This window comes from Homarus americanus, unplaced genomic scaffold (assembly GCF_018991925.1).
Source record: "Homarus americanus isolate GMGI-L3 unplaced genomic scaffold, GMGI_Hamer_2.0 scaffold5212, whole genome shotgun sequence".
Classification (NCBI taxonomy): Eukaryota; Metazoa; Arthropoda; class Malacostraca; order Decapoda; family Nephropidae; genus Homarus; species Homarus americanus.
The window spans coordinates 69,415-141,503 of NW_024720820.1; the positions used below are offsets into that span (position 1 = coordinate 69,415).

Genomic DNA, 72,089 nt, shown 5'->3' on the forward strand with positions numbered 1-72,089 from the left:
TAGTGAATTTTGTTATAGGAAGTTGAATTAAAGCAGACTTGAGTTTTCGATTTAAAGCAAAATGCTGATGAGTAGGCAAGGTCCATAATGTATTACAAGTGATTTCACAGTAATCAGGAGCCTTGTAATGCCCTTTCACAACTAGCTGCTTAACACCATCATGGCATTTTAAAACTACAGTAGTGAGATTTGGAAAGAACAAGTACTGCACATTGTGAAGATGAGCGTGAAACAGTCTTGAGACTAACTGGCCTATAACTGCATTGCGCTAGCGCTGTGCGTACATTTGGTTGTATGACTGCCAATTCACATATTCCCTCTGCAGCAGGAATAAATGCAAACATGTAGGCTGGACATACGTGTAGGTGTAGATAAGACGACTTACACCGTGACAGTACCCCAGAATCCTCTATTGATAACAAAGAATACGCTTCATCTACTAAGAAAAGTTCTTTAGGCCTATCTAGGGTATACTGTGTGTCGTTTACAAACCAGGGGAAGGGTTCTAAATGCCATGCATTAAACTCATGTTGCCCTCGCATAGGAATGTGGATCAGAATTGCATTGCGCGTGAGGGTTGACTCCAACAGTGGGTAATAATAGTGAACCTCATTGTCATTGAAAATAGGAGTTAAATGATACTGCAACTTGGCTATTTTTAAAGCTTCAAGAAGCGTCTGCACAGGCACAAGCTTCGCGTCCACACGTCCTATCCCGGCATCTACAATGCTGTCTATTAGTTCATTTTTAGAGGTTACAATTTTATGAACTGAAATTTCTGCAGCATGCAAATATTCTGTGAAATAAAGGAGCCATTCTAACGTCGGGATTGCTTTCCGTAACCTAGTAACAATCCTCGAAACTTGGTTAGACTCCACTATGATTGCATTAACCTTTGATTCTAGAGCAGTAATCGCGTGAAAGGTTTGAGAAATAACACGATTCTGTTGAGATACAGCCTGAACGACAACGTTCATTCGGTCCCCCAATTTAGCTACATCATCAGCCGTTGCCGTGCCAAACAAAGCGCCTTGGATGAGACCCACAAAATTAAAGAGACCCCTTTTTCGTCGTGCCTGTGAATGCACTTCTTGAGCAAGATCCGCTTGAGACGCAGGTAGATTTTTCCCAACATCGACGAGAAACTTGCGAAGGTTCTGGAGACGAAAGTGTAGAAAGTCTATAGTTTGTGAAACTATTGTCGAATTCTTCGAAGCTGTGTTGAGACCATGAAGGATGTCCAATGCTGATTGTAGTTGGCCGTCAACGTTTTCCATCTGACGCGGAAGTTGGAGTAGTGGCTGTAGTTCATACTTGATGTTCACCACGTCCTCAACTATGAGAATGCGTCCGAGAGGTGCCACAAGTGCACCTGGTTTGAGGACTGATGTGGACATGTCTGTCAACACAACGGTGCCACAACAGAGTAGAAGCAACACACTGAAGATCCAAGCCATTCTGTAATGAATTACAAACGATTTAACATCTACTCGCAGAACGTAGTTTCATACAATAGTCATTTGGGACACTCTGCTTCTGGACAATCTGTAAGGATGTATCAATCACATCATCATCAACTGGAGGTAATACATTTATCTGGGTCTTCTTCAGACGATCCGCATGCACGACATCTGCGATCTGTGCATTAGGCTTCCAAATTTTGAATTTGTTGCCTGCTTTTGAGATTATGCGGAATGGACCAGAAAATTTTGCCGAAAGTTTGGAGTTCCTTTCAGGTTCTCTTAACATAACAGCGTCCCCAACGTTTAATGCGACAGGTTTAGCATGTTTATGTTGTTTGATGATCATTTCGGCGCGTGACACCGCTAGATGTGATCATACTTGGGCATGAATATCTGTAAAGACATGATTTTGTTTTGCCGCGAAATCATCCGTATAATATACCGAGTATGGCACATCTGTAAGGATGTCGTAAGGCAGACGTTTATATGTATCATAGACAATGTAGTAGGGTGTTTTGCCCATAGAGCTATTAACTGACCCATTTATAGACGCTGCAACCTGCGGTAACCAATCCTCCCATGCGTATTGAAAACCACTGACAATTGGACGCAGTATTTCTAGGATTTTACGATTGGTTCTTTCAACAAGGCCATTAGCCTGTGGATGATAAGCTGTCACAAAAGTTTGTTTAATACCATATTGTGCGCATATATGCGCTACTAGCTGATTCTTGAACTCTGTTCCATTGTCAGAGAGCAGAACTTTAGGCGTAGTATATGGACATATAAGATTCATCACTAATGCATAGGCTACTGCTTCGGCCGTTTTGCTTTTTAGTGGGACCAAGACCACGAACCTTGAAAAATGATCCACACACACTAAGACGTAGCCTGATCCCTGATGACTCATTGGGAGTTGTAACAAGTCAATAGCGACTGTGTCAAACGGACAGTCTGGTGTAGGATATTGTAGAATCGGGGCAGGTGATCCTGTTGAACCTTTATGTTGAGCACACGCCAAACAATTAGCTATGTGTAATTCTATGTCTTTCTTCATAGTGTTCCAGAAATACTTCTTTCGTAAATCCACTAAGCATTTATCACGACCTTGGTGACCTGCCTGTGGGACATCATGGAACAATGTCATTACTGCTTTGCGCAACATGTCAGGTATGACTATTTGATACACATTACCCTCAGGAGATTTTCTCGTCCTATTGAGTATGTTATGTCGTAATTCAAACTGACTTAAGGGAAGAAATAACTTGGGGAGTTTAACATCCTCACCCGATTCGACAGCAAAAATAACAGCTGACCAATATGGGTCGCGTCGTTGCTCATCTTCCAGTTGCGAAAGAGTGAATGTTGATACAGGCATGACTGGTGCTATATTTCTTGACAGAGCGTCGGCGACAACATTCGCCCTCCCAGGTAAATACCTAAATTCGGAGTCAAACTCTTGAATTGTCAGATACCAGCGTGCTAATCTGCCTGATAAGTTTCTACCATGGAACAGTTCGGTGACTGCCGCATGATCAGTAAAAACAGTTATCTTGTAGCCAAAGATAATGTCTTTGAACTTCCTAAGTGCCCACACAACGGCTAACGTTTCTAAATGCGTCACCGAATAATGTGTTTCAGCATCAATTAGTTTGCGACTTGCAAATGCTATCACTCTAAACTTCCTACGCGTATCCTCTTGCATGAGCACTGCTCCAACTCCAATTCCGGAAGCGTCAGTACAGAGAGTGAAAGGTTGAGTGTAGTCTGGGAATGCTAGAACCGGGGCATTGGTTAGCGCTGTCTTCAATGCCGTAAAACTATCTTCGTGTTCAGCATCCCATATAAACATTGCATCTTTTTTGAGCAACCTCGTTAGGGGCGATGCTAATGTTGCATAGTTCTTGATAAAGGAACGATAATAACCATGTAAACCAAGAAAGCTACGCACATAATCATTTGAGGTAGGACGCGGGAACTGAGATACAGTTTTGACTTTATCATTAACTGTATGTATGCCCTCACCGTCAACTACATGACCAAGGAAATGGATTCTGGATTTTAAAAACTCACACTTCGAGAGTTTTATTTTGAGGCCTGCTGTGGAAAGTTTGGCCACCACTTCACGCAGTTTAATCAGATGGGAATCGACATCCTTACTGACTACTATTAGATCATCCAAATAAGCGCAGACTGTGTTACCAATTAGTCCAGCAAACAGGGTGTTGATCATTCTTTGAAATGTTAGTGGGGCATTTCTGAGACCAAATGGCATTTGTAGAAACTCAAAGTGGCCTAGAGGCGTGCTAAATGCCGTGATTTCTCGTGATTTCTCATTGAGTGGTATTTGCCAATACCCACTAAGCAAATCGAAGTTGCTAAATACCGCATTATCCTTGCCTAAGGATTGCAATATGTCGCTCAAGATAGGCATAGGGTACCTATCAGGGATCGTTTGATCATTGACGCGCCTGAAATCTATGACAGGGCGCCATCCACCATCCTTTTTCGGGACGAGGAATAATGGGCTATTAAAGGGGGATTTTGAGTGTCTAATAACATTCTCATCTAACATACCCTGTACCATATCTTGCACTTCAGCGCGCTGGCTATGAGGTAGTCTATAAGCTGGTATGTAAATAGGGTTGGTTCCCTCCTTTAACGCTATATGATGGGATGTTAAATCTGTCTGACCTAGCGTTTCCCCTAGCAAGGCTACTATATTTCTATAGTCGGCAAGCAGCTCTAAAAGGCGTGTCTTGCCCTGGGGATGATCGATCACCTTAACTTGTGGCGCTATTTGATCTATCCTGGCCAGTCGAGTCTGTTGGCATTTCGCAACAATACCTCGAATTGGGAATTTAGTAGGCTGCACTTCGACATTGTTGTGATATACTAGAAAATCACACAAATAACATCCTTTCTTTAAGATTCGTTGAACGCCTGTTCGATTTAGAATCAGTACGTCGGTCAAACCACCAGGGCGTATAGTGCTCAGGGTAGATTCACATGACAGCCCTTTTATCTTGCATGTTTCCGGGGGACACACAACATCTGTGTGTACACGTTGGGTAGTTCGACAGTTGCTTTGGTGATTTCCTCATTTTGGTAATGGAGAGTACTCTTCAACACTGCTGGTATGATCGTCCAACTCTTGCTGCTGTAATCACGCTGGGAAAGTGTGTGGTTGAGGTCAAGAGGTATCTCTGACGCACGATCTGCCTTCCTCTTAATGGGATTGGTAGACAACACCTTCGTCCTAGCGGTGAGCATAGGTTCAGAATTACTCGTTGCTGTGTAGGAAACACCGTTAAACGTAACACTATTACGTGGAAGAACATCTATCATGTTCTTTCGAAGAGTTGGTAGACCAAGTAACCCGTCGGCTGGCAAACTAAACTGCTGGACTATATAGAAGTCCGCGTAGAAGGGAGAACCACGTCTTGAGAATCTGAGTGGTAACGTCACCATTCCTTTGATGCTCAGCTGAGTACCTGAAACTCCTTCGAGCTCAGCGTTACTAGGCCTCCATTTGAAGTTGCGGTGAGGGAATTTACGTTGTAACTCGTGATATGATGTCAAGGCCAATACATTAGCGCAAGCACCTGTGTCTATATCAAGAGCCAATCTGGTATTATCCACTCTCACCGGCACTGACAACACTTCCACTTTGCTAAGCGCCGCTACTAACGAGGCCGCTATAGAAGTGCTGTGAGGAGGGGCGGGAATTACCCTATCTATCCCTCTCCTTGTTGTGGTGTGCGCTGGTCTTCCCCCGACGACTTGTCCTGGGGACGTTTCTGCTTGCGCCTATACGACACCTCCGTTTCACTAAGGTCCACTCCCCTAGCCCTTATTAGCACATCGCACTCATGTGAACTATGAGATGTCGATTTGTGAAGAGCGCACCATTTGCACGCTTTCTGGTTAAGAGGAGGTGCTGGTTTGGCTCCCTCACTGTTTGACCTTGAGAATGGCTTTGCACCGGGTGTGGCCTTAAAATGTGCACTATTACCTCGGAGCTGAAAACAACCTTCCATTACATGGCCACGTTTATTACAATGTGCGCATCGTAAAGATGTTTTCTGTTTATGTCAGGCGGGGAGGAGCAATCGAAGCTAGCTGTGTCGCATAAGGAGTCTCGGAGTGAGGCATCTGCGCCATCTGAGGCAGCTGGGGTTGCGGTGACGTCACTGAGGGCTGCGCCAGTAAGGGGACAGAGCTTGTTTGCGTATTCCACCATGTCCAAGGGTGGTTCATACTGTACTTCCTGTGCCCGGCTGTATAAGGGACGACGGACGGAAAGGAGAAAACTTATTAGTTCAATCAATGTTTCCACATGCGTTGTACCAGTCTGAGGACCGGAAGGTCGCTTGCATATCCTGGCGAACCTCGCCTGCAATGTCGACAGCGTCGACAGGCGTTTCATTGCGTATACCTGGAGTACAGCGATCCAACCATCTGAATATCCATTGCAGCTGGCCCAGCTGTGACCTACCCCCAAAAATCCCAATTAACGTTCGCTTAAACTTTTCATAGTCAGGGCTTTGCAAACCAAACGCATTCAAACGACTGCCGGCATAGGAACCCTGCGTTATATGGGAACGTACAAATGCTTTTTTTCTTCGTCAGTCGTTATGTGACTAGTGCGCATGCTATCTTCACATGCACGAATAAAATGTGCGACCCTATAATCATCTTGTCCCGTGAAATTTCGAACATAGTCGCCGCGCTACATGATATTAATAACATTATCAGATTTAGGTGTGGTAGTAGTACTGGTGTGAGGGTTAGAGGACGCCATTGTAGTGTTAGTATTAAGCAAGTTAGTATTCTGACTCTTAACAGAAGGCTGGGTTAATAAGGTTGTTACCGATTTAGCAACAGACACACTATCACCTGTAACAGGGGTAACTGCTTTTGTGTACTTAGGTGAGGTACTATAGTGATTACCAGACCGTAGGGTACGACGGTTTAAGTCGTCAAATGATTCGTCTATAACTTTCTCACTACTTCCTACCGACTCATTTAACTGTGATCCCGACTCAAAATCAATGTCAGTCTGGGCTTGATCATCGACGAGTTGGTTAAAACCAAACAGTTGCGCTAGGCGTTCAATGTCATCAACATTAGACATGGGAAACTTAGAAATTATCTATTAGTCCCTCGTGGGTCAATGAATACTTAACAGTAACAGATCACTTGCCTCTCATTTACAAGACAAATGAATATGAATTGTAGTTAATTATTAAACTATCAATAAGAAGACAGACACTTACAAACCACTGTAAATTATAGGATTTCAAGACATTAATCTTACATTCGACACTTTATCATTGAAATTATCCTATCCAACGAACCTATCGGTGGCGAAGATATCTCTCGAACGTTTTCATGTGCGTAAAATTATGTAATTTAAATACCTATTTATACAGGGTATTACGTCTGTATAGAAAATGTGATCCTTCAAGCCGAGTTCTGAGTCGAGTGGGTGGAGTGTGGGCGGGGCCTCTTCCTAGTGATGCGCGCGCTGCTCCTGGTTTCCTTGGCAACGATGAGACGCTTCTGCCTTGGCGAGAGACGAGTCCACTGCAAACTAGGGGAGTTTCTCCACCGGCGATCAGAAACTGCTGATGATTGGTTATCACTCTGGTCGTTGCTGGGTCGCTAGCGAGACTGCCGTGTGCCAAGTCTTCACAGTCTACGTATATATGGAGATCTTGTATGATGACACCGGAACTTCGTAATTAACGCTGGCGACACAACAAAACTGTTCAGCTGCTAGTGAAATACCAATTGTTAGTCCAGGTTATGAAACCTTTCTTCAACACTGCAACACTGTAACTAGAAAATGCTGAGTGGGGTCTACTTCAACCGGCACAATCTGGATAATTACCAACAGGCTGTAATATATGTATATTACGAATTCTGCACGTATTTGTATGTGACAGAGATAAGGAGCACTCACTAAATATCGTCTCAATACGGGATATAGTTTTAAACACTCGGATTATGTAACGCGTCACTGCTGTGTATTTTGTGTTTTTCACAAAAACACAGACGGATGATACGACTACCAGTTTGAAGAATCCGTACACACTGCTTGCCACCTATATGAATCGGCTGCTTGTGCAATTAACCAGGCCGTTCACATATATTTATTATTTGGGTTTAAGTAACGAAACCCAAACGGTAGTTCCTTTGTTTTATTATAAAAGGGTTGTATATATAATTCCTGAGTGATAGATCGACCGTAAGTTCCACTGTTTAGGAGTGAATGAGAAAGGGCGTTTATGTATTATAAATGTTAAGTCACGTCCTTACGATATAAGTTGATGTGAGCGACTGAAGCTTAAGGGCCTCGCTGTGCAGGCTTACAGAAATGCTGACTATGGGACTCTTCCTCCTGGGAGAGTTGCCCGCTCATGTGTCCAACTCATGTCTTACTCATAGACAGTGGAAAGTTACAGGGTGGTGAATCTGAATATAATATCAGATGTATTGTCCCATTTATATAATATGTTCTGTTGATGAGACAGGGGCCCATTACAGTGTGGTGGTAGGTGTACACACTGTACACAAGTATGTGTGGTGGTAGGTGTACACAGTACACAAGTATGTGTGGTGGTAGATGTACACACTGTACACAAGTATGTGTGGTGGTAGGTGTACACACTGTACACAAGTATGTGTGGTGGTAGGTGTACACAGTACACAAGTATGTGTGGTGGTAGGTGTACACACTGTACACAAGTATGTGTGGTGGTAGGTTGTATACACACTACACAAGTTTATTCAAGACATCTTCAGGTCATGAGACCCACTAATCCCCCACCCAAGAAAGGGTGACCTGACATACCATCAGAAGGTCAGTAATATGAGACCGCTAATCCCACCCTACCTCTACCTAACATTGTGTCAGGTCAGGTACACAAGACCCACTAATCCCCCACAGCTCCATGGGAGTGGAAAATAACAGACTTTGCTGTAACACACAGCTTCATTCATGCCCATATCATATAGATTTTTAATTTTTAAATATATTTATTTAACCAAACTTTTAGATAAACTATTCTGGATTATAATAATAAAGAAATGGAGTTTGTAAGTTAATTAGAACTTTATTTATGGACTCCGGTAGTTTAAACTCAAGGAAAACATCCCCAGCACCCAGAAACATTCTTGGTAAGTGGGCCAGTGTGTGTCTGTGCAAGATGTCTAGTTTAAACACTCAGAAACTTTTCCCAGTAACCGGAAAAGATTCCGAGGATAAGGAATTTTTCCAGGTTTTCAAAAGGTGTGTGGTTAGCTGGAAATCTCTCATCCCCGGAAGTGCTCTGCACCAATTGTTCCGGCTAGCGGGGATATGACTGTGGGTGGTAACAAAGGACGTCTTCCTAACGCCAGCGGAAGAGGAGAGTTTATCCCATAATTTTGAGTTAGTTTGGCACTTTTCTTATTCAAATCGGCCTGCAAAATTACAAATCATCATGTGACATGACCCGAAGCTCTACAGATGCATGTCAGATGATGTGACCTGAAGCCAAAGGGTTAAGTCTGTCCACATATACAATGTCTGTAATTTGCGTGTTGAGTTTATTTTTTTTAAACTTGTTGGCCGTTTATTTGGTAGTACTGTACGTAATTAGTAATGGACCTGAAAATTTGGGCACAAATTTGGAGATCTGTTCAGATTTTCTCAACATGACAGCATTGTAAATTTAGCTTTTTGATGTTGCTCTTAAATCATTTCAATGTGTATTGCTGTTAAATGTGTCCGTACCTTGCCGTGGATGTCTGTGAAGAAGCTGATTTGGTTTTTAGCGTAATCAACCATGTTGTTGTATACAGGTTGAAATCTTATTGTAATTACAGTCGACCCTCGTTAATTCAGACCCCTTTAATCCGGATTTCGGATAAATCGGACGAAATCTGAACTGTCCGTATGAAATTTCTGGTTCTGGGATTGTCCCAGCTGCAATTGGGGTTGCAATTTCAAATTCTGTGTCATTACTAAGGAATAACGAAGTCTCTGGTGCACTGCACTCTAAGATTAAGAGAAAACGGAGGACTCAGGCATCCTGAAGCGAGAGAAAACGGACTCCTATGACGGGGCACTCAAATAAACATACACATTGCTACATGTTTTGTGGACTACCCACTGTACAGTATCCTTTTCATCACTTTGTAATAAACCTAGTCATGCTTATGTGTGTCTCTGATAATTACCATAACATTATATCTTTAGTGGGTCTGAATGAGAGCGGTTGTACAAACACAAGCACGTATCTAGGACATTAACCGGCGCATGACTGTATAATGCAATATTATGCAATATTAACCCCTAAATCGGTTAATTCGGACAATCGGCTAAAACGGACACCATCCCCCCCCCTATTAGCCCGTTTTAACGAGGGTCGACTGTACATCATAGGGCAAACGTTTATCTGTGCCATAAATGATGTAGTAGGGTGATTGGCCCGTGGAGCTATTGATTGACCCATTAATCGAGGCTGTAACTGGAGGTAACCAATCTAACCATGCCATGTGCATTGGATTCATGATACAGTATGTCGAAGAATCTCAGGGATTTTACAATTGGTTCTTTCAACCAGCCCATTCACCTGTGGTTGATAAGCTGTGATGAATCTGTTGGATGCTTTATTGCAGGTAAATTTGTGCAAAAAGTTGATTTTTAAACTCTGATCTGTTGTCGGATAGAAGAACCTTAGATGTGGTGAATGGGCATATCAGATGCATCACTAGAGCGTGAGCTACTGCCTCGGCATATTTATCCTGCACAGGGGCTAAAATTACAAATCTGGAGAAGTGATCCACAGCTAGTTGAACGGACGTTCTGGTGCAGGATATTGTAGCATTGGAGCAGGTGGAATAGTGGTACTCTTGTGTGGAGAACACAATGTGTTGCTCAATGTCTTTTCATATTAATATAAATGTTACTGTGTTAGAGCAGGGGCTATTACAAGGAGGGCCAGGGGAAGGCAGGGGTAGGAGGGCTATGGGAAGACAGGAGTAGGGGAAGTCACTGTACAAGCCATCCTTGATTTACAAAAGAGTTCCATTAGTGAAGAAAAAACTTCGTAAATCAAAACTTTTGTAAACATAGCCTTGGTGAATCGATAAATGCCTGTACTTGTGTGTGTGTTCTGCTGGTGGATGATCCCCACTCCACAGTATACCCCTCTTGCTCTCAACTTTATAACAGTAACAAAACTGTTTTCTCCGCAGCAGAGTCGAAGTCGGCAACCTGGGGCTTCTGGTCGCCTACATCGAACACAGACTGGTGACTGGGTGTGGTCCAGTGACGAGGGAGATGATAAAGATTCGGAAGAGGTGAGTGATATTTTACTAACTTTACTAACTAGTTCGCTTGTCACAAACTGTGTGTGTAATAATAATAATAATAATAATAATAAAAATAATAATAATAATAATGAACGGTTTATTGAAAGAGCATGGCAGTCTGAAGGCTGAAAATATAAAATTACATAATTGGGGAATGGGTCTCTTGATTTACAAATGATATGCAAGTAACATAGGTGATACAAATATGATATAGTATAATAATTAGGTGTTGATAACTTTTACAATGGTTGGGACTGGGCTGTTCTTATAACAATCAGTTCGTGCTCGTATGGGCTGGATGCGGTTGGGCAGGTGTGTGTCCACATTGCCAGGACAGTAGCTTGGGGCAATGCAGGTGTGCTCCATCCTTCAGGTTAGGTCAGGTGAAGCCGTGAGGTCAGGTCAGGTTAGGTCAGATCCAGCCACACTCAGTATTACACTACTGTGTGTTTGTGCTTTTCCATGGAGTGCACTATAGGAACACTGTTTGGTAGTCAATCGTTCACTGATCACTTGAATGTTTTGCTGAATAAATCCCGGTGTAGTAAGGCTGGTAGGGCGTTGGGATATAGCAGGAGGGGGGGGGGCAAACAGACTTGGCTGCTCAAACTGGGAGCTGCTTCAGGGCACGTCTTGTCTCTGCTGGTGGTTGACAAGTGTGTGTGTGTGTGTGTGTGTGTGTGTGTGTGTGTGTGTGTGTGTGTGTGTGTGTGTGTGTGTGTGTGTGTGTGTGTGTGTGTGTGTGCTGCTTGCATATGCATGCGCGCATGCTTAACATAAATAATTAACGGTTTATTGAAAGAGCATGGCAGCCAGAAGGCTAAAAATATACAGTTACATAATTGGGGAATAGGTCACTTAATTGACCAATAATATACAAGTAACATAAGTGATACAAATATGATATATAATAACTAGGTGGGGAGAAGGTCTTACTACAGGGCATTTCAACATAGTGACAGTGCAAAAAGGTAAGATTAGCTGGTGGATTACAAGTTGCTGATAATTTTTACAATGGTTGGGACTGAGCTGTTCTTATAGCGATCAGTTCGTGCTCGTATGGGCTGGATGCGGTTGTGGTGTCAAACAGCAATTCTCGGACAAGGGATCTTGGGTGGTAGTAGGAGCTGGTGTCGAGGATGGTGCAGAAGTTTCTCACCAAATTTGCAGATGAGGTCGTGGTGATGGTCAGAGAGAGTCGAGAGGGTCAGTGTGTTGAGTGCTTCTTGATATGTGGAGTAGGAAGGGGAGAGAATAATCTTGCATGCACTCTTCAACACTTTTTCTAGGTGTTTTGGTTGTGTGGCATTTAGGAAGGAAGACCAGTCAGGGGAGACATAGGTGAGCTTGGGAAGTATGAATGTTGAGTAAACACTGAGGAGCTCGGGCGCAGAAACTCTGAGGGACTTGAGTCGGCGGAGGAGGTGGAGATGGAAGCTGGAGGATTTGACAATTGTACTGATGTGTGTTTTTCAATTTAGTTTGTTATCTATGGTGACACCGAGGAGCTTAGTGGAGTCTACAACTTGGTGTGTATTGGGGCCTAAAGTAATGGAAGGGGGTGGGTCAATGTCAGAGGAGAGGTTGATGTGCATAACCATGGTCTTGGTACGGTTGATGGTGACGTTGTTGGTGGTGGCCCAATTTTGGAGACTGTTCAATAAATCCTGAAGGGCGGTATAGTCAGGAGCAGAATTGTTGACACATCCCAATGGTGGAGTCGTCAACATATTTCCAGCGAGCAGGGGTTTCTTTTAGGGCATCATTGATAAGCATAAGGAAGCATAGTGGTCCCATCTTGGTGCCTTGGGGGATGCCACCGGTGAGTGACTGAAAAGTGGAAACAACCCCTCGGAAGCGTATGGCTTGGCGTCTGTTACTAAGGAAGCCTGTAATCCATGATATAAGACTTCTCCGAAACCCGAGGCCGATAGCTTTGTTGATTAAATTGTAGTCGACTAGGTCAAATGCCTTGGTGAAGTCAATGAAGGCAACAGCCACAGCCGTCTTTCGTTTCTCCAGATGGCGGTATACTGTATGTAGTCGAGAAAGCTGACAAGACAGTGAGTGGTGGAGGAAGTTTTCATATTGCCAAATTGCTGAGGATCTATGGCGCCTGCAATATCAGCATGAGCCCAGTCAAACAGGAAACTTTCACTGATTAAGCTGGGTATTGGGGTGATTGCAATGGGTCGTAGCTCATACAGTATAAGGACTGTGAGCTGGTTGACTTGGGCACTGGTGACACATATGAGGTCTTCCAGTCAGCTGGGCATCTGGCTTGGCTGAGGGAAGCATTGATGATGGAGCATTGATTGATCAGTTGCGTCAACATTAGTGAGATGGCTAAGGAAGGGGAGGGGGGTGTGTCTTATTGTTTAGTCCACAGAGTTCTTTAAGCTTACCATACCACTGACTGTTGTTGGTCTGCTTCAGGTGTTGCAATTTGGTTGGGTAGTGGGACTTCTTTGCGGTGCATATTTCGCAGATGACTTGGTTGCTAAGGGACGTATAGCGGTTGTGGTCATTGAGATAAAAGTCTCTGTCTCTCTGTTGCATAAGTCTTTTGATCTGAGTTGTGATCCAGGGCAAGTCAGCTGGGTGTGATCTGACGGACATCTCGGGGGAGAAGTGGTGGTGAGCTTCCGTGGTGGTGTTGGTATAATTTATCCATTTGGTGTCCACGTCATCCATGTTAAGTACTTCAGTCCAGGGATGGTGAACTATCCACTGCCCAAAGAGACACACTGCAGAGTCAGTAATCGGCCTGTAGGTCTTGATGTAGGGTCTCTGTACTTGAGTGGGAGTGGCAGCTGGGGACTAGAGCACTGATAGGTGTGTGCTACACCTGATAGGAGGCATTGGTTGAGGTGGATGGTACTGGTCCGCTAAGTCGGTTAAGATAAGTTCAAGGGTATTTTGACTGTGTGTGGGAAAGTTCACAACTTGTGATAGTGACAGCTGGTCCAGGATATCAGTTGTTGAGATTTTTGCCACAGTGTTTGCAGGGGTGTCTTCTATGGCAGCTCATTCCTCAGAGCTTATGAGGGTGTGTAGAGTAGAGGAGTCACGGGCCCTGGATTTTGGAGTGGGACAAAACAAGACACACAACATCATGTTCTCAAGGAAAGAGATGAGAACTGCCCTCTCACTCACTTGAGATACATCACCAGGGCCTGATTTTTTTTTTTTTTTACGGGAATTAGCCCACCCGGGCACAGGTCAAATGACCCACAACGGAGCCTGGGGGGCAAAAAAAAAAAAAGGAAAGAAATTGTAAATATAGAAAAAAAAAAGGTTATACTGTACTGTATTAATCTACACCACGAAGATGCCGGAAAACCAGCTTTTTAAAGTGACAGAGATTGTAAGAGCATGGAAACACAGAAGAAGGCAGAGCATTCCACAGTTTGACTGTGTGAGGAAAGAAGGAGGTACTATAACGGTAGGGTGTGTCATAAGGAGGCGAATGTTTTTTTTTTGAGTTTGAAAAATCGGCCCATGGTATTAATGATGTAGTTCTATGTGCAGAATCATGTGATATCTTCAGATTTGAAAAGTTTTCATTTTTTGCTAGGTAAATTTTAACTTGAAATCTTATGAAAATTCAGTATTCCCACCCTTTTACCAACACCACTAAATAGCTTATTTAAAGTAAAGTAAATGTATCAGGTTAATTTATTAGGATGAAAATGATCCAGAATAGTGAAACGAATGATCTTGACACATTTATTAAATTTAATATTCCTTTAGAAAACAAAATCATCAAATACAAAAACCGGTTTTACTACTACGACCCGGTGTTGCTGCACACCATAGAGAACATGTCTTTCTTGCTTCTGTTTCTACTCATCACCTCCCTGCTGACCACCTGAGCTCGGATGTAGCCTTCCCTCCTCTCCTGGCTGTACACGTGACTGCTGGCCTCGCTCACTTGCTGTACACAACGCTCTATACTCTGGGTGTGCGAGGGCCAGGCAGGGACATGCATGGGGTTGTCCAGAAAAGCTCTGACTTGAACATTGGTGAGGCTGCAGGTAAGAGGGGGCTCACTGCCAGCCTGGATGTTATCCAGATCTATGAGATCAGTGAGGGTCTTGGCACCTAGATTGACTTCAGGAGTCTTCCTGACCCTGGAAGGAATCAAGCCACCAACTGATTCGGCATGCCCAGATCCTCTCATAAGTCTCATATCCAAGATCTTTTTGACTGCCACTCTTCTCTCCTCCTCATCCTTACTGCAGAGCATTGTCTGCAGAACTGCCTCGGGATGAGCATACCAGGAAGATCTCCTCACAGTCTGCTCCACAATCTGAACAACCTTCCTTGGCTGACTCCTCAGGAGCTCAAGCTGGAAGAGAACATGCCTCGGACCTTCGGAGAACAATGACTTGACCTTGGTGTTGAACCAATTTGGCAAGTAGACACTCACGATGAATTGGACAATAAGTCTCAGGTTGTGAAGCTGGTTCCTTTTCAGTTTATGATGAGCGACCCAAATTCTGCAGAACCTGAGAGCCGTTGTGAGCCACCTAGAATGTGAGACTGGACCTATCTGCAGGTAAGCAAGTCTATCAGGCATGACCCCAGTTTTGATGGCACTGCAAATCATGTAACCATAGTACTGGTCAGTACTCAGGTCGTCAGTGACAGTATGTGCAAGCTCAACGAGTGGAGGGCCAACTGTGATTTTTTCAAAGCTCGGATTTATTTTTAACTCAGTGGCAGAGTCCAGCATCTTGCCAAGAGGACCAGACCATCTGTTGTTTGAAAGAGTCTTGCCATCCAGCTCCTGGATTAGATGTCTGAGTGGCAACTCGTTGGTGTGGAGGTCACAAACAATCCAGACCAGCTTCCTCCCAATCTTCCGCTCTATCCACTGTATGACCCCCCCTTGCCACCCTGTGTTCGTGTTGGTGCTGTCCCCTCCAATGGCCTGCAGGGTCTGGTCTACGTTCCTCTCTCTGAGCCAGTTCACAATGTTATCTGCCACTATCTCAGCTGGTTTCCTGATGTCATCTTTCTGGAGGAAATACACAAATACTTCCCTCCTGGTTCATCATTGCAGCAGGGAGTAGTGTTCTCCTTCACCATGGCAGGGAACAACTTGTCAGAATCTCCAACTTTCATGAACACTTTAGTGTCATCCTTCTCCCATCAAAGAACAAACAATTGATTCCATTTTTCTCTTATCCCTTATCAAACTCCTCTTCTAGGCCGAAAAGCTTCTCCTGAGCTCTCCTTACTTTTGTTAAGTGATTCATCACCAGGTGAACATCATCAGGTGTTATCAAACCACTGGGGCCAATCCAGCAGGCAGCTGTTGCTATCTGCAGCCTCTGAGACCAGTGTGGTGTCGCATGCTGGCCAGAGCTATGCTCGAGATATCTTTCCTATTTCGAATCTTATGCCTGGAAGGTTTGGGATCATTATTTTCTGGGTTAGGGACAAAGTCACCATTCTCCTGGTCAGCACTCGGATCAGCCATGGGGAAGTCATTAAACTCTGAATCAGCTTGACTCCAATCATCGGCCTTTTTTACCTCACCCTGGGCCTTCTCAAGTCTCTTTTCCTCGGCAACTCTTCTCTTCTGTCTCTCTGTGGCAGCCTCCTGTCTCTTTGGACTCCGGAATATCTTGGCTAGAAATCATGAGAGCCCTTATACTGCCAGTCTTCTCTCTCTGTGCTTTGACAAATGCCAGTTCGATCACAGGAATCTTCAGTTCACGCTTGCAAATACAGGAGATGTGGGCCTCGGATTTACAGTCACGATCGCATCCAAACTCAGGACAGAGAAAAATTGGGCACTTGCAAGTAATTATGTCAAATAACTGGTCCAGTTGCTTTGCAAAGCTGTCCTTAACTGCAAGTTTCTTCTCCCAAGAGAGATATCTCTTGCCTTTTCCCAACCTGGCTAGCAGTCTCTCTCTCGCAATGAATTTTCTGATTTGTTATGACCGAGGTTGAACTGAGCTAAAGCAGCCATGAGGTACTGTGCCAAGACAGCTTTTGGTCATATCACTGGCAATGTTCTTTGCCTGTGTAAGTTCTTCGTCTTTTCACTGATTTGCTTTAATAAAATAATCAGATTCAGCACTTTAAATGAAACTCACTTCAGGAGCTCTCTCCCAGACCCAGATAAGACTGAGATGGCTGGATTTGGGTTCCTCGCCCCTGACACAAGCAGCTATCGCAAACACATTAACTTATAAATGCACTGAATCTAAACAGAAAAAAAAATATTGTTAGTTGGGTTGTTAAAGAATGAAGTCAGAAAGCAATGTTCACTATTTAATTGTAATGCACTAATGCAGCTGTACGTTAGATTTTTGATAAATTTCACGCTAAAATTTACCTAGCAAAAGGTTGCAAAATATTGAAACTGAAATTATTTTCTGTTTATATACACTAAAATCTACCAAAAAAGTGATGGGCCATTAGTTTTAGCTGATCTTCCCTCCTATGACACACCCTACTATAACGGGTTATTCTCGTGTGACCGATATCCACAGAGAAACGGTGGGCACCGTGGGCAAGACGTGTTTTACGAACCCACACCTTGCCGGCAGTACACAGGATGCTAAATCCACCGAACATTGCCCGTTAAAGTACCTGTAAAAGAGAGAGAGTGAAGCAACATTGCGGTGAAGAGAAAGGGAAGAGAGATTGTCTACTAAAGGAGGAGAGTTAATAAGACGAAATGCCTTTGATTCCACCCTATCTAATAGTTGGACAGAAGAAGAGCCACCCCAGATATGAGAGCAGTACTCCAAGTTAGGACGAATGAATCCCTTATATACTTGGAGCAACTGCTCAGGAGTGAAGTAGCTGCGGCATCTGTACAGCATTCCCAACTTTCGGGAGGCAGCTTTAGTTATACTAAGGATGTGTGATTTCCAGGACATATTGGAGGAAATGGTGAGGCTTAACATATTTAGTTCAGAATTTGGGAGGATGATATCGTCCTGAAATGTAATTGGTGGGAGATCGTCTAATTTACAAAGTGTAATTGGTAAATATTGAGTTTTATTACTATTGAACTTAACCAAGTTTGTACCTCCCCATTCAGAGATGCTGCACAAATCCGCGTTGATAGAAGTAATGATATCAGTTCTAGAAACAGATCTAGTTTGAGAGTTAGGAGGAAGGGGAAAATGTGAGGAAGAGTGAAGAGTAGAGTCATCAGCATAAGAATGGATAGAATTAGTTGTAGTGTGAAGTAAATCACTGATAAAAAGAAGGAAGAGAGTTGGCGAAAGAACAGAACCCTGTGGGACGCCACTACTGGTAGAGAAAGAGCGAGAAATCGATCCCTCGACAACAACTGCCATGGATCAGTTCTCAAGGAAGCTAGAGATGAGAAAACAAAGTGGGGGGAGAGAAACCAAAAGAGGGAAGTTTAGATAGCAAAGACTTGTGCCATACCCTGTCAAATGCTTTGGAGATGTCGAGGGCCATGACAAAAGTTTCCCCATAATCCCTAAGAGAGGATGACCAAAGATGGGTGCAATAGGAGAGCAGATCACCAGTAGATCTCACCTGGCGAAAGCCATACTGGTGATCCGACAAAAGAGAAAGGCGTTCAAGGTGACGGAGAAAATGGGAGTTGAAGATAGTTTCGAAAATCTTAGAGAGGGATGAAGTTAGGGGAATGGGGCGATAGTTAGAGGGATTAGAATGGTCACCCTTCTTCGGGATGGGCTGAGCCAAGGCATGCTTCCAAGAAGAAGGAAAAGTTTGGGTTTTGAGGCAAAGGCGAAAGAGGCGATGATATTCTATTTTCAATGCTCCTTCACTTTGAAGTTGAGGCACAGACCTTTCTATTGGAGCTACAGGCTCTGGGGAGAGGGTTCCTTTCCATCTTCATGGCGGGAGGCTACTGTCCTGCCTTTCAAGAAGACTGGAAAAGAGGGTCTTCACCCGCTAGAATATCGCCCCATGGATCTGACCTCTTGCATCTGCAAGCTGTTTGAATAGATGGTCAACTAGCAATTAGTATACTGCTTGGAGAAGAATGCCCTACTTTCACCATATCAATCTGGCTTCCAGAAGAAACATTCAACAACAGATGCTATTGTTCGTCTTGAGTCCTCGATCTCTGAGGCTTTTGCTCGTCACCAGCATCCCATTTGCATTTTTTCTGACCTAAAAAAGCATACGACACAGCTTGGAGATTCGGCATCCTTAAGGAGCTATACCAATTTTAGCTTGTGGGAATATTTACCATCAATAATAGGTGAGTTGTTGGGATGTCTCAGTTTTGGGTCTGCATTGCCACAGAAATATCAGCACCACATATTCAGGAGGACGGGGTCCCTCAGGGCAGTGTCTTTAATGTGACCTAGTTTGCCATCACAATAAATAGGGTAACAGTATCAGTTCCAGGTGGTGTATCACTCTCATTGTATGTAGACGACTCGGTCATTTGGTATGCAGTTTCCCGTATGTCAGTGGCTCAATGTCGTTTGCAACTTGCACTAGTCAAAGTTTCACGTTGGACCACAGAGCATGGTTTCAGATTTTCCCCCTTGAAGGCTGTTGCCATGCATTTCTGCCATCTCCGAGGTGTTCACCCAGCTCTTATGGTCGTCATGTGCGATGTGTCACAGACACCCATTTCCTGAGCATTATCTTTGACAACAGCTTATGTGGCAGCCACATATTAGTTACCTCAAAGAGTCTTGCCATCATGCTCTTAAGTTATTGAGTCTTGGGGCACACATATAGGGGCACTGACTGAGGAACTCTGCTACACCTTTACAAAATGTTAGTTAGACCCAAACTAGGTTATCGGGTGTAAGGTGTACTCCTCAGCCACTGAAGCTAGACTCGATACACTGAACTCTATTCATCATGCTGGGGTGCCTCTTGTGACCAGAGCCTTCAGGTCTTCACCAAACCCATGTCTACTAGTTGATGCTGATGAGCCAACCCTTGATCTTCAACAACAGTATCTCCAGGACCAGTGTTGGTTGAACTCCACCACCTTCCACAGTCTGTAACCAACGCTTGTGTAGTTGACGAGACTATGTCCCCACACTACACTCAGCGTCCAACCCCCCAATGACCTTTCAGCTTCAGGGTAAGGGAGGTTGTAAGTATTCTTCTTCTTCCTCCTGTTCAGATATGCCCCATGCGGCTCCTGAGTGCCGCTTCATGGATTCTCCTTGAAGTTAGTCAATATTTTAATGAAAGGCAGGACTTATTCCCTCCCTGTGTTGTTCATTCTCTATTCTTAGGTCATGCCTCCTCTCAGAGAGACTATTCTTGTACAGTGATCCCTCGGTTAACAAGCGCCTCTGTTAACGAAATTTCGGTTAACAAATTACCTTCCATAAGATTCTTCACTTTGATTAACGAATTCCTCACGAATTTTTCCCAACATGTTTTCGGCTGCTCACCAGCTGTAGTATTAGTCTGCCAATACAGTAATTGGTTTTAGGGCTTAAATTCATTACCATTTGAGTAAATATCAAGAAGGTTGTACTATTCAATAATTTTCCAAGTCTTATATTAAAGTTTTTAGTCTTTTTAACAATTTTTTAACATAATTGAAGTACAGGGAACTAGTTTTTAGCGCGCCAAACAGCCACTCAACACACCCAAAATGGCGTCAGTGTGTGTCCCTGGTCAGAGGAGGAAGCATCTTGCTTCAGACACTGTTAAACATAAACTATATTTATGTTTTTACAGTTGTACAATTATTGGTCATTCTGAAGTTTATTTTACATATTGACAATATATATTGCAGTGCATTGTTGATTTAAAGAAAATAAAATTGAATTACACCAAGTGAACTAAAATTTTATGGGTGAAATGGCGGTATGGGGTGACTTCTCTTCCACCCCAATGCCTTCTCTTCTCCCTTCTCCTCCACCCCCATTCTAATTCCCATCATCATCATCATCAACCAGGAGCTTTCTACATGCACACCTCAAAGTAAGTGTACTTTACTGCATTTATTTTTAGTTTGTATGTAATTTTTGGTGAGCTGGAACCAATTACCCAAAAACCCATTGAGACAATGATTTCGGTTAACAAATTTTTTGGTTAACGAGCAACCTTCTGGAACGAATTGTGCTCGTTAACCGAGGGACCACTGTATACAGCGATGGCTGTAAGTTTGATACAGGGGTGGGGTTTGGGGTAGTCTTTCCCAACTTCTGTTGTAACGTTAGTCTTCCCGCTATGGCATCTATTTTTACAGCACAGCTTTCAGGTATTTTACTTGTCCTCAACATTATTTTTCTCAACCTCATAGTGATTTTACAATTTTGAGTGATTCTCACAATGCTCTCGAGGCCTTAGCTAGTGTCTCATTGTCCCATCCCTTTGTTATAGATATATTACAGTGGCTGTTTCTCATCCAACATCGGGGCTGGAAAGACGTTTTTGCCGAGTTGTGGCCCATGTGGGGTAGAAGGGGAATGAGTGTGCTGATGCTGTGGTGAAAGTAGCTGCTTCTTGCCCTGTGGCACATCATTCCCCTCTACCTTCCTCTAATTAGAGCTGCCATATGCTGGATGCTGTCGGAGCAAACAAGCTCTGCAGCATCCACCCTTCATTGGGTGTCTGGGGATATCAAGGACTGCCACACCACCAAGAGACTGCTTTGGCCCACCTCTGTATTGGCCACTCATGGCTGACTCATGGTTTTTTAATAGAGAGGACGCCTCCTCCCCATTGTGATGACTGTCTGGCTCTAGTGACTGTTTGACACCTCCTGGTGGGGTGCCCCAGTCTCGGAGATCTTCATCGTACACCTCTTTGGTGCTCGGGGGGAGTGGAGGAAGCTGGTCTTCTACACAAGTTTTGAGTTTTATCTATTAACCTTTAGCCCTTAAGCCCCGGGTTATAGTGCTGCTGGCAGTATCCCCCCTCCCCCCTGTGCAGGGTTAAATCGAGAAAAAAATAAACTTTTCCAAAAATAATAATAAAAAAAAAAAAAATTGCGGGAAAATAGGCTGACGTTCTGGAACTCTGGAACGTTACTCTGGGCCTAAGGGTTAAATATTTTGTTATAAAAGTTCTTTGTTATTTATTTTTTAGTTTTTTGCCTTTCATTATTTAATTTGAGTCTTCTAAGCTTTCATTTTCATTTGACGACATATGATGTAAGCTGTTGTCACCAAGGATGTAATTACCACAATCAATCAATGATCATATTGTGGTGAGAATTCATATGATGTTTGTAAATAAGACAAAATGTCTTTTATTTCTTCCTCTAATATTATAATGTTTTTATTTTTCTTCAGGCTGACAAAATATCTACAAGTAGTTGTGAAAGTGGTGGAGAGAAGCCGCCATCACAACCAGAAGCTCCTTCACCACCGACTCAACCATCCCATTCTCCACAAGCACAGCCGCAGGAGCCACAGCCACTGCAGCCAAGTACGGCGGTGGTAACGCAGCCGCCACAGTCGCAACAGCAAGCAGTACAACACCAGAGCAACCCCTCCCAACAGCCACTCCTACTTCAACAACCACAACCTCCACTAAATTATCAGCCCCAAGTGGTGGCACAGTACCAGCAGCCCATCCCTGCCACGGTGCCCCCCCAGGCGTACACACCACAGTACATGCAGCCGGTGCCGACCATCCCTCAGTCACAAGCTCATTCATTACCTCCCCAGTCTTACCCTATCCAGAACATTCCCCAACAGACTGTGGGAGTGTTGCCCCAACAGGTGGGTAGTGTTGCCCCAACAGGTGTGTGGTGTTGCCCCAACAGGTGTGTGGTGTTGCCCCAACAGGTGTGTAGTGCTCCCCCAACAGGTGTGTAGTGCTCCCCAACAGACTGTGGGAGTGTTGCCCCAACAGGTGGGTAGTGTTGCCCCAACAGGTGTGTGGTGTTGCCCCAACAGACTGTGGGTGTTGTCCCAACAGATGTGTAGTGTTGCCTCAACAGGTGTGCAGTGTTGCCCCAACAGATGTGTGTAGTGTTGCCCCAACAGGTGTGTAGTGCTCCCCAACAGACTGTATGAGTGTTGCCCTAACAGATGTGTAGTGTTGCCCCAACAGGTGTGTAGTGCTCCCCCAACAGACAGTAGGAGTGTTGCCCCAACAGATGTGTAGTGTTGCCTCAACAGGTGTGCAGTGCTGCCCCAACAGGTGTGTAGTGTTGCCCCAACAGGTGTGTAGTGTTGCCCCAACAGGTGTGTGTTGCCCTAACAGGTGTGTGTGTTACCCCAACAGGTGTGTAGTGTTGCCCCAACAGGCATGTAATGTTTGCCCCAACAGGTGTGTAGTGCTCCCCCCAACAGACTATGAGTGTTGCCCCAACAGATGTGTAGTGTTGCCTCAACAGGTGTGCAGTGTTGCCCTAACATGTGTGACAACAGGTGTGTGTGTAGTGTTGCCTCAACAGACTGTGGGAGTGTTGCCTCAAATGTTCTGTAGTGTTGCCCCAACAGGTGTGTAGTGTTGCCTCAACAGGTGTGGAGTGTTGTCTCAACAGGTGTATAGTGTTGCCTCAACAGGTGTGTAGTGTTGCCTCAGGTGTGTGGTGTTGCCTCAATAGGTCTGTAGTTTTGCCTCAAAAAGTGTGCAGTGTTGCCTCAACAGGTGTGTAGTGTTGCCTCAACAGGTGAGTGGTGTTGCCTCAACAGGTGTGTAGTGTTGCCTCAACAGGTGTGTAGTGTTCCATCAACAGGTGTGCAGTGTTGCCTCAACAGGTGTGTAGTGTTGCCTCAACAGGTGTGTGGTGTTGCCCCAACAGGTGTATAGTGTTGACTCAACAGGTGTGTAGTGTTGCCCCAACAGGTGTGTAGTGTTGCCTCAACAGGTGTACAGTGTTTCCTCAACAGGTGTGTATTAATTGACAGAAAGTTTGCTGTCATAAGTGTACACATCAACAGTCTTCCATAATTTTGTGTGTGTGTGTGTGTGTGTGTGTTGCATAATGTTAAGGTGCAAGCATTGTTTGCTCCCTCTTGCTTTCAGCTGCCACCACTGGCTAGCCCTCGTGGTGAACAGGGAAGCAACTTGCATAAGTCTTCCCCTGCCAGTACACAGCCTCTTCACCATCAAGACTCCAGCTTTGCCTCCTTGTGGCAACACACGGTAACTGTGCCCAGTGGGCCCAGGCTAAATCAGCAGGGGATCTCGGAGTAGCAGTGGGCCCCAGAGGGATGGTGCTCAGGCTCACTGCCATGTGGACATGTCCTGGCGCCTACCAACCACTGCCCCGCTGCCTTGCGGACTAACCTTGTAAGCTACAAGGCTACAGGAGTAAAACCCGAAAGAAAAATCTGCGGTGGAGCCCTGCATCAGGTAGACATGCTTACAGAGCTCCAATAAGACCCTAACGGCGGTATAGACGGAAGAGGTGACCACCATGGGAACCCAAACACTACACCGGCAGACGAAGGCAATGCCTGATGAACAGGCTACTTAGGCGAAACCCAACAAACTGGGCTATCGGCAGTCCATTGCAACTTTCCCTCTCCCCACTTGTTGCAATACTTGCACCACTGGATCAGGAAAAAGGATAGCCAAAATGTGTGGTTGCAGCCTGCACTCCTGCCTCACCACATAAATCAACTCATGCGCAGCCATCATCCAGTTCATCATACTTCTCATCATCATCAAAACCCCTATACCCCCAAAAGTCCTATGGCGATGGATGAGTGGTGACGGGGACAGGCAGAGATGGCTGATGGGAGTCTCTAGTCACAACTCTGCACATGGGCAGCATAGATAAGATGGTCGTTTTTGCACTGGGATCTAGGCAGCAGTGCAATCCAGTCCTGTCTGTACGACTGAGCAGCCCTTTGGAGGAGCCACTCTGCTCACCCCACATGGGGAGGGGGCTAGAAAAGGCGCCCTAAACATAGCCTGCCTAAAAAACCAACCTGACTGGGCAACCGCACCTAGTAAGGTCGAAAACACACTTATCACAAATCAAAACAAAAACAAACTATACAACCTCTTATGGTCGCTGCATGGAATGCTAGGACCCTTCTGGATACTGGCACAAATGAGCGGCCTGAAAGAAGAATTGCCCATGTTGCAAAAGAGCTGGCTGGGTATAACATTGACATAGCACCCATTACTGAGTCCCGGCTCCTAGATGAAGGTTGACTTACAGAATGGAGGTCTGGCTACACCTTCTGGAAGGGTAATCCTGCTGCAGAGAGAAACCACATTTATGGAGTTGGCTTTGCCATCTGCCAACACATCCTACACAGACTAACTGAAATGCTTGTTGTGATCAACGAGCTCCTCATGACGCTCCGAGTCCCACTGAATCACTCACGTCATGCCTTCTTCATCAGTACATACGCCCCAACACTGGATGCAGAGGATGACATCAAGGAGGCCTTTTATGCTGACCTTGACAAAGTACTAACCTCTATCCTGATAGAAGATAAGGTTTTGCTACTTGGTGACTTCAATATCAGAGTTGGTAGAGATGCTGACATGGCAGGGAGTCAGGGAATAATGGACAAGGCAAGTGTAATCACAATGGCCTACTCTTCCTCAGCAAGTGTGCTGCACACAACCTCACTATCACCAATACCTTGTTCAGGCATGCCGACAAGTTCAAAGTTTGTGGCAACACCCACGATCCAAACTCTGGCATCTCATTGAGTACATCATTGTCAGAGAAAGAGATTGCCAAGATGTGCTCATCACCCGTGCCATGAGGGGTTCAGATCACTGCGACAATGATCATCAGCTCGTCAGAGCCAAGCTCTCACTTCACTTTGCCCCCAAAAGGCGAAGGCAGCAAGCCTCTAGATGAGGTTTTAACACTAAGTGTATGGTGGATCCAGCGGTAGCACATGCTTTCAGAGAGAAGCTCAAACATGCGCTGATAAACAACCCGACAACAAACAACCCAGATCCCAGTGCTGAATTGAGCATTCTCGACACTGTCATGACAAAAAACTGCAGAGAGACCCTATGCCAGGTCAAAAGAATACACCAGGACTGGTTTGATGAAAATGTCCCGATGATAAACGTGCTGCTTTAACTGACTTGCAGAGCAACCCTCGGTCTCGGACCAAAGCTGATACCTTCCACAAAAAGAAAGAGGCTGCCCAGCGGGAACTTCACAAACTAAATAAAGCATGTGAAACACAAAAACTTGCAGATCAACACAAGATGTGCAAATTTCTCAACTTTAAAACATTTTATGGGCCAGTCATTCATGGCACAGCCCCCCTCCGCTCATCCGATGGTAATTCCTAATTAAAGACGAAGAAGGCGTCCGTCAGCACTTGAAAAAGCACTACCATTCGCTGCTCAACTGAAACACCGATGTGGATGGCCCGACTACCCAGCAGGCCCTTCAGCATCTAGAGCTGACCCACCTCAGCTAGCCTCCATCCTTGGGTGAGGTAGTTACTGCCATCAAACAGATGAAAAATAACAAAGCCTCAGGGCCTGATGGAATCCCAGCTGAGGTGTATAAAGCAGGAGGACCTCTGCATACTAGCTGTCTCCACTCTCCCCTGGAGAATATATGGGAAAAGGAGGAAATCCCCTAAGCTCTTAATAATGCCTCCATTGTTAATATTTATATGAACAAGGGAGACCGGTCAGACTGTGGCAACTACCGTGGGTATCTTGCTGCTCTCCGTAGCTGGCAAGATTATCACCTGAAACCTCCTAAACAGACAGCTACCTGAGGCGGAAAGCTTCCTCCCAGAATCTCAATGTGGCTTTAGACCATCACATGGCACCACTGACATGATCTTTGCTGCCTGTCAGATATAGGAAAAGTGCAGAGAACAGCTTGTGACGTGTACATGGTTTTCATCGACCTAACCAAGACCTTCGACTCGGTCAACAGGGAAGCCTTCTGGTGGACCCTCAGCCTTTTTAACTGTCCACCAAAAATTCATTGCCATTGTCAGGCAACTCCACGATGGCATGAACGGCAGTGTCCTGCACAATGGCACCCAGTCCGAGTTCTTTCCCATCCAAGTGGGGGTTAAACAAGGGTGTGTACTGGCACCAACTCTCTTTTCCATCTTCTTGGCTGCCTTCTTTGCTCGTGCCAGTGCCAATTTAGCCAGCGGGGTGAACATCGAGTACCGGGTGAAGGGGGTCTTTTCAACATTAGGCGACTCTAGACAAGAAGAAAGGTGCCAGCAGCTTCTATTACTGAGCTTCAGTATGCAGACTACCTCACCCTTGTTGCTCACACTGAACATGACCTACAGGAGGTCCTAAATACCTAAGCAGATGCGTATGCACACTTAGGTCTTGAGGTGAATGTTCGTAAGACTCGGATTCTCTTTCAACCTGCCCCTGGTTCAGACACTCCTCCACCATCCATCCAGCTTAACGGTACTACCCTCTCTAATGTTACCCACTTTCGGTATCTTGGCTCCCACCTGTATACCACCGCAGACATCGATGAAGAGATTCAGCATTGGATCAGATGTGCATTTCAAGCCTTTGGCAGACTCCAAAACCGTGTCTTCAGCTATAGGTAGCTGAAATTATATACAAAGCTGCACGTATACAGTATCGAGCAGTGGTCCTCTCCACCCTGCTATATGGCAGTGAGACATGGGTCACATACAGGAGGCACCTCAAGGCACTTGAAAACTTTTACCATCGTAGTCTACGCTCCATCCTCCGAGTTCACTGGGAAGACAAGAAAACAAGTCCCAGTATTCTTGCTGAGAACAACTGTAGGAGCATCGAGGCTACCATTATCCATTAACATCTACGCTGGATTGGCCATGTAACCTGCATGGATGACAGTAGATGCCAAAGCAGCTACTTTACTGTCACCTAACAAATAGTAGAGGTAATGCCAGCGGGCAACTGAAAAGGCATAAGGATAGTCTTAAGACAAAACTGAAAAAATGCCAAATCGACCCCCTCACCTGGAGACGATTACTCCACACCATAACGCTTGGAGGAGCACTGCACTAGAAGGTGTCAATACTTTCATGTTAGCCCAATTGCAAACCGAGGCAGACAAGCGCCAACGCCGTAAAGACACTGCCACCACCCCTCCCGCGCTAGATGCAGCCCTCCACACGTGCAACGAATGTGAATGACGCTGCTGGTCCAGTAGCGGCCTCTTTAGTCACCTCAGAACTCACCAACCTAGGTGACATCCTTAATAACTCATATCATTGTATCATAGCTTGATGATCGTCATACTCGATTCCGAGTGACATCAAAGTACAGTAGTAGTAGTAGTGTGTGTGTGTGTGTGTGTGTGTGTGTGTGTGTGTGTGTGTGTGTGTGTGTGTGTGTGTGTGTGTGTGTGTGTGTGTGCCATAATAACTATTATGTGTTACATTAACTATGTATCGGCAGGTGGCCAACATGGTACCAGTGTCAGGCATGGTACAAGACATCATGATGGCCGCTCCAATGGCCCCAGTCGTGCCCACCAGCATACCAGGAGGTGTGTCCTTCCCTCAAGGAGTGCCTGATGTAGTAGGTCAGGGCATGATCCAGCCAGTGCCTGTACCTGTAGTGCCTCAGGTGGTTGGAGGCGCCACTGACTGCTATGTGGCACCTCCCATCCACCAAGTTTCTGTTGATAATGACCCCATCAACTTGGTGCTCAGAGTCAGGTCAGTGATTCCGCCACTCCTACATACCCACAACACTTCCACAACACTTCCACTACACCAACACTTCCACTACACCAACACTTCCACTACACCAACACTTCCACTACACCAACACTTCTACAACACTTCCACTACACCAACACTTCCACTACACCAACACTCCACTACACCAACACCTCCACTACACCAACACTCCACTACACCAACACTCCCACCACACCAACACTTCCACCACACCAACACCTCCACTGGCACCTCCACTACACCAACACTTCCACTACACCAACACTTCCACTACACCAACACTTCCACTACACCAATACTTCCACTACACCAACACTTCCACTACACCAACACTTCCACTACACCAACACCTCCACTACACCAACACTTCCACTACACCAACACCTCCATTACACCAACACTTCCACTACACCAATACTTCCACTACACCAACACTTCCACTACACCAACACTTCCACTACACCAACACTTCCACTACACCAATACTTCCACTACACCAACACTTCCACTACACCAACACTTCCACTACACCAACACCTCCATTACACCAACACTTCCACTACACCAACACCTCCATGTAACAATTATATGGGTTTTATTACTGCTTTTTTATTTATTTCTATTTATCTTCTTATTTTTATTCTTTTACTTCTTTCTTTCTCTTTCCTCATTCGTAATTCTTTATTCTCCTCATTGTATACTGGTGAGAGGGTGTGTTTAGGCTGGATGGAGACTGGAGACTTGTTTATGTTTGAGGTGGGCTGGTGGGTGTTAAGGAATGTAAGCCCTCACACACATCAAGTGGAGATTGAATAACTGGGGACTAGTACTAAGATACAACACTTAACAGAGGGGAAATATGAAACGGTTATTTCTTAGGACTCACTCCGCTACTGTATATCACTAAAGACACTTAGAAAGGACGATACTCTACCCCATACACAAGGGAACTGAGAACTAATCATAACAGTTCTTTGTTTATTAATGACGTTACTCAAAATGAACAGTTACACTTCAGAACAATAACCTATCTTCCTAACTAGCTAACCAGGGGTCACATGAATCATAATACATTTCGTGAAACGGATAAAACCTAAAAGGTACTCACATTATACCCCGCCATATGAGATGACACCCACGTGCACCCACACTTAACTCTGTCCAAAATCAGACTGTCTTTTTCAAACTGTTTTGCCCACAAAGGGACGCCGCCTCTTCATGACGTCATGTCTCACAGGTTTTCTTTTTGGTTCAGGCATAAGGCATTCGCCCTCACAGGTCCCTGCGATTGGCTCGAATACTCAGGCGGGAAACACTCTTGACATTGTTACACTAGGGGGCAGGGAAAAAACACTTTTATTTGAGTTGCAGGCTGCACTTTTCAGGCATCGTTTGTATGGCTGTAACAAACACCTGTGTAAAATTTCATGCCATTTCATGCATACTTACCCTGCCGCATCGCGAACGACTTTTTGTCAACTTTTAGTGTATACCAAAAATTAGGTGTCATTTAATGTTTTCCAGGATAATGATAAATTTTACATGGGTGACATCGATTTAATTCACATGTTATTTTACAGGTACACCGTATAGAAAATCATTACAAGTTCATATTGAAATTCTTTTTTGTGCGGAACCTTGGCATCATTTTCCTAGACAATAATCTTTGCCTAATATATCCATCTCTCGATTCGTATCCCGTCACTTCAGTGCAAGCTTCAGTCATCACTTTTATGCCTCTCTCGACCGCCTGAGTGCTGTTTGGCCACTTGGGCACCACTAATGGTGTCTCAAGAATGTCATTAACCTGTAGATTTGACAGAGAAGCAATGTAAGGAGGCTCAGTCTTGAGTTCATTCCTCCAGTTAATCATGGAATGATAGTTTTTTGCTTGCCACTTTAGTTTCGGAGTCACCACCTTTCTCATGTTGACTACAGGAGGCACATCCTCATTCCCATCTCCATCTTTACCCTCCTCATCAGTATAGTTTAACAAATTCTCGTCAACAGCAGCATCAGAATCTTCCTCCTCCTCTTCAGATCTGCCAGTGCATTCTTCCTTTTGCTGATTCTCCTCTCTAATTTTTCTTATCATTGAGACAGCTTTTTCTCTAACAGTCATGTCCTCATCTGCACACATACCAAGAAGAAGTTGATCTGTGTGGGCGAAGTATGCATTTCTCTGGACAGCCTTCTTCACTATCGTCTCCTCCTCACTATTCAGGTGTTTCATATATAGCAGGGACTGGAATACGTTCCTTGAGCCGTGTGTTACGTAAGGGTGTATCTTGATGTAAAACCACATTGGAGCACTGAACTTTATTATTGTAATGACAATTCTTTTCAACTCATGGCTGGGTCTTGATGTTGCTACATACAGCCTGAGGATTCTACTCCATAAGGTGTTCCACCTTGACACACAGGGAGGACCTGGCTCAATAGCAGCCAAGTCATCTTCAACAACACCTGTGATAACTCCTTTACAAATCCTATACAGGTATTTCTGATCCCAGGACAGATCTTTCTCCACTTCATCATTAAACACAGGGAAATCAGGGAAACTGACTGGCTGGAAGGCGACAACTGGAAGCTCAGACAAAGACTCCTTGATCTGCTTTCCAATGGGACCACGCCAATGCTCAGGACCACTTGGTTTACCATCATAGTGATAAAAAACTGCGCGGAAAGGCAGCTCATTTCCGTGAAGCTGACATATGAAATAATGGAGCGGGTGACCAAGTAACATTTCAAGATGATGAATGACTCCATTTTCTGATCCTACATTTACATTGGTTCCATCACAACCAACACACACAATGAGCTGCTGGGTTAGATTTTTCTCCACCAGAAACTCGTGAATAGTTTTGGCAATCTGCTTTCCGTGTCCAGTCTTGGGAGTCACACGTGTGAGATATTCATTGCCAGGCTCAACCATGATGACATAATGATCTTTCACCTTCATCCTCGAACTCCATTTCTCGGTCTTCTCATTCTTTATCATCACACGAGTGGCGGTCTTCTTACCATCAAAATAGAGTGACGTCAAATTATCTAAACTAGCCAAGTGCGCCAACTTACCCAGGTCTCCCCTACATTACAGTACAGTAACACAACATTGAGAAATGAAATGAGAAAAGGCTGATAATCAATATAGACATAGCACCATACTCATCTGCAACAAGACAACTTAAATGAAATAAGAGATATGAAAAAAAAGTTGATAAACACTGAACAGAACATTGCACCGCCACAGCGGCTGTTTGGCTAGTACTGTAGGTAAATTTAAAAATTTCAGTAGAAAATGCGGCAGACTAAACCTCGACATATCAGCTTCAAATTTGGCATGGAGTCTTAGATATGTATAAGGAACAATGCCTGAAGAGTGCAGCTTTGAGCAAAATTTCACTGCCCCCTATTGTTACACCCACAACACCAACACTCCCACAACACCATCACTAATGTGTTGCTATATCACTAGTGTGCTCATGAGCCACCAGTTAAATTGTGTTGTTGTTGTTGTGTTTCAGGAACCAGAAGAGAGAACTTAATGACATCCGGTTTGAGTTCACCGTTGGACGAGACACCTCGGAGGGCGTTGCCTCAGAGTTAGTAGCAGCTGGACTGGTAGATGGTCGAGACTTAGTCGTTATTGCTGCTAACTTAGACAAGATTACACAACATCCTGAAATGGGGCAAAACCTAACTTTTAGATTGGTGAGTACAACAACTGTTATTGTCTTGTTTACAACCATAGATCTTTTACCCTTGTGACTTGTATTGAGGGTTTTCTGGCTTCTTGGGTTGTAGGTCATCTATCTGTCACCAGTAGACTACATCAAGGTTTGCTGTATTAATACTACATGATTGATAAAAATAAACAAATAAAACACATCAAATGCAGTGTTGAGAGTTGCCTCAGTACACTAGATAGCCAGCTGGGGTTTGTTTACCTCCTTGAAGCTTCTTGTCAGTCACGAGACATTTGCCCATATTCAAGACCGTTTATGTGGGTTCTACTTACGAGGACTCCTCGCGGTGAGCTTTGCCCAAGCCATGGTCTTTGGTTGTATTCTAGGTGGTACAAATCGTGGAGTTTGCATGGGACTTGCTCCAGGTCTGTCAACATAGGAAAAAAGGGAATGTTGGTACACAAACAACTGATCACAATTACTGTTAGTTGTGGTTAATAAAAATCAAATAAAGATATACTGAATCAATAGAATTATCATATATACGTACAGTACTGTATTGTATAAAGTACAAATCTTGTATTTTTTTTACAAGTTGCCCATAATCTTCTGAGTCACCATGTGTCGTCTGTTTACCGACCTGCTCGGTCCGAGTGTACTCTCACATCCACATAAAATGTAAAATTATACCATGACACTTCAATAAAGTTAGTTCCATTGGTACCAGATAACAAAATAAGCACTTTCTGTTTACTAAGGCGGGTGTCTGGGGGGGGGCTGGCTAGGGAGTTAGGTAAAGTTAGGTAGGTTTCTTTGGTTGATTAGGTCAGGTTCTATTACATTCACTATTATTCATTTGCGACAGAGATATATACTGTATAATGAAAGGTACTCGGAATGATGAGATATATCTAGAACTGGACCCAAAAATATTGTGGGACATTATAGACAACTTGTAAAAACTTACCAATTTTGTTTACTGGTGATGAATGAGTTCACACGTGTGTGTGCCTGCCTGCCTGCGCAGTAGCTAAAACAACTATCTGTGCAGGTGGGGGTCGATATGCTCCGAAATTTTACGTGTGACTAGTGACAGTCCTCATATACCAAAATTTATCGTCCATGATCTCATATTGTTTCCCACAAAGTATGCACAGATAGTTTTAGCTACTGTACGTACTTTGGCCTCCCGCACAGTCCCACTTTTTTCTCTACCAATTCATTGATCTTTTCTACTGTACGTACATTACATTAATTACATTAATTAAAAGATACATACAGTACAGTATTTTTTACATTAATTTTACTACTGTACACCTACAACCATAATCAAGGCTTTAATGTACACAAAATCAATACAATAAGCTCTAATACCCACTCATTTCATCCAAAATACTATTGCGTAATTGCTTTGGTAAAATCCCTAAATGGCAACTGGAGGCTGACGGGAATCATTCCTGTCTATATGGTAAGAGATACCGAGTACACCCCCCCCCCCTCCAAAAAAAAACAAGAGATCACTACACATACGTGTATAGTTCATGAAACACAAGTCAACTTGTAGCATGATGGATGACTCATTAATGAGTAATATGGTATAAAATCAAGAGATTTTTCAGGGAATTTTTTTAATATACATACGTATACAGTAGTTATGAAAAGAATACAAATAATAATAATTATTGGTGACAGCACAGGCCAGGAGGCAGGTTGTCCTCCCTCTACCACCCGTCATCTCCCCCAGTCTACAAACCCAAATACAGTAATCCCGTGTTTTTCGTGGGAATTATGTTCCTGAAACCTCCGCGAAAAGCCAAAACCACGAATATTCTTTTAGGAATCACTCTACCTGTGGCCACCAAACAGCTCAGGTAGGTCATGCACTTAACCACGCCATGCTCTCCACTCACGGCCCAGTGGTCACACTGATCACTGATGCACTGTGCCGGCATTTACTAACATCATTATTTGAAACTAATCATATTGTAGTATAAAAATGGAAAAACGTAAACACAGTTATCTAGTGGTCCCTCGGTTAACGAACACAATTTGTTCCACAGTGTCGTTCGTTAACCAAAAATTTTGTTTACCGAATCTGTTGTTTCGATGGAATATTGGGTAATTGGTTCCAGCTCACAAAAAAGTACATACAAAGTAAAAATAAAATGCAGTAAAGTACACTTACTTTGAGGTGTGTATGTAGAAGGTTCCTGGTTGATGATGATGATGGGAATTAGAAGTGGGGGTGGAGGAGAAGGGAGAAGAGAAGGAAGTGGGAATGGAGGAGAAATCACCTTTCAGGGGACCCATGCTTGATGCAGTAATTTCACCAATATAATTTTAAGTTCACTAGGTGTAATTCAAGATTAGTTTATTTAAATCAACACTGCACTGCGCTTTATACAGTATTACCCCGCTTTACGCGGTTTCACTTTCAGCATTTTCTCATTTACGTGGTGCCTCGCCAGAACCGAACTTTCACTTTCCGCGGTTCATCTACCCATATATGTGCAGAGTGTCTGGCTCGACGCTATTTTTAGATTCGCCCCTCCCGCCTGCTCCCACCTCCGCCTCCGCAAGCCGCGCGGTAAGGTTGCGCAGTGCATGTCTCTGTTGCGTTATCAGTGACGTCATATGACGTATCGGACTGTGATTGGCCATGCATCCCTACCTCCCTCCGCTGCTAGCTGTAATTGGTTTAAAGTAATATGACGTGTCCACCCGCGGGAGGGAGGGAGGAAAGACGACGCTTGACCTAACCGCGGCAGTTTCATCCCTCCAGGCCACACCGTGTATACGTGCATCCATTGTTCTGTGAAATGGCTTCCGCCGGACCACCGCCACCAGAGAGAAACCTTTCCTTACCTGGACCCAGCCGCCCTAAGCCAAAGAAGATACGCCGTTCCCTAAGCTACGAAGTGAAATACCAGATAATTCAAGATTTGGAGAAAGGAACACGTCAAGCTGATCTCGCGCGCCAGCATGGAGTGAACGAATCTACGATTCATACTATTAAGAAGGATGCAGCCAAGATCAAAGAGCACATGAGAATCACAAAGTCTGCAGGTGCCTCAATGATCAAGTATTGCCAGAACAAGGTGCTGCTAAAGGTGGAAAATTTGCTGGTGAGTTACTTGATTCGTCAGGCGTGACGCAACATGGCGGTGGACACGCGATCCGTTCAAGAGTACGCATGTGAACTGTACGCAGCAGTGTCACGTAAGATGGGAATTGCAGAGCCCAAACCCTTCAATGCTTCCTCTGGTTGGCTGCATAGGTTTAAGAAGAGGAACAATATCACCAACATCAACATTGGTGGTGAAGAAGCGAGTGCTGACCGAATGGCGGCTAGAGATTTTCCTCCGTTCTTCCGTGAGGTTATGGAGGAAGGGCAGTTCACTGACGACCAGGTGTTCAACATGGACGAATCCGGCCTTTTTTGGAAAAAGCTGCCTACCAAGACCTTTGTTGTCCAGTCTGCCAGCAAGGTTCGGGGTCGGAAGTTGCCGAAGGAGCGCATCACCGTCCTCTTTACCACCAATGCCTCCGGTACTTGTAAACCAAAGTTATCGGTGATTCACACAGCCTGCAAGCCGCACGCTTACAAGAAAGTGGACATGAGCAAGATTAATGTCCACTGGCTGACCGCACGCAAGGCGTGGATGTTCTCTGCTCTGTCACTCTCCTGGTTTGATGACTGTTTCATTCCCGACGTGAAGAAATTCTGCGAGCAAAAAAATTTTCCATTCAAAATTTTGTTGCTCCTTGACAACGCACCAGGACACTCACCCCTACTTATGGATCGTCACCCCAACGTAAAAGTGGTCTTCCTTCCTCCCAACACTACGTCATTAATCCAGCCCATGGACCAGGAGTTGATCTGCAATGTTAAAGCTCCATACTCGGCAAAGAAATTCAAGCTCCTGAACGACTGTACTAACACCAAGGATGAGTTGCGTAAGCTGGGTGACACCGACAGCGAGAGTAAAAGCGACGAGGACAAGGAACAAGAGGTTGTGACTCAAGAAGTTCTCGTCAAACAGTTTTGGAAGAAATTTAACGTCAAACAAGCTGTAGACTTCTTGGTGGAGGCATTGGATCAGCTGTCTATAGCTACGATTCGTCACGCATGGAGGCATATGTTGCATGGCATACCAGGTGAGAGGCAGAGTCAACCTGTGACTGGTGAGGTTCAGTCTGTGACAGTGGCATTGGACCTTGCAAGAGAAGCTGCGCACAGTATTACAGCTGAAGGCTTCTCCGAGACCACCAACGACGACATCCTGGAGGTGGTCAGAGATCCTGAAATGACTGCCGACAAGATGTTGGAAGATGATAACGTCAGTGAAGAGGAAGGTGGTGCGTCAATCCCAGAAGAACACAAATTAACGCATAGTAATATTAAGGGTGCCATCGGGTGTGCAGAAAAATTAAAGCTCTTCCTTTCCAATGACCCTGACGATGACCGCTATGAAGTCTTCCATACCCGGCTGGTGCAGGCTATGGAGCCGTACATCAAGGTGTATCAAGACAACATCAACACTAGCTGTCAAAAAAGCATTACCGAGTTCTTCGCCCGCAACGCACCACAGCCAGCCAGAGCCAGTGATAGTGACAGTGAAAGTGACTTTGAGGGATTTGTCAGGGAAGCCCTGACAACTATAACTGATAGTGATGCACCTAGTAATGGTGATTCACTTGATGGCCAGTAGCCTGCCCTCTGCCTCGGAACCAGCCTCCATCCCCGTATGCCGACCCATCTCTTCTACTAACGTAAGTGTTACACCCAACCTTTAGTTTTCCTAACCTAACCTTTATTTTTCCTAACTTAACCTTTATTTTTCCTAACCTAACCTCTTCTATATTAATTGTGCGTGCATACCATCATAAAGTTAAGATAATATTTTTACTACAACATAGTTGTGTGTTGTCAAAAAGTGGAGTTTGGGGGTCGGGCCAGTCTCTATTGGAATTAATCCCATATGTTCTGTTGTTCACTTTACGCGGGTTTCACTTTCCGCAGTGCCCTGTGGGTTCAATTGACCGCGTAAATCGGGGTACTACTGTACTATCAATATGTTAACTAAATTTCAGAATGACTAATAATTTTAATGTAAAAATGCAAAAATATTCAAGACACCAACAAAATTGATGTTCACTCCACTGTAAACAAAGCCACACTGACATCTGGTGGGTGGGTTAAGAGGCTGATGGGCGCACAAAAAACTAGTTCCCTGTACTGCATATATTGCACTGGTCTACAAATTTTTTTTTTTTTCTGGCATGAAACCTTTTAACTGTTTTTTACTAACTTTAAGGCGCTGAATCCAAATCTGATCTCAGATTTGCTCCATCACGTAACGTGCCAGAATTTACTGAGCTACCAGAGATTGAGGATATAGACCGGAATTCACCTGTTTCTACTGATGAAGATGAAGAGACTGATCTTTTCAAGCCATCTGGTGAAGATTGTGAAAAGCCAACGTTGTTTACTCAGTCAGAATTGAATGATCTGGTCAGAGATCTAAATTTGCCAAAACAGTCTGCTGAATTGTTAGCTTCCAGGCTTCAAGAGAAACGACTCTTAAAACCTGGCACGAGTGTCTCCTTTTATCGCAACAGAGAAGAGCAACTGCGGAAGTACTTTCATTCATATGACCAGCTTGTTTTTTGTAATGATGTAGAAGGACTTCTTCTCTCCATGGGACTACCAGCATATGATAGTAAGGATTGGAGACTTTTTATTGACAGTTCTAAAAGGAGCTTGAAATGTGTTCTTCTTCATAACGGAAACAAGTATGGTTCAATTCCAATCGGACATTCTGTACAAATTAAAGAAGAGTATGAAAACATTAAGACTGTTCTAGAGAGGTTGCAATACCATGCTCATGAATGGTTAATTTGTGTGGACTTGAAAATGGTAAACTTTCTATTGGGCCAGCAAGGAGGGTACACAAAATACCCCTGTTTTCTGTGCTACTGGGACAGCAGGGCTACAGCAGACCATTGGGTGAAAAAGAATTGGCCACCAAGACATAGTTTGACGCCTGGTGACAAGAATATCATTAACGATCCTCTGGTTGACAGGAAAAACATTGTCCTTCCTCCTCTGCACATAAAACTTGGTATCATGAAGCAATTCGTCAAGGCTCTTGATCATAGTGGAGAGTGTTTCAGATATATATGCTCAACCTTTCCAAGTCTTAGCGACGAGAAGAAAAAGGCAGGGATTTTTGATGGACCTCAAATAAGAACACTACTCAGAGATCCACACTTCCTTGCAACAATGACTGAGGCACAGGCAAGAACTTGGAATGCTTTCTCTAATGTGGTGCGGAACTTCTTAGGGAACAAGAAAGCGACAACTATCAAGAAATTGTGGAAGAGCTGCTCTTGAGTTTACAAGCACTTGGATGCAGAATGAGTATCAAGGTTCACTACTTACACAGTCACTTGGACGAGTTTCCAGAAAATCTGGGAGAAGTGAGCGAGGAGCAAGGGGAGCGCTTTCATCAAGACATTAAAGTAATGGAAGAACGTTACCAAGGTCGATGGGACTCGAACATGATGGCGGACTACTGCTGGAGTTTGATGAGAGACATTCCAGAAGCTGTACATAAGAGATCGGCCAAAAAGAGGAAGTTTATGTAACTGTAACTTGATCTTAATACTTGCACTATTTCTACCGTACATTAATTGTTTTTTTCACCCTTCAATGTTACATTTAAATATTATATGTGCATTAACTTTCCAATTTGATATTAACAATTTTTGGTTATAGAAAAATACAAATTATAATGCTGAAAAAATTTATGTATACATGTTTAAACCGTCAATTTTGATCCAAAAGTTTACGTTTCCCAGCAAAAGTGCAATATGGTATATCTCAAAAACCTGATGTGATAGACAAAAACCAAAGTCATATTTGGATTCTGCACCCCAAATTTACTTAAAATCCATTTAAAAACCTTGTGCCAGAAAAATTGTGTTGACCGGTGTTATCAATATATTAACTAAATTTTAAAATGACTAATAATTTTAATATAAAGAATTCACAAATATTAAGGAGCACAACTTTCTTGATATTTACTCCACTGGAAACGAATGTAAACATAGAACAGATTACTGAATTGGCAAACTAGCCCATCAGCTGATCAACTGATGCTTACAACAAAACGTGTTTGTCATAAGGATTTCGTTAATTGAAGTTTTGTTTGTTAACCGAATTGAAGATCCTTATGGGAGGTAATTCGTTAATCGAACCGTTCGTTATTGCTTATTTATTAATTAATACCACAACATCACCCCCAGACACCCCCATATTGTATGACATAAATTTATGCGTGGTTAACTACGTGGAGGTGAATTAAAAGATCAGCTGTTGAGGTTTGCTTTTAGCAACACTGGTGCATGTTACCACTGCTTTCCACTCCATCTCTCTAATCACCCACAACTTTCAGCTTTCTCTCTCCCCATTTTAAAATTTTATGTAACGTAATGTTGAAGGGATACATTGTGATAAGTGTAAGTATAAAAAATACTGTATTTTAGCTTTCATGTTTATTCAAGACATGTTCAGGTCCTGAGACCTGTTAATCCCCCACCCAACAGTGGGTGACCTGACATTGTATCAGAAGGTCAGTAATATGAGACCACCAATATCCAACCCTACCTCTACCTGACATTATGTCAGGTCTGATGAGATCCACTAATTCCCCACAGCTCCATGGGAGTGGAAAATACCAGTCTTTTGTGTAAAACACAGCTTCATTCACGACCGTATCATATAGATTTTTAGTTTAGACTCTTGGAAAACTCCCCAGCACACAGAAATATTCTGAGGATGTGAGCTAGTGTTTTTCTGTGCAAGATGCATAGCTTAGACACTCGGAAAGTTTTTCCAGAAACCGGAAATATTTCCAGGGATGGGAGATTTTTCCTGGTTTGAGAAAGTAGTCTGGTTACTCAGAAATCTTGCATTCCCGGAAGTTCTCTGCACCAATTGTTCCGGCTAATTGTATATCACTGTATGACCATCTACTTTATGGGATCTTCAAGGGTAATTTTGACTACACGTATACCCGGTATGTAAACCTCTAGATATGATATTCCGCTTTAACGATGGTCATAAACTAAGACCATCTTGCTATATACGATGAACATAACTTGCTGTAGTGATATCCATTGACTATCCATAAATATCAATTGGTTGTAATTTTTTTTTATCTCAAGTACAGCTCCTCCTCGACTTACGACGGTTTTAGGGACCCAAATCCAGGTCGTAAGTCGAAAATGCTCAAATGATACATATAAAATCTAAACTGGGCATCTCTTTTTCTTCTCAGCACCACAAAACTGTCACTTTTAAGCTTGACAGTCATTTTAAAATGAATTACAAACGAAAATTTTTTCTGTGTACTGATGTTGGGACTCGAAAATACGTAATTTGACAAAATTTTGGTACACTGAGGCAGGTCGTAAGTGCGAGTGGTCGTAAGTCGAATAGGTCGTAAGTCGAGTGGTCGTAAGTCGAGTAGGTCGTAAGTCGTGGAGGAGCTGTACAGTAGAACGTTGATATAACACGAGATATAACACTAAATCGAAGTGTTGTTTCAATGGAATAAATTAGTTGGGTACTTGAGAGAAACACAATACAGTCGACCCTCGTTAAAACGGACTAATAGGGGGGGGGAAGGGTGTCCGTTTTAGCCGATTGTCCGAATTAACCGATTTAGGGGTTAATATTGCATTATACAGCTATGTGTATGTTTATTTGAGTGCCCCGTCATAGGAGTCCATTTTCTCTCACTTCAGCACTCCTGAGTCGTCCGTTTTCTCTAAATCTTAGAGTGCATCAGAGACTGTTTTATCTTACTAGTGACACAGAATTTGACATTGCAACTGGGGTTGCAATTGTTGAGGCAACTTAGGTATGTCTGATTACAGTTGGAATATTCAAGATCCATTGTGAGTGATGTTTAAAGCATCAACTGTCTTTATGGTTGGTAAAACTTGTCAAGTCTGTCAGTCTGAATGGCATGTGTGAGGCCTTGTGTTTGTACAACCGCAAAATATATAAATATATAATGTTATGATAATTATCAGAAACACATACGTAGGCATAACGAGGTTTATTACAAAGTGATGAAAAGGATACTGTACAGTGGGTAGTCCACAAAACATGTAGCCATGTCTCTTTATTTGAGTGCCCCGTCATAGGAGTCCGTTTTCTCTCACTTCAGGACGCCCGAGTCGTCCGTTTTCTCTTAATCTTAGAGTGCACCAGGGACTTTGTTATTTCTTAGTAGTGACACAGAATTTGAAATTGCAACCCCAATTGCAACTGGGACAATCCCAGAACCAGAAATTTGATATGGACAGTTCAAATTTCGTCCGATTTATCCGAAATCCGGATTAAAGGGGTCCGAATTAACGAGGGTCGACTGTATACTAAAAAGACTGAGAGTCTACCAAGATGCACCTCAGCCCATCTCCTACAATAAACAAAACATTGTTTTTTGCAGTATTAGGTTAAAACAAACACTCTAAAATCAACACAGCTAAAATTACGGGATGTGAAATGGTCTGTTTACTGGCGATCAGCTGATGATGAGAGGGTGGTCACACTGGTGCCACTAACTATCCACCTCTCGCCTGACTCACTCCATCCACCTCTCGCCTGACTCACTCCATCTCTCGCCTGACTCGCCTCTCGCCTGACTCTCTCCATCTGCCTCTCGCCTGACTCACTCCACCTGCCTCTCACCTGACTCACTCCATCAGCCTCTCTCCTGACTCCACCCACCTGCCTCTCACCTGACTCTCTCCATCTGCCTCTCGCCTGACTCCACTCCACCTGCCTCTCACCTGACTCCACTCCATCAGCCTCTCGACTCACCCATCTGCCTCTCACCTGACTCTTCCATCTGCCACGCCTGGACTCTCTGCCACTGCCTCTGACTCTGCCTTCTCCTGACTCACTCCATCTGCCTCTCGCCTGACTCACTCCACCCGCCTCTCTCCTGACTCACTCCATCTGCCTCTCTCCTGACTCACTCCATCTGCCTCGCCTGACTCACCCATCTGCCTCTCTGCCTCTAGCCTGACTCACTCCATCTGCCGCCAGACTCACTCCATCTGCCTCTCCTGACTCACTCCATCTGCCTCGCCCTGACTCCACCCATCTGCCTCTGACTCACTCCATCTCTCCCACTCACACTCCATCTGCCTCTCCTGACTCCACTCCATCTGCCTCTCGCCTGACTCACTCCATCTGCTCGCCTGACTCACTCCATCTGCCTCTCTCCTGACTCACTCCATCTGCCTCTCTCTGACTCTCTGCCTCTCTCCTGACTCTGCTCTCTCGCCCACTCCACTCCATCTGCCTCTCTCGCTCCATCTGACTCATCACTCACTCCATCTGCCTCTCCTGACTCCCCATCTGCCTCTCGACTCACCCATCCGCCTGACTCACTCCATCTGCCTCTCGCCTGACTCACTCCATCTGCCTCTCTCCTGACTCACTCCATCTGCCTCTCTCCTGACTCACTCCATCTGCCTCTCGCCTGACTCACTCCATCTGCCTCTCTCCTGACTCACTCCATCTGCCTCTCGCCTGACTCACTCCATCTGCCTCTCGCCTGACTCACTCCATCTGCCTCTCGCCTGACTCACTCCATCCCTACCACTCACCCAGCACTCGCCTTCCTCTCAATTTATTTTTTAATTACTTTATTCTATAAAAAATAGATTTTCACTCATCTTTAGTTAGACAATTTATCCTCTGAAGATGCAGAGCCCAACTCGACCAGCTCATTATTCACATCACTGTCCAAATTGGTGCCCCACACTTGAAGCAACATTTCCTCGCTGCAGTGCTTCCAGCACCATGATTTTCTGCTCCAGTGTAATTGCTTGCCTTGTTTTCTTGGTCTTTGTGGTAGTTGCAGTAGCTAGCCTCTTGGACATAGTGGCGATGGTTGATGCATGTGGTAGAAGGAAATAGTGTCACACAATATGTCCATTCACTAGAGCGTCAGTGTGAGAACTGAGGATGTGTGATGGTGTGGGAGGGTGGCAGGCAGCCTTGGAGTGTGCCCAGAGATGCGTCTGGTGGGAAACATTAGGCGCGAATTTTAAAATAGTGTGTATTTCCATATGATGCGCCAGATTGACCCGCGTAAAATAGGAAAGATTCGCTTTAAATTAATATATTGTCCTTAATTTTGTGTGTCGCTTTAAATCAATAATTTTAAATTGAATCGCCTTAAATCAATGTTCTTCTGTACAAACTATGGGTTGTATATACTCAAGTTAACTGCTGTCTTGCAAGGATTCCAGCAATGCAAATTATATTTTTCTACGTCAAGTCAGTGACATTCTATAAGGAAACAATATTTAACCCCATGCATGATGCATCTCTGCCTTCACTTGTCAGCCCTACCTCCACGTTGCCACAACCTGCGCACTACAGCCGTGTGTTTGGTTCTTTGTTGATCATAAACCCACCATCACATGGCTTCACTATTATCAGCCAGCTTTGTACTTATTATTGGTGTTTTTCTTATATAGTGAGAGGACAGCACTAACATTTAGACTGAACTGTGTTATGGTGACGATCAAGTGATATTTTCTGTGTTTTTGTGACTGTAAGGTGCGTCGACTCTGTTGTTTTGAAAATGTGAGCAGTGTCGGCCGCTATCATTGTTTTTGTTATCATCGCTCACTCTGTTTTTATGACAAGTGCTTGTGTTCTGTTTTTGTGACAAGTGCCTTTGCTCTGTTTTTGTGAGTGTGAAGTGAGCAGTGTAACCTTGAAAATGTCTGGGAAGGCCAAGGCATCCAAGACAACTGTGTCTCTGAGGTGAAGCTTGACACTGTTAAGCAGCATGAGACTCCCCAGAGGCTGTGTGACGTCTCCACTCCACCTACAAGAGTCCTCTTAGCCTTGAAGGAGACATGTGATAATGACCAGACTTATACGTAGTAGTATTGTAGGAATTGTTTGGTCGGTGAGACTTGTGTGTTTGGGGACTGGCTGGGAATGTATCCCATTGAACCCCATGTTATAATGTTCCCTATCTATGATAATTCACCTTGTGTTGGGTTTATCAGGAACCTAACACCCACCATAGCTTGAGGTTTACCTGTACTCGTTTTTGGCCTTATGCGCTCTCTTCGGAACATAACCCTCACATTAGGTGTGATATGACTGTAACTCTTTATGGGTCTGTCTACCTATTTATCTACTGAATAAAGTTCAAACAGTGTTGAACAGGGTTGCCAGACTATTATTTGCTCTCCCACTGAGGACTCCCACTACCCCATTCTTAATCGAATAATATTGTCTTCCAATTAAAGCTATGATAGAGTTCAATCTCTGTCTAATGACTTTTAAGACACTAATGTTTGGTGATCCTAAGTATTTTGCCAACCAACTAATTCCTCTGACTATACTGTACTGGACATTGTTAAATAATTTTGTGTAGTAGTGATGAGCTTTCACACCTTGAGGAGCCCACAGCAGTAGGGGAATGTTCTTTTGATGCCTGATCCTTTACCTGTACAACACTGTACCCAGACGGTACAATAGATTGCCTGTATCCATGAAGCAGCTGACTTCTGTGGAGGCCTTTATGAAACAGCTTCAAACATATCTTTCTTGAAAGCTTATGATCCTGAACAGGGTACTGAACAGTGATGGAGAACTAAAGGGTTTAGGAAGCATTAAAATTTAAAGATATATGAAGTACAACTGGCATTTTTTTTCTTTTATTGTACAGTGTAACCCCGCTTTACGCGGTCAATTGAACCCACGGAGGCCCGCGTAAAGCGGGAAACACGTAAACTGAACAACAGAACATATGGGATTAATTGAAATAGAGACCGGGCCGACCCCCAAACTCCACTTTTTCAGACACAATACCTACGTTGTAGTAAAAATAACATCTTAATTTTATGATGGTATGCACACACAATTAATAATTAAAAGAAATATAAAAAATATTAGGTTTTTTAACACTTACATTAGTAGAAAAGATGGCTGGGCATATGGGGATGGAGGGTTGGTTCCGAGGCAGAGGGCAGATTATTGGCCCTCACCTGTATCACTTATATCAATTGTATCACTATCCACCACAGAGGCTTGCAGGGCCTCTTTGTCAAACCCCTCAAAGTCCATATAAGTCCATATCCTCACTATCACTGACTTGGGCCTGCTGTGGTGGGTGGCGGGTGAAAAAATCGGTAATGTTTTGATGACTGGGCGACCTTGTGCGCACCCTGCCCGCGCCGCTTCCCGCGTATATGAGTAGATGCACCGCGTAAAGTGGGAATTCCGGTTCTGGCGGGGTACCGCGTAAATGTAGAAACGCGTAAAACTGAAACGCGTAAAGCGGGGTATTACTGTAGTGTATTTTTTGTCTTTTACTTCTTAGTGTTTTGAGCTCCAGTGAATTCCTTAAAAGAACTGGCAGTTTTGAGAAACAAAAGACCAGCTATTATTATTATAATTATTTAACCTTATATTTGTGGTAAAGGTTGCCAGATATTGCATGTGGTCACATGTTGGCAGCTGGTACACTGAACGTTTCAACACCATTACTGAATTGTTACAACATTCACTAGACCAGCCCATGATGGTGTCTATGATGGTGTCTATGATGGTGCCCATGATGGTGCCCATGGTGGTGCCCATGATGGTGCCTATGATGGTGTCTATGATGGTGCCCATGATGGTGCCCATGATGGTGTCTATGATGGTGTCTATGATGGTGGCCATGATGGTGTCGATGGTGCCCATGATGGTACCCTCCTGACCAGAGTTGTAAAGTAACAAAATAAATGTAACTTGAGTATTATACTCAAGTAACATTTTTGGATATTTACTTTTAAAAAGTACTAAATTTTTTTGTATTTTTCCTTAAGTAAGGGTTTCTAATAGTTTACTCCAATATAATTAAAAACACAAAAATCGTTACTCGTTACATGACCCAAACAAAGTCTTTTAATGTGTGTGGAAACTAATAATATACATTTTAAATTAATTAATTATTAACTGTAGTAAAGAGTTGTGTGGGTGGAGGGTGTGGTGTGGGGAGACACCACACGGTCACATACCTACAGGTCTCTTGAGGTGAGGCGACATCAGGTCAGGTGGCAGTGGCCATGACAACAGACTTTCCCTTTGATCTTCTTGTGTCCATTAACACCTTGACCAACCGCCTCACCCAGCCTACCCTCTTGTCCCCCTCCCCCATCAAGTCCCCTCTTCTCCCCCACCTTTCCTTCAGGGGTTTGGTCTTCCCATTAGACATCAGTTGCTCTTTACATATACCTGTACCTAAAATTAATATCAAAGAGGCTGTATTCTAAAATGCTTAATGTAATTCTGTCTTAGATATAAAGCCTGTATCTATACATGTGTGAGACTGACCACCCCCCTGCACCCGCCAGACGTTATGTGGTGCAAAAAATTCAGCCACTCATCAATTAGAATAAAAAAGTGATGTCACCACAGCCACACCCCAGTTAGAGGGACAGTTCATGGTGAGTTTTAGTCAGACTCAGTCACTATGGAGGCAACAATCATCCACAAACTCCTCAACTGAAGGAGCTTGATAGCTACTTGTCATGCCCAGGGGATGGAATGGGGCTACTGAGGTCTTTCTCAACATTATGTGACTTATCTCTCAAGTTTAACACCCCACTACCTGCATCTGCTGCTTGTTTGGTCATGTTGGGCTTATTATTTATTATTTAATTAATTTATTACACCCCAGGAGGCAACAAGCCTAGTCACAAGACCATGTGGTCAGACACTAATACATTGGTACTATTTTCTCGCAGGACACTCTATGACTTGTGATATTGAGACAATATTGATGTGATTTAAGGACAATGGGAGTTAGCACCACCAAAGTGTGGGAAGTGTACAAGAATTAAATCTAAATTATTATGAATAAGTAGGTGGTGACATATAGTGGTTAGTGACTCTCCCTGTGGTAGGAGGTCCCTGACAGTGGGACAGTCAAGGCAATATTGTTGAAGGGTGTTAGTGTTGGGACAACTACAGAGTTTACAGGAAGAGAAGTGTGGGTCATCCCCTGCCTCAGATACTTAGCAGATAGGTCTATATCTTAACCTAATGCTAGCAGGGACAACATTATGTCTGTGGACCATAAGTCTATGTCGACACACTTGTGTGGATAAGGAAGAAAGTGATCATTGTGTTGGATGGATATATTTTCATGGAGAGGAGCGGCTGAACGTATTCTCTTTCGGTGGGTCATGCTGGACTTATATTTAGGCCTAAAAGGTCCTGCTTAGTCAGCGGTAATTTTGAGAATGATTTATTGACTAATCTTAATAGAAAGATTTGCAAATAAACATGTGTAATGTTGTGTCTTATTTATGTCTTTATTTAACTATTGTTTTATAATTTACTGTGGATTTATTTTAATATTTGATATAATTAGTTATTTTGTTTTTACTTTCAGTACTTGAGTACTTTAAGAATGAGATACTTTTTTACTTCTACTTGAGTACATTGATCTTTGGATACTTTTACTTTAACTTGAGCAACATTCTGCCAACGTAACAATACTTTAACTTAAGTAACAAAGTCCGGTACTTTTTACAACTGTGCCCCTGAGACAGAACAAGAACTGCGACAGCCTGAGTTCCATTGGTGGAGTGACACAGTATCCCTCTCCATTATAGTGTGTTGTGGTGGAGTGACACAGTATCGCTCTCCATTATAGTGTGTTGTGGTGGAGTGACACAGTATCGCTCTCCATAATAGTGTGTTGTGGTGGAGTGACACAGTATCCCTCTCCATAATAGTGTGTTGTGGTGGAGTGACACAGTATCCCTCTCCATAATAGTGTGTTGTGGTGGAGTGACACAGTATCCCTCTCCATCATAGTGTGTTGTGGTGGAGTGACACAGTATCCCTCTCCATTATAGTGTGTTGTGGTGGAGTGACACAGTATCCCTCTCCATCATAGTGGGTTGTGGTGGAGTGAAACAGTATCCCTCTCCATCATAGTGGGTTGTGGTGGAGTGACACAGTATCCCTCTCCATCATAGTGGGTTGTGGTGGAGTGACACAGTATCCCTCTCCATCATAGTGTGTTGTGGTGGAGTGACACAGTATCCCTCTCCATCATAGTGGGTTGTGGTGGAGTGACACAGTATCCCTCTCCATCATAGTGTGTTGTGGTGGAGTGACACAGTATCCCTCTCCATCATAGTGGGTTGTGGTGGAGTGACACAGTATCCCTCTCCTTTATAGTGGGTTGTGGTGGAGTGACACAGTATCCCTCTCCTTTATAGTGTGTTGTGGTGGTGACACAGTATCCTCTCCATCATAGTGGGTTGTGGTGGAGTGACACAGTATCCCTCTCCATCATAGTGGGTTGTGGTGGAGTGACACAGTATCCCTCTCCATCATAGTGGGTTGTGGTGGAGTGACACAGTATCCCTCTCCATCATAGTGGGTTGTCTCCTTCACTGTCTCAATAGAGACATTGTTGATATGTTATGTTGCATTTTATCATAAATTTCTGAGTCTAATTCAATTCACAACATTTACTGTTTTTTTTTTTTTACCAAAGTGAAGACTGGTGTTGGCAGAGTACTGTACAGTGATAGTTAACAGGGTAACTATGGTACTGTACAGTGATAAGTAACGTTAATTATGGCACTGTACAGTGATAGTTAACAGGGTAACTATGGTACTGTACAGTGATAGTTAACAGGGTAACTATGGTACTGTACAGTGATAGTTAACAGGGTAACTGTGGTACTGTACAGTGATAGTTAACAGGGTAACTGTGGTACTGTACAGTGATAGTTAACTGGGGTAACTATGGTACTGTACGTGATAGTTAGCAGGGTAACTATGGTACTATACAGTGATAGTTAACAGGGTAACTGTGGTACTCTACAGTGATAGTTAACAGGGTAACTGTGGTACTGTACAGTGATAGTTAACAGGGTAACTATGGTACTGTACAGTGATAGTTAACTGGGGTAACTGTGGTACTGTACAGTGATAGTAGTTAACAGGGTAACTGTGGTACTGTACAGTGATAGTTAACAGGGTAACTATGGTACTGTACAGTGATAGTTAACAGGGTAACTGTGGTACTGTACAGTGATAGTTAACAGGGTAACTATGGTACTATACAGTGATAGTTAACAGGGTAACTATGGTACTGTACAGTGATAGTTAACAGGGTAACTGTGGTACTCTACAGTGATAAGTAACGGTAACTATGGTACTGTACAGTGATAGTTAACAGGGTAACTATGGTACTGTACAGTGATAGTTAACAGGGTAACTGTGGTACTCTACAGTGATAGTTAACAGGTGCTGTGGTACTGTATAGTGATAGTTAACAAGGCCAACTATGGTACTGTAGTGATATTAGTTAACAGGGTAACTGTGGTACTGTACAGTGATAGTTAACAGGGTAACTGTAATTTGCTGCAGTGATAGTTAACTGGGGTAACTGGTGCTCTACAGTGATAGTTAACAGGGTAACTGTGGTACTGTACAGTGATAGTTAACAGGGTAACTGTGGTACTGTACAGTGATAGTTAACAGGGTAACTATGGTACTATCTGATGATAGTTAACAGGGTAACTATGGTACTGTACAGTGATAGTTAACAGGGTAACTGTGGTACTCTACAGTGATAAGTAACGGTAACTATGGTACTGTACAGTGATAGTTAACAGGGTAACTATGGTACTGTACAGTGATAGTTAACAGGGTAACTGTGGTACTCTACAGTGATAGTTAACAGGGTAACTGTGGTACTGTATAGTGATAGTTAACAGGGTAACTATGGTACTGTACAGTGATAGTTAACAGGGCAACTGTGGTACTCTACAGTGATAGTTAACAGGGTAACTGTGGTACTCTACAGTGATAGTTAACAGGGTAACTGTGGTACTGTATAGTGATAGTTAACAGGGTAACTATGGTACTATACAGTGATAGTTAACAGGGTAACTATGGTACTGTACAGTGATAGTTAACAGGGTAACTGTGGTACTCTACAGTGATAAGTAACGGTAACTATGGTACTGTACAGTGATAGTTAACAGGGTAACTATGGTACTGTACAGTGATAGTTAACAGGGTAACTGTGGTACTCTACAGTGATAGTTAACAGGGTAACTGTGGTACTGTATAGTGATAGTTAACAGGAGTAACTATGGTACTGTACAGTGATAGTTAACAGACGCTGTGAGTACTCTACAGTGATGAATTAGCTGGGGTAACATGGTACTCTACAGTGATTAACAGGGTAACTGTGGTACTGTACAGTGATGGTTAACAGGGTAACTATAGGTACTATACAGTGATAGTTAACAGGGTAACTATGGTACTGTACAGTGATAGTTAACAGGGTAACTGTGGTACTCTACAGTGATAAGTAACGGTAACTATGGTACTGTACAGTGATAGTTAACAGGGTAACTATGGTACTGTACAGTGATAGTTAACAGGGTAACTGTGGTACTGTACAGTGATAGTTAACAGGGTAACTGTGGTACTGTACAGTGATAGTTAACAGGGTAACTGTGGTACTGTATAAAGTGATAGTTAACAGGGTAACTATGGTACTGGTACAGTGATAGTTAACAGGGTAACTGTGGTACTGTACAGTGATATAATAGGTAACTATGGTACTGTACAGTGATAGTTAACAGGGTAACTGTGGTACTCTACAGTGATAGTTAACAGGGTAACTGTGGTACTGTACAGTGATAGTTAACAGGGTAACTATGGTACTATACAGTGATAGTTAACAGGGTAACTATGGTACTGTACAGTGATAGTTAACAGGGTAACTGTGGTACTCTACAGTGATAAGTAACGGTAACTATGGTACTGTACAGTGATAGTTAACAGGGTAACTATGGTACTGTACAGTGATAGTTAACAGGGTAACTGTGGTACTCTACAGTGATAGTTAACAGGGTAACTGTGGTACTGTATAGTGATAGTTAACAGGGTAACTATGGTACTGTACAGTGATAGTTAACAGGGCAACTGTGGTACTCTACAGTGATAGTTAACAGGGTAACTGTGGTACTCTACAGTGATAGTTAACAGGGTAACTGTGGTACTGTATAGTGATAGTTAACAGGGTAACTATGGTACTATACAGTGATAGTTAACAGGGTAACTGTGGTACTGTACAGTGATAGTTAACAGGGTAACTGTGGTACTGTACAGTGATAGTTAACAGGGTAACTATGGTACTGTACAGTGATAGTTAACAGGGTAACTGTGGTACTGTACAGTGATAGTTAACAGGGTAACTGTGGTACTGTACAGTGATAGTTAACAGGGTAACTATGGTACTGTACAGTGATAGTTAACAGGGTAACTGTGGTACTGTACAGTGATAGTTAACAGGGTAACTGTGGTACTGTACAGTGATAGTTAACAGGGCAACTGTGGTACTGTATAGTGATAGTTAACAGGGTAACTATGGTACTATACAGTGATAGTTAACAGGGTAACTGTGGTACTGTACAGTGATAGTTAACAGGGTAACTGTGGTACTGTACAGTGATAGTTAACAGGGTAACTGTGGTACTGTACAGTGATAGTTAACAGGGTAACTGTGGTACTGTACAGTGATAGTTAACAGGGTAACTGTGGTACTGTATAGTGATAGTTAACAGGGTAACTGTGGTACTGTACAGTGATAGTTAACAGGGTAACTGTGGTACTGTACAGTGATAGTTAACAGGGTAACTGTGGTACTGTACATCACTCAGACATCCAAGTGTTTTATTTAACACTTATTTTTTACTTTATTTTCAGAATTCAGATTGTGAGCCTAATGAAGCACCAGACGATAAGGCATTAATAGGATTTGCTCAGCTAACAATCTCCGACTGACGAGATCGCATGGGCTTCCCCGACACATGGTCAGCCCAGGGTCCTCTGCACCTTTTAGGACGGCCCGACGTGTCGACCAGGAGGCAAAGCAACAGTCGTAGTGTGATTTGTGATGATCAAAAATTCATTTTAGTATTTTTTCATAGTGTAGGAGTTTTTTTCAAACGTGTAGTAAAATTCTGGAAATGAGAGGGAAATGTTTTTTGTAAATTGCAACATATTCTGTGATGTGTAAAGGAGATTCTCATCTCCCTTATAAGACTTTTGATTACATTTTTCAGTTGTGCGGTTTTCATATAGTGCAATACAATTTCCTGAGCAGTTATATTTGCATTATAATAATCATATTTGCTCTGATTCTTAAGTAACTGTCAATATTTTCTTGTAATAAGTTATGGTTTACCAAGTTTATATTGCATGTCTTTAATGGAGGGAGACGCACCTGTCACCACACTGGGGAGGCAATCAGTTGCTGTTAGTTACAGTAGTTAGTTTATGGTCATGTTATCGATCAGGTCCATCAGGTCTTGTTATCGATCAGGTCCATCAGGTCTTGTTATCGATCAGGTTCATCAGGTCTTGTTATTGATCAGGTCCATCAAGTCATGTTACTAGGGGTCACCTCATATTGGTCTAGTGTGGGGAAGGTGCACCTGCCATGGCCGCCACACTTCCAGCTTCATGAGATCACCAAAATCTATGTTTATTACACCTGTAGTTTACTGATTATTGTTATAAGAAGTAAGATTTAGTCATGGCACCATATACAGTACATGGTGTGGGAGGTGGATGATGATAACTGGTGGAGGGAGTACATGGTGTGGGAGGTGGATGATGATAACTGGTGGAGGGAGTACATGGTGTGGGAGGTGGACGATGATAACTGGTGGAGGGAGTACATGGTGTGGGAGGTGGACGATGATAACTGGTGGAGGGAGTACATGGTGTGGGAGGTGGATGATGATAACTGGTGGAGGGAGTACATGGTGTGGGAGGTGGATGATGATAACTGGTGGAGGGAGTACATGGTGTGGGAGGTGGATGATGATAACTGGTGGAGGGAGTACATGGTGTGGGAGGTGGATGATGTTAACTGGTGGAGGGAGTGCATGGTGTGGATGATGATAGCTGGTGGAGGGAGTACATGGTGTGGGAGGTGGATGATGATAACTGGTGGAGGGAGTACATGGTGTGGGAGGTGGATGATGATAACTGGTGGAGGGAATACATGGCGTGGGAGGTGGATGATGATAACTGGTGGAGGGAGTACATGGTGTGGGAGGTGGATGATGATAGCTGGTGGAGGGAGTACATGGTGTGTATAAAGGAAGAGTATATAGATAGAATAAACATATATACAGTTCAGATTAATTAAGAAGCTATGTAAGTCAGGTTTTGTTGTATCAGTGAAGAAAATAGACATTGGTAACCATTGGTATTTTCTTTGTGGGGAATTTAGGTTTGTTTGCAATAATTTTTAATTGATAACAGCTGAACTTGCATACACGGTTTTCTTCCCATTCACACTCATACAGTGTAAGTTGTTGATGAAGTGACGTCCTCCCTTCTGTCTCAAGTAGTGTACTCTTGGTCAAAAGCACATTAAGATTCATTTCTAATGTCATTTAACTGTTACAGTAATTTAATTTTTTAGAGAAAGTTAATATTAATTACAAGTGTTAATATTGAAAACATTTAATTGTTCGTCCATTAACGTCTGTGTTAGTTTTTTCTTCAGTTGATTGAATTTATTCCAGTTAATTTGCTGTATTAAGCCCCAGGGGAAAGTTTACTAGTGTTAAGGGATGCCAGTTAGTTACATTCTTGTTCATCAACATATAGTAGGAAGCATAAATATATGTCCTCATTGCTCATGAATCATATCATTGTCATGTGTGTGGTGTTATGTAATCTATTGTTGGTGAAGAAATTTGTAATGCAGTATTTTCACAATGATGGTGTTGGTTTGACAGCAGCAGGTAGTGTTGACCCAAGATGGCCTTACCCTGCACCCTTTCCTTGTAGTCATCATCCTGCACTACTCTGCTCTACTTCTGTTTTCCCACTTTGATAGATTTTGGAATTTTTACAAAAAGATGGTAATGTGCAGAATTTTTACACAAACTCGGACATAATATAATGTTAAACCGTTCGAGTTAAAGGTGATATACACGTGTTAAGAATCGGCATATTATGATTCCAAAATAAATGATAATTTCTTGTAGTGAATGAGGGTAGGAGCCCCTGGGTGATACTGCACACTCAAGTCTGGTACAGTATAGATGAGTATACTTCTTCATGATAATTTTCTTTCATACATGATATACTTTTTGGATATATTACTGTATTTAAATGCTAAACATGTAATATATGACTATATTTTAAGAGAGATGCATACCGCCCAGGGTCTTGTCCTACCCTGATGTACTTGCAGCTGTTCAAGTCATTGGATGTAGTGATGCACACGACGAATATTAAGCTGAATGGGTAGTATTTATAGCCACGTTTTCCTTAACTATACTGTATAGATAAATCACTTGATCTCTCACAAAAACCTAAGGGTTTAGAAGTGTCTTGTTTAGTGATAATAGCCAGTGAAAGACGAAATGTTATTGTGTACAGCTTATTGAATAAGAGGTTAATACACTTGTAAAATATGACCCAAATTGTGAAGAGTAAAGAAAGCACATCTTTGTCCTCGCAGGTATTCTGAGTGTGAGTCATATCCTTGTTATTGCCTGTGATGTTTTTGATTATGAGGTAATGGAAAATTTTCTTTGAAGCCTTAAACAGTGTTGCTGTAGAATAATTTAGTGATTATCGATATATGAAACAACATATTTGACATAATTAATGCCATAAGCAGCACCATAATTGATTCATTTGGGTAATTTTTATTGGACTCTTTACTGTTTTTAGGATTTTTGGTGGTAGAGGAAGGATGGTGGTGTGTGATGATGTAACAATAGTGGTGGTAGAGGAAGGATGGTGGTGTGTGATGATGTAACAATAGTGGTGGTAGAGGAAGGATGGTGGTGTGTGATGATGCAACAGTAGTGGTGGTAGAGGAAGGATGGTGGTGTGTGATGATGTAACAATAGTGGTGGTAGAGGAAGGATGGTGGTGTGTGATGATGGTAGTGGTGGTAGAGGAAGGATGGTGGTGTGTGATGATGTAACAATAGTGGTGGTAGAGGAAGGATGGTGGTGTGTGATGATGTAACAATAGTGGTGGTAGAGGAAGGATGGTGGTGTGTGATGATGTAACAGTAGTGGTGGTAGAGGAAGGATGGTGGTGTGTGATGATGATAGTGGTGGTAGAGGAAGGATGGTGGTGTGTGATGATGTAACAATAGTGGTGGTAGAGGAAGGATGGTGGTGTGTGATGATGTAACAGTAGTGGTGGTAGAGGAAGGATGGTGGTGTGTGATGATGTAACAGTAGTGGTGGTAGAGGAAGGATGGTGGTGTGTGATGATGTAACAATAGTGGTGGTAGAGGAAGGATGGTGGTGTGTGATGATGCAACAGTAGTGGTGGTAGAGGAAGGATGGTGGTGTGTGATGATGTAACAATAGTGGTGGTAGAGGAAGGATGGTGGTGTGTGATGATGTAACAATAGTGGTGGTAGAGGAAGGATGGTGGTGTGTGATGATGTAGCAATAGGCTCTGAATGATGTGTTCCAGTTGGTGCTTGTCACCTGCCCTACATTGTGGTTCTGGCTCCCCTACAGAGCAGCCCACCAAGGATACTGCCTCTCATTACCTCCTCCTCCTCCTCCTGCAATATGCCAAACTTTGTCATGTGGTTTAAGAGAAGGTCAGGTGTTGTGATAGTCATTATACAGTATGTTGCTCACTCTTAAGTTCCTTATTAGTTTGTTTATAACTGTACATACATACTATAGAACCACTGATGCTCTACACTACACTGATCCCTTATGCTATGCTGATGCCCTACACTGATGCTCTATACTACACTGATGCTCTACACTACACTGGTGCTCTACGCTACACTGATGCTCTACGCCACACTGATGCTCAACACTACACTGATGCTCTGCCCTTCACTGATGCTGTACACTACACTGATGCTCTACACTACACTGATGCTCTACACTATACTGATGCTCTCCACTACACTGATCCTTTTCTCTTAATTTCATATTCAGTTATGTTTGTGTAGTTAAAAGTGTCCCAAGATACAATATTAGTATAAATTATTATTATTTTTATTTAAGTTTGTTCATTTATGATGATAGTTTAAGCAACAACACACTACAGGTTTTACCTATGTGCTGATGATAGCAACAATTTGTAAATACTGTTACATAATAATTATATGAAGTGTCAAGCACCTCTAACACAGTATGTCTAGTTTATTCATAATATTGTATTGTATTAGTCTTGGCACAGGTTTGGTGACCTGAGATATATGTACTGTAGTTTACACCACAAGCTTCACTTGTAGTTATACGCTCTACCAAACATCGTGGCCTCGTATTATGGGACCGAGTTTTACATGACAATGTCCTTGAAAAGTTTGTGTGTGTGTGTGTGGGGGGGTATGTGTTAAAACAAGACTCTGATACTGGCTTGTGGGCATAAATAATAATCAAGAGGTTTGTTAATTTACCTCTCCCTCCAACACAGACTAACTGGACACACACACACACACGAGACTTCCAAAAACAGTGTCATGCTAAATTTGAACCTGTGAAGTCATTAGAACTAAGACTGGTGTTGCACTGAGATGTAAATGTTAACTAGCGAGTGATGGATGGCCGCCGGGTGTTAGTGTCGTGTGATGAGGCATGGTACAGTAACTATATGGGCGTGTCTCAATTTACAAAAGGTTTTTCAGGAGTGGAAATCTTTATGTATGTCGAGGGACGTCCGTACACTGCAACATGAACTTGATACAGACACTATGATGATAGTTTGTGAGGTATGGGCACCTCCTGCTTTACGGAAGGTCTTCTGGAACGATGGCCTTGGGTAAGTGGGAGGCTACTCGTACACACTTAACTCGGCAGTAACACAAAGTATTTAGGTTCTAGGTAGAGGTATTTGGGATCACTCTGTGGCTTAGCTTAATGAAAGAATATAATATAGTACCTTGAAGCTGTGACGTGATAAGAGTCTTAACAAAAAGGAAGATCTTGAAGCTGTGACGTGATAAAGAGTCTTTACAAATTTTTGTCACTTGTTTACACACGAGAATATTGTATTACAGTATCATGTTTTGTTATTGGTATTTGTTCAGTATTGCAATGTTTGCCTGATGAACCCTGACAAATAACTTTACAATTGATAAACTTATAATTTTCACTTTCAATAGTTAATTTAATAGATTATTGTTTCTTTATTATTGATGTTTAGTGTTGAGTAGATGAGAGAAATACACCAAATGCATCACTTACTGCTCTCACTAATATAAACAACTCAAACAAAATAAAGAAAGTTTTGTAAATGAGAATTAAAACATATTTATTAGAATGATTTTTGTGGAGCAGTTTTATTTAGGTGTCATTATACTTAAGAAATAGAGTTTTATTTGTCGGTGGTGAGTGATGTGAAGCAGAGAGAACAGTGGGGGAACAACTTTGATGGCCTACTTGTGTGTGGCCTTCACTTGAAGCTGAAGGTTGGGAGGTGAGGTGAGGTGATGTTGAGGCTCTCTTATTATGATTCTATTACAGTACTATACTGAAATTTACAAAGAAAATCCTCAGATAAGTCAAAGGTTGAAAGTAATGTGTTGTGTGTGTACAAGTTATTGCTTCACCAACACATGTGTTCATGAGTGCTCCGTGTAGTACTGATCACTTTCAAATACATCTTTAATTAAGTGAAACATAATCTAATACAATTTATTCGTAATTTGAATTAATGTAATAAATAGCAACTGCAATAGGTAATGTGTATGAATTTACATCAGACAAAGTCTAATGCAAAATATCTTTAACAAATTGTTGTTTAATTTGTAAAATCAGGTTTCCATAATTGGTTTATGTATTGTTTCTAAGAATTTATTTGTTGCTCCAAATAAGCGGGAGGAAATGTGCCAAAGTCCAACACGTTATTGTACTCTGTCTTTGTCTTCTATTGAAAATGTCAGAAAATAATTTTTCCTATGTTAATATTGAGTCTTGTATTTTGAGGGGCACATGCGTATCAAACTGTTCTTACTGTGTAAAAAACTAATATTACCAACACTCTCATTTTGTTGGCATTTAAAACTTGTTGTAATCAGGTGAAATTATCACAAGTTGTGGGAGCAGCAGCTGGTCTGTAGGAAGCTACAGGTTGCCTCAGGTAAAGGGGTCCCGGACAGTTTTTCCCCCAGACTTGGTCCACTCGTTAGCAATTGCCTTATTTGTGCCGTGTCACGTGAGATGTGTGAAAGGTTGTACATACTGAAGCTATTTTAACAGGAGTAAGAAAAATATGGTTTATTATAAGTGATAAGTTTGGTACTGCTGCCACCTTGAAGCAGTTAATATTTAATGTGAAACTATGCATATTATAAATCTCTAAAGAATATGTTATCTATAGTTCTTATTGTAGTATTGTGTGTGATGGAAATTCTTTTTGGTAAATATTTTGAAGGAATTTTAATGACCAAGAAGGAAAATAATAACTGCAATATTATATGATTTTGTTCTTTACTAAAATGTAGTTCAATAAAACAACTCCTGCTTTGAAAATACTGTATTTATGGATTTATTTCTCTCATTATTGTATGACTGAATAACCCATCAACACTCTACCTTCATTAATTCAACACATTAAGGGCTAAAATTATTTTGACTTTACAATATTCAATAATTTCCCAATTTTTGTGTTCAATTATTCATTTGCTTTCTTTTCAGTTTTGCGCCATGCTGTGGCTGCCACATAAAATAATTTTTATACAGTATTTTATGGCATATAAGACGCACTTTTTTGTCAGAAAAATTGCTAGAAAAGTCAGACTGTGTACTATAGGTGAAGTTGTTATCTGCTGTAGGCTAATGAATCCCCCAGTTGCTGTCTCCAGTAGGCTAAATTCTACCTAATCCAACTCCAGAATTAAAAATATGTTACACATAATTATTATTTTTAGTTAATTAAAAAATAATAATTATTGTAATATAAAAGTTGGATTTATAACTACTGTACTGATAATGAAAACGTGAGACGATTAATGTCCATACGGCAGACACCCAACTCTTCAGAGGTAGCTAAAGCAGTAACCATTTCTGAACTCTTACAAGCATTACAATCTATTAATGTCATACCTGCAATATTTATTTTTAAATTTACAAATACCTGATACAAATGAAGATTTACAGATAACTTTCTTTTCACATTTGCATATGTTAACATCGCTGGCAGCATTATAGCCAAGTTAGACTCATCACTGAAACCACCAGGCTACTGGGCCAAGCTGAGAGGTGTTATGGTAGTTTTTCAACTCTTAATTTTGGGTGGATACAGTATACATAACTTTATTCATTTATTTTTACTCAGTTACATGCACACACCATCCTACATACATATTGTGAAAAAAAAGTAAAAGAAATAATTGTCCTAAGGGCAAACATGTAAAGATAATACCTGATTACATTTCTTTGCACATAAGTTAGCTGGCTCACTGAGGGAGCGGGAGGGGGGAACAGTGTTGGGGGAGGGGGGCATTGCTAAGGAATGGGCAGAGGTAGCATCCTTGCTGGACTGCATTACTACGGCAAAGCAGGGAGTGTATGCACATGGCGAGTGTGTTAAACTTTCATTTGGCTTTTATTTACTGGTTTTAGCTGCATTTTTTCATCTAAATTGTATACAAATGTTGTTTTAAGTAGCACGATCATTAAATAACATAAACAAGGTTGGTGGTATGGTTTATGAATGCTGGGAAAAAAGGTACAGGGAGGTGAGAGATTGCTTCAACCTTTTGACTGTTTTTTATTTGTTTTTTCAGTATTTTATATAAGTTTTGTATTTATAATAAACACTCATCACTATAGCCACATCCCCCTATGGCCAAGCTGTCACCTATGTTATGGTTATTTTTCAACTCCTATTTTCAGTTAGGTACACACATTTTATTTATTTTTTTTACTATTTTACATTAACTCTCAATCTTGCACACAGTTATTTTTATTTTATTTTATTTTTTTTTTATTGGGCACTCCCCTACATCCTTGTGTAAGGTGAAGCGCAGAAGCGTTTACAGTGCCCAACAGGGAAGCATGCTAAGTTCATGCTTGCCTTTATGTCTCATGAGTTAAGGGCATAGAAGCCTGAAGAGTCAATGGTTTATGTCATCAAGTTATTGGAAGCTCCAACAACTTGTCCCTGAATACGAATTCGCAACTTTCGATTTACAACAGGTACCTACTTTACTGCTAGGTGAACAGGGACTAATGGGGGCTAGGAAGTATGTTCAAACAACTTCCACCGGCCCGGGAATCGAACCCGTGACATTTCGCTTGCGAAGGCAAGAGCGGTACCACTATGCCACCAGCACCCCCTACACACACAATGTACAAAAGAAATAAGGAACTAATTATCATATGGTTAAAAATATAAAAGAGAATAAACTTTGTATGTGTGTTAAGACGAGTGATGGATCGTAGCTGTTCTGAGCCATCTCCCGTGTGTAGTCAAACTACAGTACAGGGAAGCCTCGGATAACAACGGTTCGTCCAACAACTTTCGTATTTAAAACCCGAGATAATTTAGGACCCAATTCAGTTTACATCCTTATTTCATTTGTATTTGAAACCCTAGATAATTTAGGACCCAATTCAGTTTACATCCTTATTTCATTCGTAATTAAGACCAAAATATAGTAAAAATTAAATTAAATTTTCATATAAATAATAACTAAATCCCAATATGTATTTAAAAAAAAATACTAAAAAAAATGAAGAGCGCTTTGCGCAAAGAAGCTGCCTGGCTGATGAGTGGTAAACAACAGTCGGAGTTTGGCGGGCCTCTTATTTTGACGCATCTGGAACAGGAACTGGAGAAAAACTTTCTCAGGTTTCTTACAGCATTTTTGCATCCATATTCAACATGAGCAAGAGAGCAAGTGATGGTAGTGTTGTTTCAAAAGCTAATAGAAAGTGTATAAGCTTAGCCGAGAAACTGGATGTGTTAAAACGATATGAAAAAGGTGAGAGGTCTGTGGATATTATATGGAGCAAGCAATGAATATAATTTCTGAAGTGGATCCATTAACAGAACAAAGCATTGAAATTTAAATAAACCCAAATGACGTCTGCATAAAGATGTATAATGAGAAAAGAAAGCAGCTGTGCAAGGTCCTTTCGAGAGCTTTATTATTCGAAGGCCTAAACCATCAACTTCAGCTACACCATCAAATTCAGCATCATAAGCAGCTTCAACTTCAGGTTCAGTAACAGTTTCAGCAACAGCTTTATAGAAAGCCACAGCTTCAGTCAGAGTTGAACCTACAGCTTCAGCCAGAGTTGAACCTACAGCTTCAGCCAGAGTTGAACCTACAGCTTCAGCCAGAGTTGAACCTACAGCTTCACCCAGAGTTAAACCTGATGACTTTGTCATCTGAGTAAAAACTCGCACAATATTCATTGGCTGTCCTTTTGTTTTAGACTTTACCGCCATTGGTGAATAGAATTTTAGTTTTAAATTCGTAAATATTATTTAAAACATATATAAATAGTAAATAAGTGTTGCTTTCATATTCATATGTTGAGAAAGGACGATATGTTTTCACATGTACGCACTTACTGTTCATACGTTGGCGTTCCCAATCGTCTCGCCTTATTTCTTTACCGTAAGTGGTTAGCTACTTCTAGTGTTCCATTTATTAACATTAAATAACATTACTTAAAACATACCTACAGGTATTCATTTTTTTTTTAATTAAGTTCACTTCAGCTACAACAAGGGTCGTATTTTCTTCAGTTTCTTACATAGAACCATCGTCACTCACGAAAACAATGCCGTCTTGTCTCCTCGTGTGTTTTAATATTCTACGTATTATTAATGAATTGCATTGTTCATTTCACAAATATAAACATTAATTCAATCAAATACATATTCAATAGTAAACAATAATGAATCTTTTGTACATACTCTTAAGATAAATGACTATGTTTCCTTGAGTGCGCACGTATACATTGGGTGTAAACACTGACAGCAATGTCGTCTCTTATCCTCTTGTGTGTTTTAATATTGTCCGTATTAATGAATTGTAATGTTCATTTCTCATATATAAAGATTAATTCAATCAAATATATATTCAGTTATAAACAGTAATGAACCTTTTGTACATATTGTTAAGATAAATGATGTGGTATCCTTAAATGCGCACGTATATGTTGGCATTCCCAATCCATTTCTTTTTTCTTTCTTTGCCATTAGTGGTTAGCTACTTCGATTGTTCCATTTATTAACATTAAATAACGTTACTTAAAACATATATACAGTGTTAATTTTTTTACATTAAATTTACTACAGGTACAACCAGGGTCTTATTTTCTTCATGTTCTCATGTAGAACTATCGTCCCGGACTCCCGGCTGTAAACACAAACGAAAACATTGGCGTCCCATCTCCTCTTGTGTGACCATATTATTATTCATTTATATTGTATAAGGTGCATTCAGAAAAATTAATTGTATTGTTTTTGGGGGAAAAGAGGGTAAAAAACCACACAAAAGATATGAAAAGGTCACACTTGGGAACACATCTCATTATTATTGCTTTATTTTAATGGTAATTAATGATTCACGATAAGACGATTTGTAGTGGATCCCCTCCCCTACAACTCCCAACTGAGCTCCGGCCGCGCGCCTACCAGTCAATCAGCGTACAGCCTAGAAGAACTAGAAAAATGCTAGTGACAGGGGGGAAGGAGGTTCAGGAGAAGAATAAAGGGAGGATTGAAGTGAATTTTAGGAGGAGAGAACAGATGCAGTGGCTAAACACCGCTTGCGTGAGGGGTTATAAGATGGGGGCAGCAGCAACAACCCGGCTGGACGCGGCAGGGAGGCGACAAGACAAGGCCAGGCTAGCGTCAGGTCAAGCGTCAGGTCAAGCGTCAGGTCAGGCGTCAGGTGCGTGTTGGGTTGGGCAATGGATGTTCAGTGCTTGGTCGGCTTGATGTGTTTTGGTTTCTTGTGTGGAGGGGATGTCTTGGTCTTCTTAGCTTGATGTCGATTTTCTTCTCTCTCTCCTTCTCTTCTTGCTCTCTTGAATTGTCCATTCGTTTGTGTTTGGGTCTTCTTGTTCGTCTTCCTCCTCGTATTTTAAGTCCTCATAGGTGTGGAAGAATTCAGAGAGGGAGAGGTTGACCACGTGGGCTTCAGCACCACTGGCCGCGTGGGCTTCAGCACCACGGGCCACGTGGTGTTCTTGGTTCTGTGTGGTGGGCTGCTTCTGTTGAGTTTTCTTTTCTTGGTTTTTCTTTACTGCTGGTTTTTTCTTTTCTTGGGAGCGTACAGCAAGGAGGGCCTCTTTGTAGCTCAGTTTTTTCTCAAGACGAGCCTTGGCTACCCTGCATTCCTCCTTCCATCTGGGGCAGGTCCGGTCGGCGGAGGAGTGTGGGCCACCACAGGCAACGCATTTTTTCTCTGTGTTGGGGCAGGCCGTGTAGCGGTGTCCAGGGCTGCCACACATGGAGCAGGTGTCTTCCTGCGCCTCACACTTGTTTACAGTGTGTCCATAGTGCTGGCATTTGTAACACCGTTTCGGTCTGCAGTAGGGCTTGACTGGCATAGTTACCCACGCCAGTTGAGCTTCCTTGGGTAGGGTGGAGTGGTGTCCGATGAGGGCAGTGGTGTCGGACAGCTTCTTCACAACTTGGAGCTGCTGCTCCTTGAGGAGCTCACTCAGCTCTGCTTTGTCCATGTGGGCAATTTCGGCGTGGGAGATTACACCCAGCTTCAAGTTGTCCCACATGAAGGCAAACATTTTAAAAGGAATGCCGTTGATGTCTGGGATCTCCGCGAGTTGAGCGAGCATGCCCTTCTCGGCGAAGGTGATCTTGATGTCACCATGGAGCTTTAGACGCTCCACCTTGGTGACCCCCACGATCCCATTAGCTTCGAAAAACTTCTGGAGAACTAGGAGGTTTAGTTTCTTGGGGCAGGTCGGCGTGTCCGGACGTATCCGCGCCACGTTAACAAACTCGTATCCGTTCATGGTGAGGGAGAGAGGATTCCAAGACCATACACATGCCGAATTATACTGTTTAAATTCCGAGATATTAAATGCCGAGTTATAAAGATTTTGTGTGGACCTCATGTATATATATATATATATATATATATATATATATATATATATATATATATATATATATATATATATATATATATATATATATATATATATATATATATATATATATATGCTGATAACCACAAGGAAAGAAGAAAACACGAAGTTCCCAAGTGAACGGACCTCTTTCTAGAACCTTCACTGCTAAAGCCTGCCAGCCTGTTTTTCAACCGTTGACGACCTGAACGAAATTGACCACCCCTCCACCATCACTACACTCAACCGGTAAGCTCGTTGCAGACAACGCCCTTTCTGTGCTTCCCTACTGATCAGGGGTGACTCCTGATCAGAGGCGGCCCTGATCGGGTGATCTGTAACGGCTTTCTGTAGCGGATTTGGGCCGCGATCCCACCGGTGTCACTTGCACCTCTGGCTATTTTACCTTGTTCTTCCTTCTTTTTTCGCTCTGGCCTGGGGACCTGCACCCTAGAGGTGTATTCGTCCTTGGGTCCCCCCTGTAACTGTTCACCTCCACTGTAGGGGTTTGTGAACACGAAAGGGGGTAGGAGCAGAACCCACCTCTCCGCCGAGCCTTCCTGGGAAACCGTGATCGTGCGTGTTCCACCTAGGAAGGGGGTCGCAAATCCTTAATCCTCCACCCCTCCCCCGAATAGGTACACATCAAGTTCACGCCTATAAGTGAACATTCAGTAACACTAGGGAAATAGGATCCCCTGACGGGGCTTTCGGGACAGTGTTGCGGGAACCACTCTACGACCACTCGACCAACAAGTGGCGGTGGGGAGTGTTGTAATTCTTGTAACAAACTCTGTCCTGGAATAGGTAGGTCTCAAGTTTGAAATCACGCAAGGGTGGCATGTCCACCACACACCCTCTAGTATGAGAGCACACCGGATACGGATACGCTCCCATGAAGGGGGCGTGACTGACGGAAGAAAAAATGAATTAGCAAGACTCCTTACTACAACACTACTAATCAAAATTTCCAACCTTATCACGACCAAGGACTCCTTCATCGCCTTGTGCCTGACTGAGAATGATGTTGACCAACTCCTATCGAACGACAGCACAAAGAAACTGAAGTCCGCGAAATTCGAAGTTGCAATCCCTCCTCAACTCCGAGCGAGGAAGTCAATCGTGATCAAAAGATTAGATAAAGCAATCACTGAAGAATCTAGCGAACAGGAATTGGCATCTGATATAGAAGACAAAAATGAATGGGCCAAGGTGGAGGAAGTTGTCAAGCTGCCCAGACTGCCATCCATGCTGAAAATACGGTTCACTGAAATAGCCATGGCCCAAAAAGCAATCCAGGAGGGACTGTGTCTCTCCTACTACCACGTTAGCAGCAGCCAGGTGGAGCAGGAGGAATTCTTCCCCATAACTCCATGCTGGAATTGCTACCAATATTCACACATGGCAACAGACTGCCCTAACAAGGACATCAAGCACTGCTCAGAATGCGGGAATAAGGGGCACACCTTCAGAGAGTGCAAAAATAAAGACAACCCCAAATGCCTAAACTGCGAAGGGGATCACAGAACACTGGCCACTCGCTGCCCCATACGAAAAGCGATAGTCAATCAAAAGAAGGAGAAGGAGAGGGAGAAGACACAGGAACAGCAAAACAAGACATACTCAGCTGTAACCAAACTAACCAAAGAAACGACAAAGATCCTCGAAAAAGTCGCCACACCACCCCCCGCAAACCAACCTATTGTGCTTCAGCTTGGAAATAATCTTTCTGTAAAAATAATGACATCCATAATCCACGCCCACATAATGAATATAGCCAGACCTGGAACTTTCGCCAAGGCAGCAAGAGACATGTTCGCCGCCAACAACCTGCCAGATATGGAATTCCCAAATGATGTGCCTTCCTCTGAAATCTTCAACTTCATTTACAAATCAGAGAGCACTGAAATCCAAATACCAACAACTCACGAACCTTCAACTAATGAACCATCAACACAAGAACAGACTACCTCAGACATACAACCCGAGCCAGCAAGCGATGAAGAATCAATGGAAGACTCAAGCGAAGATGAAACCACCACAATAATAGAACAAGCCGCCAGAGTCAAAACCCCAAAAAAGAAACAAACAGGAACTAAGGTACCACCTGCTACGGAGAACAAAGATCTAGGGCATGAAACTGGTGTCCGATTCTACTCTACTACAGCTCCTCCCATAGTCTCAAAAGAAAGATTAATGGCAGAAATAAGGCAAGGCAAGATCAAATACACATACTCAGACAAAAACCTAGATGACTCACATATTGAAACACTAATGAAGAAGGGAAGAATCCTCACAAAACACAACAGAATAGAAAGAGTTGATCAGTCAACATTTAAAAAGATCCGCTTGGGCCTGGACAGGAGGCTGTCAGGGGAGCACCGGTCAGCAAAAATGGCGCAAACCAGCTCTAGACACCAGCCTTCATAATAAATAAGCTAAAAATAATCCAACACAATGTCTTAGCATGGATCCCACAAAGAGCAAGCGAATTATACAACACATACCGTAACATAGACCCAGATATTATTCTCATCAATTCGCATGGAAAGAAAAACTCAGAAAAAATAAAACTATTTAACTACACAGTATACCAAAAAAACAATCAAGACACACCTCATGATGGAATAGCCATAGCCATCAAACGAAACATACAACACAAGATACACGACTCATTTCAGGAAAACTTTCTGGCGATCGAAATTAACTGCCCAACAGGACCTATTATAATCGGCACCTGTTACCTCCCTCCAAGAAGACCCATATTCCCATTAGCAGACATGCTCAAACTCCTGAGAAGAAACATACCAGGATATTTCTTGGGTGATTTAAATGCTCGACATCGCGTCTTGGGACACCAGGACAACAACGCCGTGGGCAAGATCTTAAACACATTACTGAGTCACGGCAACGCAATTCACCTCGGCCCGGAATTCCCCACATACATCAGTGCAGGTAAAATCGGACATCCAGACATAGTATTAACAAACCAGCATCACCATCTTAACCTGCAAATGGAACCCGGCCCAATAACCACCAGTGACCATCTCCCTATCGTAGCCACACTCTCCACGTCGCCAATTCAGATCCCTGCCAGGACGAGATACAGCTACAGCCGATCCAACTGGGAGGAATTCCAAAATGAGTTAAGCAACCACCAAATAACCAGGCTAAACAACAAACACACCTCCCAAATAGACAGCACACTGGAGACATGGTACGGAAACGTGATCCAAGCAATGGAACACCACATACCCACGACCACTCACCGCACATTACCACACCCCCAATACACACATCAATCAAGAATTTTACAGACACAGTTTAGTAACTTATTCAAATTAATCCTAGAACATGGATGGACGCCAGAATACAGAATACAATATTACACCATACACGATCAACTAAGAGACATGTCCAAAGAAGCATACGTGAAGAACTGGGAGAAATTAATAACAGACACAGAAGCAACTTACCACGACCCGAAAAAATTCTGGCGAAAAATTAAAAACCTAATGGGAATCTCAAGCAACGAGACAAACTACATTTTAAATAGCAACCAAATCAAATTAACTGAACCCAAAGAACAAGAACCTGAATTCAGAAAATACTGGAGCAAAATTTTTCAAATAAGCCAAGAAGACAACCGGAACTTCTGTATGAATACCGAGCAACAAGTAACCAATCACATGACACACACAACCCACATCTGGCACCCAAGTCCCAGCATTGACACACACGCTTTGGACGATCTTTCCACACTGATTCAACCAATCACCGCAGAGGATATTCAGAAAACAATAATCAGTTTCAAAAATAAGGCCCCGGGCATCAGTAAAATTAACAAACCCATACTCCAGCATTTACCAATCAACATGATACACCAACTCAGTCACATTTTTAATGCAGCACTTGCCTCTGGCTACTTCCCAAGAAAATTTAAAACAGCAATCATCAGACTTATATCAAAACCAGGCAAATCCCCAACCCAAGTAGCAAACTACAGACCAATCTCTCTCCTAGAAATACCGGGAAAAATCCTAGAAAAAATAATTAACCGCCGACTGAGAACACACCTCGAATTTGAGGAGAAATACAACCCCAGACAGCATGGATTTAGAAAACATAGAGGAACCCATACAGCCTTAGCCCTAATTTACGAAAACATAGCAAACGCGATGCACAACAACGAACAATGTAACGTAGTACTAAGAGACGTAGCTAAAGCATTCGACAAGGTCTGGCACCTAGGACTCAAATACAAAATTACCACCCAAGAACTTCCCAACAACTTTACTTCCATTCTCTGCAACTTCCTTGATAATAGAGAGGCCAAAATTATCATAGGTAACCACACAGGCCCAAGCTTCAAATTATACAGCGGAGTACCACAGGGAAGCAACCTCTCGCCAACACTCTACACAATATATACGGCGGACATGCCACCTCCTGTACACGGAGAATATGTAGCCTATGCTGATGACGTCACACAAATCATCCGATATCCAGGCAAGGGCAAACAAATGATGGCAAGGATAACAACCCACGCCATCGAGCAAATCAACGAATATGAAAAAAAATGGAAAATTAAAACCAATACACAGAAACTAATGATAATACATATTGCCAGAAAAAACCCTACACCAATCACAGTCAACAACGTACCTATACAATACTCCAACCAAGGTAAAATTCTGGGACTCACAATAACAAGAACAGGCATAGCAAAACACGTAAAACAACGCAAACAGACTGCCCAATCACAACTCACGAAACTGAGACGATTCAGCAAAATGGACACCAAAATTCAACTACACCTATACAAAGCACTTATCCGCCCACACCTAGAATATCCACCAATACCACTCAACACGATCAGCAAATCCAGTCAACTTAAACTTCAAGCAGTACAAAACAAAGCTATCCGTAGAGCATCAAAGCAACTTCCGCCATACACCACCAAAATACAAGAACTTCACGAATTATTCGATATCGAACCACTGAATATACGTACACACAGCCAAGCACAGAGAGTATGGACCAAACTTGAAGAGATGGAGGATCCATTATTCTCCAAGTTAAAAGAAGAAGGAACAACTAAAATACACAGCTGGTGGCCTAAGAGCTTCCATGCTGACATTACAGAACAAGAACCACTCTACACAAAGAGATAAACAAATAACACTACCACCGGACAAATAAAAATTAACACTCACTCCAATAATGAATATCTAGCTAGCTTAACTCCTCCCCCCTCCCTCCTCAACCTCCTTCCCTGAGCGGACGGGCCTGTGCTGCACGCTGCCGCCACCCAATCATTTCAACTCGTCTCCGCTAGGTGGACAGCCCACCTGCTATCTACCCCTCCCACTCTTCTTCCCGTTTCTACGCTTTACTTCTTTCTCTCTCTCCTCTCCTTTCCCAGTGCAAAGTCATTTGCCACTTTACTTCATTATCATCATCATCAGGGAGGACATCCTACACTCAGCTACTGGACCAGCAACATCTCTCTCAGCTCCTCACCTATTCACTCCTAAGCACTGCGCTGTACAACAATATATATACAGGAAGCGCATCGTGAGTTTCTATCCAACCTCATTCCTGAGTGAAGGTATCTACATGTACGTACGTTTGTGTGCCCATACAAAGAGATAATAGACAACTAAAGAGAATTGACAACTGGCCACATACTGTACGCTACAAGAGCATTAGCTCTGAGGGTGCAAGAAGGGCAGGGCCGGATTTACCTACTTGTGGGCCCCCAAATTTATAGAAATGTTTGCATGTTTCAATAATCAATATACAGTGTATATATATATATATATATATATATATATATATATATATATATATATATATATATATATATATATATATATATATATATATATATATATATATATATATATATATATATATATATATATATATATATATATATATTTTTTTTTTTTTTTTTTTTTTTTTACTGTAATTATTTTGCAATGGCCAAATGTCATCAAATATTACATAATATCATAATATTATAATGTAAGAAATAAGAATTTCAACACACTGTGACACATCATTACTTTTAATCAAATTAGTTCTATATCATGTACGTCTTATATATGGGAATAATGAAAGAAATACAATTAACTTGAAGCATAATCAATTTTGCAAGCACATGAAGTACAGCAAACTGTGTGAATTTCAAAATAACTTCTTCCTACTTTTTTGCATGGATAATTTGTCAATGATACTGTTTGTGTCAAGGGATTGTAGGAGGGCAGATTCAACGCATAATAATGAAAGTGAGTTTAATCTGGTTTGTCCCATGGTAGAACTTAGGTGATTTTTCACCCTAGATAGAGTAGAGAAAGACCTCTCTCCTTCACAATTTATAATGGGGAGCCTATTCTTTCATCACTACCTCTGAGAGGAAGACCTCTTGATGTTAAAATTTTTAGTGTTTCAACTATGCGCAATAGAACTTTTTTCCAGTATTTTCTCTCCAATTCTACTTGCAAAGCCAAAGTGGAATTAATTCGCCTTGCTGTAATTGCCCTCACACCCCAAGTAGTAACTCAGATTTTATGCTCTTTGCTACTTTCATGTTCAGCAACTCTACGCTGGCAGTTTTTCCAGTCGCTAAACCCACTAGTAAACAATGAGACTTGCTTGCTGAATAGCTTGCATGGAACACAAAATACATCTACAGTTTTTGGAGAATACACAAGCCATTCCCTTTTAACTTTTTCATCATTTACCATTTGACGTGTAAACAAGGATTTGGGCATATATCGAACTCTTTCCTTTTCACCCACATTTTCACTTCTTGCAGGTCTTGAGAAGTCACCTTGTTCACAATTAAGATCAAGAGGATGGTTTAGTAAATACTCAATCAGTTTATCATCAATTGTCAGTCAGTCAGCTGGATCACTTGATACACACAAATCAAAACTGACACCTTGTTCCACAGAATGTTCTTATAAGTCAACCGAGATGACTCGGATGAAGCTTCAGTCACAGGTGGTACTTCCATTGCTGTAGGTGCTGATTTACTTAATCTCTGTGACTGTGACTCAGCTGACCTCGCTTCGTCATCTGAATCATGAAAGTGAACATCTACTGTGTCATCCCCTGGGAGTTTACTGTCACTGCTACTTGGCTCTGAATCTCCTTTTGGTTTAAAAAATGTTGTCAGGTTTGGAACTGATTGCAGTTGTGCAGCTTTGGCTGCTTTTAACTTTCTCTTTTGTGAGCTACTCAGATATTTTTTCAGGGACTACATATTTATCTCATGAGAATCCCCAAGAATAATCTGTAAGCAAAAAAATAGTGTAAGTCTATAAGAGATAACAATGGTTATATGACCCACTTGACAATATCCCAAATTAAAATATTATCTATAACAACATGTTATTTCGGAATGAATAACATGGCACTTTTCCTTCAGTTGATGGACTCAACTCACGTACATATTTACTGATACTATCAATATTTATGGGTTCACTACTTAACCTGGGATAACTATATTCCTGCTAATTATCTCCAATCATATACAACAATAATAGTAGATAGAACTCAGCTGGTAGGCCATATGGAGGACGCGCTCCCAACAGCCCAGATAACACGGTACTACTGGTAATACCAATACTGCTCGGTACATATAACGAAGATAAATGAACCAGACAATACTGAGCCCATTGGGCGCGGGTAGTTGACTACACACAGCTGAGCCGAGGCTCGCTCGCTAGTAATTCCCGTAGTAGACTTGCTGTAGTATCGTAGCA

At 42.6% G+C, this 72,089-nt stretch overlaps 1 protein-coding gene across 4 annotated transcripts; it reads left to right on the top strand.

The window, feature by feature from the left end:
- The first annotated feature begins 9,862 nt into the window (after positions 1-9,862).
- Positions 9,863-55,043, top strand: LOC121861267 (serine/threonine-protein kinase OSR1-like). 4 transcript variants are annotated; one of them, XR_006087996.1, is made up of 6 exons: positions 9,863-10,817; positions 22,085-22,516; positions 28,119-28,381; positions 31,933-32,119; positions 51,947-53,103; positions 53,181-55,043. XR_006087996.1 is itself a non-coding variant. In XM_042358912.1 (5 exons), exons 1-5 carry the CDS (start codon positions 10,608-10,610, stop codon positions 52,022-52,024), a joined length of 1,170 nt encoding a protein of 389 aa, XP_042214846.1. In that variant the 5' UTR covers positions 9,863-10,607; the 3' UTR covers positions 52,025-55,043. The 4 variants fall into 4 exon arrangements, 1 of the variants encoding a protein (XP_042214846.1); XR_006087997.1 differs by having other exon boundaries at positions 51,947-53,019; positions 53,104-55,043; XR_006087998.1 differs by having other exon boundaries at positions 51,947-53,019.
- The last annotated feature ends 17,046 nt before the right edge of the window (positions 55,044-72,089 follow it).

Excerpts from the sequence above, each read along its gene's own strand:
- LOC121861267 (XM_042358912.1), top strand. The coding sequence starts at position 10,608 with ATGCCTGTACTTGTGTGTGTGTTCTGCTGGTGGATGATCCCCACTCCA. Across the intron at positions 22,517-28,118 it reads TGGGAGTGTTGCCCCAACAG|GTGGCCAACATGGTACCAGT; the intron begins GTGGGTAGTGTT and ends ATGTATCGGCAG. Across the intron at positions 28,382-31,932 it reads AACTTGGTGCTCAGAGTCAG|GAACCAGAAGAGAGAACTTA; the intron begins GTCAGTGATTCC and ends GTTGTGTTTCAG.